We start from the raw sequence: 70,471 nt of genomic DNA, 5'->3' as shown, positions 1-70,471 counted from the left end.
TCAGTTCTCATTATCACTTGATGAGTCCCAGTCATCAAAACCCAACTGCATAAGTAGAGCACTCATCCCCAATAAACTGCCAATATCTTCAGTATCAAGATCCCTGAGTACCTCTTCTTCTATAACCAGTTGCCTGGCAAGATCAACTAACTCCTCTTCTATGACTAGTTCTCTGACAAGGTTTTCTATTGCCTCTTCTGCTACAACTAGTTGTCTGGGCCTGTACGTACAAGGCCTAAAGTTAGGTGGCCTTTTTGCATGCGGCTTGTAAGTGTGCTGGAACACCACAAACATGGTACTCATTAAAACCCGAACCCTTTTGAAATAGTTGAACAAGTTGCAGAATAAAAATTAAAAGACACGTCACAGATATCCTGGCATTTACTTGTCTTTATCTAGCAAATACTTAATTAATACAAGAAACAAGTTCTGCAAAATAAGTTCCAACAAGATTGAGCTGTTAAATAAAATAAATTGTAATGAAAGAGATAATTAATATGATGACAACAACCATGAGCATGGAACTCGTCAAAGAACAAAGACGACAGAAAGGATCAGATTAACAAGAATATTAGCTGTAACAACATAAATTTACCAGATGCAGTTCACTTTGGTCAGATTTATAATTTACTTCAGGAATATAAATATACATATAACTTGAGGTAAGAAAAAATATCCTAGTAAAAGAATTGGTCTTGTTGCTGTGCGACAAATGGATTGCAGCTAGATATGGAGGATGCACATTCACCCCCGAGTGGCCTTGTTTCTGTGAAAGGTAGCTTGGGGGTGTTTACCTACCAGTGGAGTTTTGGTGAGGCGGAGTGAGGATTCCTGCCGGATGTGGAGCTTGTCAGGCGACGGAGGAGTCCATTTACCATGTTCTTTTTGGGTGCCCAAGAGCCAGTCAGATATGGAGATGTGCCTCAGCTCAGCCTGACCAGGGGCAGATGTGGGCATCCACCGAGAAGTTCGTACGGCATTTGGAGGCCTCAGCTCGGGGGTCCGGACGGGAGGAGAGGGGAACTCGTGATGCCTACCTGGCCTATCATTGTTGGCTAGATAGCAATACATGAGTTTTCGACGGCGATAACACCTACCCGAGGGTAGTGGCGAACCGAGCTCTACGGCATGCGGCGGAGATCACCGGCACCATTGAGGCTTCACCTACTAGGTTGGTCAGGAACATCTAGGGCCCCCATTCTGCTCTTGCAGCATCCAGAACGATATTGGTATCCTGGATGCCTCTACCCCTTAGCTTTCTCAAGGTGAACTTGATAGGAGCGTAGCAGAGGACGGGAGCTGCGAAGGCATGGGATTTGTCATAGGGATCACGACGCGAGACTCGTGGCGGCAGGTGGACAGAGAATTTTTGACTCGTCAGTAGTGACCGTTGAGCTTCAGACGGCCTGGGAGGGTGCCTCCTATGCGAGGCAGGTACCAGGTGCGGATCGCATCCTCCTCGAGGGGGATTCGACCACGGTAATTGAGTGGATCCGGGGATGGGGGTGCTCAATCGAGGACCGGCCGTTGCTTCACGATATTCGCAAAGCACTGGGGGAGGCTGACTCCTACCAGGCCACGCACGTATATCGGGAGGCGAACGGTGCTGCAGACTGGGTTGCTTCCTTCGCGGCTCATCACTTTGAAGATTTTTTTTGGCTAGACCACGGGGTTGTGCCTATGCCTTTGCGCAGTATTTTATTTTTTGATTTTGTTGGCTGTTTTCATATTTGTCAGGTGTGAGCCGCCAATGCACCAGAAAAAAAAAGAATTGGTCTACATCAAGAGGTGCAAGCATGAGGACTGCCGAAGAGGGTTGGGATCATGTCAAGCCATGAAGAAAGTCATTTCGCCTAAGCCATTCCATGCATTGGATGCTTTTAGTGATTAGTTAGTAGAAAACCCACATATCAGAGCAAAAGGGCGATAGGTTGATTGGCAAAGGCAGCTAAGCTGTAGTGTGTCAGGCCCATAGTGATTTGATGCAAGTAAGAGTCTCTTTCTAACAGACATGAGTTTCGAAAAACCCTGGCTTGGATGACATGAAATGCCACAAACTAGAAACTTCGTTTTAAAAAAGGCGTAAATTAGCATGAAGTACTTATATGGTGTTCAGATTTGACTTTGCAGGTTGCATAATTGATGTGGGTATATGCATCATAAACATAAGAAGATGCATATGGGTGTACAACATAGCATGAAAGTTGGTGCTTCCCGTTTATTCTACAAGTTATGCTTCTTTCACATAATACAAATAAAAAACAAAGAGTTATCAAACATATATAAAAATTGATAATGGAGATAACATTGAAAGGGGGATAGATTGCAAAAACAGTATAGAGAAACAAAATATTATACCCATATACTCATGTTATGTAATAAACAACAATACAAATATTCAAATATTAACACAAAAGACTAGAAGGAAACTAGATCTGATCACGAGCTAGGTGGCCCGGCCGGGCCGGCACAAAATTTAGTAGTCTTGGGCACTAAAATAGGCCCATGGAACAGGCCTGGGCAAAAAATTAGGCTCGACCTCAAAATCGAGACGGGCCTGAAAAATTAAAAAATAGCCCAGCCTAAGATTATATATTATAATAAAATAATATATTATATAGTATAATATAACAACAATAACAATATATTATTGGAATATTGCAACAGGTTGAGGGAACTAAATTACATTATTTGGCTGAAATGTACTGTTTAATTGTTATTTTGCACTATAAGACTATATTGCACTTAGCCTATAATAGTTGGGGGGAAGAGGAAATCGGGCCGAGTGGGTGGGCCAAGGATTGGCTCTTCAAGATTGGGCCGATTCTAGGCATAGATGTCAGGCCTAAGTTCTACTGTAGAGCTTGGCCCGGCCCGATGTTTGATCAGTTCTAAAGGCAACTAAACCCAATGAAGTAGCCAAGCATCTTTTGAGGACTGGAAGATATTGATTCTGCGAACCTGCAAATCTTCTGTCACCTGATCTTCTTATAATCTGGTAAGTACATATATGCGCTTGCAATTAAGAACTGAGAGCATATATTTATCTAGTCATTTCTCAGGATAGTGGCTTCCATTACATTTTTGAGTTGCATTAGGGAAATGCTACTGAATGTGAAGTAATGCCATATATATGTTAGTAATAATTTAGAATGTTAACTTAAACCGCACCTGCATTTCAAAACCCAAAGTCTTTCAATTTGCATAATTTCGCAATCTAAGTCTTAGACAACATCCTCTGGTACTATCCATTCTTCTAACAAACATGGTCCAATGAAGTAAAAACCATGACTCGACATTCAAAGTATAGTGGATTTATTGCTACAAGCTTTTCCAAAACAGAACATTTGCATATCTATCCATTAAGATTTTGAGTTCTTTATCCAATCAGTTATATAGGTGTTCCAGATGAAAAGAGGAGGACAAATTGCACCAGCATAGACATTTAAGGCTTTATTTTACTTATCAAATATAATAAATTGGCATACATAGAGCATGCACGCATACACATACAAACATACACATTGGGGCAAGGTCTACCAAACTAGTATTGGGACCCGTATCGGTTGGCGGACGGGTCGGTACAGTATCAGTTTAGTACCGTGCCAACACACGGTGCGCTTGGCAAATTGATTTAATTGGTAATCAATCTTTTTGAACTTTTTCAATGATTTTAAATCTAATCTAATTTTTTATTATTTTTTTGACATTTTTTGATGTTTTTATGATTCTTGTTTAACCTAAATGATGCATCTTATTGTTTTGAAATGATACAAAACATAAAATGATTAGCGAGATGCTGCATGCTATAAGAAGCAACATGAAATATCCTCAAATCAAGTCGTGAGTTGAAAAATATAAAATAATACAATCAATTATATATATTTAAAGTACAACAATACATACTAATTTCTAAAATTTTGTCGAGTGGCGATGCCTCTCGTAGATATCCGGATGATTAGCATAGTCAAGGGCACATCAACCCACCCCTCTACCCAAGCAGTGTTGTAGTCTTATATGTTCATTCAATAAGAAACGCGCTCCAAGTTATAAGCACTCTTGAATCTCTCGCTGAAGCTCTGGCTCTGAAATATGTTCTCTATCTAATAAACTGGCTGATAAAACAACTGTGATGAGGCTTATCCGAATAAGCCAGCAGCAAAATCCAACACGTAAGATGCTCCGAACTGCGTAGGGTAGTAACCACTGGAAGATGCCTCAGACGCACTATATCTATATCCATATCCATATAGATCATAGTGTTAGGGGGGGCTAGCGACTCCGAGGGAAGGGGTGAATAGACCACGAGCAGCACGCTTGCTTCGGAGGGGATCCGCAAGGCTTTAGCCCAAGACTTATTCTCACATACTGCTCAACTGATGCTCGAGAGTTGCTAGTACACTTGGAGAGGGGATTGTAGTGACTCAATTCCTCCCACCCTCATATGGCTGAAGCTTGCATCTAAAAAATGGGAAGAGTCAGAAGCAGGCAACAGTGGCCAGATCCAGTGCAGAAGCCGAATATCCTAAGAGAACGGACCCACAAATGCAACTGGGGATGAACCCCTTGTATTTGCGAAAGCCAGTCGTTGGGCAAGGTCTTTCTTTAAAGGAATTCGCGGAGAATTTGTAACAGAATTAGCTCATCCAGAGGAATTATCCGAGTAAGGAATTGGAATAAACTTTCCATGAATTGGCGGCAAAGACAACTATTGTTAAGCAAAAGTCTCTCTTATTCGATCAAAAGAGCCTTCTTCTTCATTTCACCTATGGACTGGTCAAATTGCTGAATCCTACAAGTGGCTATACGGCTAAAATCATCAGATCACCGGAGCGAGTGGTGGGGGTTGGGGACATTTTAGGCCGAAGTGCGAAGGTGCGCTCATTTTCTTTCTCTGATTTACTGTGTCGTGGTGTCAAAGTTGAGATGCACAGGCGTGCAAGATACGTTAGCTGTGTAGCGTAGGTAGGAGCGAGACATATAGGAAGGTTTTGCAAGGTAAGGGACACGCAGTGTGCCTGTATCAAGAAGCGGGATAGCTAAGGAACCTATTCGATACCTTCGTTTAGTGAATCAATTCACGATTCAAGTATAGGGTTAAAGCCGGATCAGTAAGTGGACACATTTTTCGCATTGGTTGAGCATCTTTCTTCCCTAACGAGGCGAACCAACCACCCTGCAGGCGTGGGCTCTCCATTTAGGCGTGGTCAGCACCAATCGTGTTCGGGCAACGAAGCTTACACTCATTCACATTGGTTCATCCTGCTATGCCCCGGGCCTTTTGGCTTCATAGGTGGAGAGTCCCGTCTTGAATGCATTACTTTTTTTCCCACACCCCCCAGCCATCTAATCCAATAGCTGCTTATCTCTCAAAATGAGTTGCTTGCTTGGAGGGTAGGCCTCTTTTTGTTTGTTTCGTTGAATCTCACTTTTTGATTGAGCAAATAACTCATCAGGCATGAGTCTCAATTCCTTTTTATAAAGTAGAGCCCTCGCGGCACACAGACCAGTTTAGTTGCAGAGACATTTGCTCGATGATCCTTGTTATAGATAGATATAGCAACCTCTGAAGCTGAAGCAGCTATGTTTCCAGCCGATTAGATGGATTCCAACTGAACTTCAACTTCTACTTGGTTGATTGATTCACGAGTAGTGCTGGAATATAATTAAGGACGCCCTCTATCTAGGGCTGTTAACGAGCCGAGCCGAGCCCGAGCCTGGAAGAGCTCGGCTCGGCTTGTTTCACAGAAGCTCAAGCTCGAGCTCGGGCTCGGTAACGAGCTCTATATTGGGCTCGAGCTCGGGCTTTCTTGGCAAAGCAAAGGCTCGGGCTTGAGCTTGTAAAGCTCGTTTCAATTACGAGCTCCAGAACGAGCCCGAGCTCGGGCTCGTAATCGGGCTCGAGCTCGGGCTCGATAACAAGCTATTTTTCTCTATGTGGTCAGATTTTTATGAATTATGGTGCTGAAATAAGATTTTTCAGTGGGAGACTAGAGCTCGTTTGGGCTCGAGCTCGGGCTCGGGCTCGGGCTCGGGTGTAAACGAGCCTCATATTGGGCTCGGGCTCGAGCACGTTTAACTAACGAGCCGAGCCCGAGCCGAGCTTTTACCGAGCCAAGCCCGAGCAGCTCGGCTCATTAACAGCCCTACCTCTATCTTTTGTAAAGCTTCGCAACCCTCCCGCTTGCGCTAGTTAGTTAGACTGAAGGCCTCCAATCATATTCCACAAAAACAGTGGTCCAGGAACAATTTCCGCATTGAAGGTCAAAGTCCTTTGATGCGTCAACCTCAACACAGATTCTTGCACAGCTAATGCGCTTCTTCGAACTCGTCATCCTATCAGCATGAAGAGGTTTGCCAATTGCACTGTTGTCTGTGGATGCGAGTAATAAAATTCAATATACGACTGAAAATCCGATACGTCTATAGATCCTATTCCACGAACGAGGTCATCTGCAGCTACATCGTGTCCTCTTGAATCACTCCGAGAAGCTCGTCTCCTATATGCAATCAGATCCTCGTGGGTTCCACTAGATCGTGCACCGTGGTCCCTAACCTGTGTAGCATGCATAAATTGGGAGTCACCGGTGTATCGAAGATCATCCTGCGGCTGTCTCAAAAACGGTGGTCACGTATCCTACACTCCCTAGCTAGCAAATCCATGACCACAAGAATTGTTGCTCCTGGTCTCTGAATCTTAATGAATTGATTCTTCTTCCATACTCTCTATTGGGGCTGCAGGTGCCTTTTATTTTCATATATTTTTATTTATTTATATATTTTTAATATTTTTAAAATTTAAAAATATGTTTGAATATCATAAATTTAAAAAAAATATGTTTTCTACTTCAGAGATTACTTTTGAATTATGTAATACATACTACTAATTTCTCATAATTTTCAGTATTAATTATATATTTATATTTATTTTTAAATTTAAAATAATTTTAAAAAATAAATATTTTTAAAAAATTAATTTCTGCTCAGATCCATGTAGAATTCAACAATGAATACTATATATATTTTTCTAGGCCCGTGGGCATGCATCAAAAACTACTTATTTTTTAAAAAAATAAAAAATTTAGGCCTAAGCTACTATGCACATGATCGCATCAAAACTTGAATCAATGAACACCAAATTTTGTTGGAGAGTAGCTTGCATATCCCTAAGTACACTTCTAAATTTGCAGTCATTTTTTGAATTTTACTTTTTATATTTTATATTTTTAATCTAAATATATATATTTTTTAATTTTTAAAAATTATATATCATCCAAAAATTAAAAAATTTTATGTCATTGTGTAGATCATCCATAAATCTATAACATATAATAAAATCAAGGCAAAATCAAAAATTTTGTCATGATCTTTTCTTATTTTGCAAATTTCAAGCTATTTTTTCAAGCCAAAAAAAAAATGAGGCTGCATGGATCTTTTTTCAAACGCGCTGAATCGATGTGATTTTGCAAATTGGGACAGCTAAACAAACTTCCAAAATAAACTGTTGGGAAGGCCTTCCCAATGCTTGTTTTAACAAAAGAAGCAGAGGGGGAGGGGGCCCAATTCCAAATTGGGTGCAAACTGGATGGTTGCACCAAGTTCGAACGAAACCGGCCAATTCCGAATGGTTTTGGCCGGTTCAGTCTGGTTCGGTCCTTTTCTGGCCGATTTCAGTCAGTTTGGAACCTGTTCCAGACAGTTTAAGGCCGGAATCGATTCCAACAGGCGAACTAACCCGGTTTCCTACCGAGTCGGCTTGGTTCGGGCCAAATCGAGCTGTTCGGTCCGGTTCGGCCTATCTTGCATTAGGGGGGGGAGCTAATAACAAGGTCATTTAAGCAAGCTGCATGATTGCATTACCCTAAAGAAAAGTCACAGTTTATAACAATAATCAGAAATACTAAGATATGAAACTGAAGTCTAAACTAAAAACAAGCATACCCTGTAGAAACAACTAGTCCCAAAAGGACATGTCCCATTCCCGAAGTCAAAGTATTTGCAATCAATAGACCTGCCAAAGAAAAAGAGCATTAATCCCAAGCGCATAATAAGTCTTTTACAAACATTTATGGTTCACCAGACACAATCATGAACTTTACCCTATCAAACTTTATGATTTCTAGTGCATCATCGCCCTCTTTATCATGTCAAGTTTATGATACTTTAGACAATGTTGCACAAGTGCAAATTTGGCAATATAAGAAAGTCAGAAGCAGCTACAAATATATCTAGCTGTTATGGTAAGTAGAAGGAATTAACAACAGGTCGGCCACGTGCCCTCAATGATTATTACAAAATATATAACAAATGCTAATTGAAGTTAGAAAATTGTAGTGGTGGTGGTATAAGTGAACCATATCCATAATCGAGGGAGGCTGCAGATCTTTTTCTTCTTTGAGGATGGCTGAATCTTTCTTTCTTTCTTTTTTCTAAGCAATGGCAATGGAGGCTAGGGTTCTTTGTGGTAGAAGGAAGGAGGAAGAAGATGGGTTGCTGGATGGGTGAGAATGGGTTTGAGGAGGGTCAGCCAATTGACTAAAATTGGACACCAATTTTGGTGGGCGGTTGAAATTGGCTAGACCAATTGATTAGGCTGATTTGGGTTTTGTGGAGTCCTAGTGGCAATAGGACTTAGAGGAGGGCGTGGGGAAGGAGTCTTGGCGTGAGGAAGATGGGCTAGATGCTGATGTGGCGCACGGAGGGGCGAGCACAAAGGAAGGGAGGCGTGGATCTAAGGAGAGAGAGTTGTGGATAAAGATGAATTAGTTTGGAAGTCTCATCCAAACTAATCCTTGATGGCGTGAGGAAGGGGAGAGGCGTCCCACCTCTCCTCCAGCAATTGTTGTCGCATCTAAGAGGGGAGAAGTCCCTCTTCACGGGAACAAGGAAGGGAAATTTTTTTAGCATCCAAAAATTCTGATTTTTATTCATCAAACCTTCCCTTATATAGAAAGAGAAGTTGGCAATAGATAAGAACTACACAGAATTTTAAATTGGACTCCTAATCACATGAGGACTCTTTTAAAATTCAAATCTTCTAATTGACCAATCAAATACCTTGACACCTAAGCCTAGACACCTAGGATCCATATCTATGGCGTGTGGATTGAAACCCATCAAAAGGAATTCAGCGCCATGAATATTTATCTAGGTGGAACTCCTTCTCGGGTACCAACATCAGCATGAAGTTCGGAAGACTTCTCAAATTTCATCCGATCTCTAAATTTCATATTCTTATAGTCATTGGAAAGCTACAGATGTTTACTTTCCAACAAAATTTGAATCAACTTAATCAGACTTCTGTAGCTCCCGAAATCTTCAAAATACTATATGGTGGTCAATCTGTCATGGATTTCAACTGGATCTGAAATCTGAATTTCTTCCACATGACCCAATCAATGCCCTGGACTCAATCTAATCAGGCATTGGAGACACTAACCCATTGTGAATTAAATCACTTATTGCATGGACTCAAACACACCACAACTTGAACTTGATTATTTCCTCACACACCTAGGCCCAATGTGCATCCAATGTGTCACGCCCAAATGAATGAGGGTGATGCTCCTGCAGCAATTCTCCCCGGCTGGAAAAAGACTCGACTCTGTCGAGTTCTGTAACTGATAGAGCTCGTAGAGATCCGGGTTCAGCCGTTGGACTTCTTCCGTCTTCAACCAAGAACAATCTGAAATTGGTCTGCCCTTCCATTTAACCAAAAATTTCTAATATCCCTCTCGACGTGTGGACACAATTTGATCATCCAAAATATCTTCAATGGTGTCTTTAGGGGCTGATCGATGTGGTGGTGATGGTGGTACGGCTAGAGGGTCTTCATCTTCAGCATACACGTAATTCGTAAAGCTGTAGGTTTTCAACATTGAAAATTGAGCTACCTTGTAAGTCTTTAAGCAAATCAAACACATATGCATTAGGTCCCATTCGTTTCAGCTCCTTGAAGGGACCTGCGCGACGAGGATGAAGCTTCTGAAAATTTCTGCGAGGGAAGCGTTCAGCACTCAACCGCATCATCACAAGGTCTCCTTTGAATTCCAGGGGACGTTGCTTCAAGTCTGCTTGTTGCTTATAAATCTCAGTGTTAGTGACCAAACGACGTCGAACTTCAGCATGGATGTCTTGTATGTGCCTGGCGAAGTCTTCACCACCTTCGCTGGTCCTTGTGTTGATGGGAAGTGGTACAAGATCAATAGGCCGCCACGGCTTCAACTCGAGAACAATCTCGAAAGATGACAATCCTGTGCTCCGATTGACACTGCTGTTATAAGCAAACTCGGCATGGGGTAAAATCAGATCCCATGACTTCACATGATCGCGGACTAAGCATCGAAGAAGGTTCCCAAGACTATGGTTGACCACCTCGGTCTGCCCATCAGTTTGGAGATGATAGGCGCTGGAGAAGGAAAGACGGATGCCAAGCTTCGCCCAAAATGTCTTCCAAAAATAGCTCACAAACTTGACATCACGATCAGATATAATAGTCTTCGGGAGCCCATGTAAACGAACCACTTCTTTTAAGAACAAATCAGCAACTCGAGATGCATCATAAGTCTTTGCACATGGCACAGTGCGACATCTTTGAAAACCTATCAACAATGACAAAAATAGAATCATGTCCTCGGACCGTCTTGGGCAACCCAAGCACGAAGTCCATGTTGAGGTCCTCCCATGGTGAGCTCGGCAATGGTAGCGGAGAGTAGAGGCCGGCATTGGATTTTGTTTCCTTGGCTAGCTGACAAGTTCGGCAATTTTTGATGATTCGGTGGACATCCTTGCGCAGGGTCGGCCAATAAAAACTGTCCTCCATCATAACGACGGTCTTGTCACACCCGAAGCGACCAGCAAGAGCTCCCCTATGAACCTTCCGGATGATGTGGTTGCAAAGAGAGGTTTCTAGAATACATAGGCGTGTGCCACGAAAGAGAGCCGTCATGGATCGAAAAATCAGAATGCTGCCGGTGACTCCCTGCTGAAATTTCGGTGTAGGTAGGCTGAAAATATGCATCAGTAGAATAGAGAATTTTCAAATCATTGAAGCCCGTTACTTCTACAATCAAGAGGGTCTCACATGTGTCTTCCGGCTAAGGGCATCAGCGACTCAATTTTCTGCACCCGGCCTATGCTTCAATACAAAAGTAAATTGCTACAGTACATCCACCCATCTCGCATGTCGCGCACTTAGCTTCTTTTGTGAATTGATGTACTTTAGAAAGTCGTAATCGGTGTATATGACAAACTCTCGATATAGGAGATAATGCTTCCAACGTTTAAGAGTTTGAACCACAGCATAAAACTCAATATCATAAGTGGAATACCTTCGCTTGGCGTCGTTGAGCTTTTCGCTGTAGAAGGCGATGGGATGACCTTCTTGGCTCAGAACTCCACCAATCCCGATGCGAGAAGCATCACAAGCGACCTCGAAGAGCTGATCAAAGCCTGGAAGTCGAAGAATTGGGGCTTGGGTTAAACGTTCCTTGATGTCTTCAAAGGCTCTAGTGGCGGCCAACGAAAATTTTCACACAATTGGTGATTGGTGCTACTATGCTGCTGAAATTTCTTATGAACCGACGGTAGAAGAAAGCCAAGCCATGGAAGATCCTCACCTCATGAATGTTACTTGGCGTCGGCCACTCCCGAATGGCACGAACTTTCTCTGGATCTGCTGCAACACCTTGATCTGAAATTATGAAGCCAAGGAATGGTACTTGTGATTCAACAAAGAAGCACTTCTTCAGGTTAACATAAAATTTTTCTAATCGAAGTATAAGAAGCACTCGGCGAAGATGTTGCTGATGCTCCACACGGCTACGACTGAAGATCAAAATGTCATCAAAATAAACAACCACAAAGCGCCCAATGTACGGTTTCAGCACTTGATTCATAACCCGTATGAAAGTACTTAGCGCATTGGAGAGACCAAAGGGCATAACCATCCATTCATAGAGGCCATCCTTGGTCTTAAATGCCGTCTTCCACTCATCCCCAAGTCTGATTTTCATCTGGTGGTAGCCACTTCGAAGGTCCAACTTGGAGAAGATGGTAGCTCCATGCAACAAATCCAGCCCGTCGTCAAGCCGCGGAATCGAAAAATGGTACTTCACTGTAATCTTATTGATTGCTCTGTTGTCCACGCACATCCTTCATGAACCATCCTTCTTGGAAGTAAGTAGAGCCGGGACGGCACATGGGCTGAGGCTCTCTCAGATGAATCCCTTGTCCAAAAGTTCTTGGACTTGGCAGTGAAGCTCCTCATGTTCTCTAGGATTCAGCCAGTATACGAGAAGATTCGGTAAGCTTGAACCAAGCACCAAATCTATGGCATGTTGGATGTCCCTCATCGGTGGAAGCTCCTTGGGAAGGTCCTCAGGGCTTACATCAGAAAAATCATCCAATATAGACTTGAAATCAGGAGGAACAACTTCTGAAATTTCAGCCCCAACTTTCCTAAACACTAGTGCATACATGACTCCAATCTCTCGGCTGCAAGCTTCAAACTTTCTCATGGTTAAAATCCGTTGGATTATCAAATTTTCAGAGATAAAATCAGTGATTCGAAGGGGCTTTAATACAACTCTTTTGTTGGTACAATATAGAGAATAACAATTAGATCGACCGTCATACTCAACACTACGATCATACAACCATGGTTTTCCTAGAAGATGGCATGCCTTCATGGGCAAAACATCACACCATACTTCATCTCGGAAGTCCTTACCAAGTAAAAAACTGATCAAGCATCTTTGTTTAACAGGGATGGAGGAGTCTTCGATCCAACTTACCCGATATGGCTTTGGATGCGGTACCGGTTTCAGATCAGCTTTTTCAGCACTTCTTTAGAAATGATGTTCATACAGCTTCCATTGTCAATGATGAGGTTTAGAGACTTGTTGGCATGCTCGACGCGAGTGTGGAAGATATTGGTGCGCCTCCAATCTTCCTCCACGTTCTTCTCCTATTTGCAATCCATAAGAATCCGCCGCACGATGCACACGGGTAGATCTGAAGCTTCTAGCTCCACCGTAGGGGCTTCTTCATCATGTTCTTCGTTCCCTTCATTTTCCTCTTCATCAGCAGGCTGAGAGGGAGGAATGACTTCAGAGGGTCCTATGATCTCATCCTCCTCACATACCAACGCAAAACGTTGGTCTCGAGTAGGACAAACAACGGCGAAATGGCCTCGCCCGCCGCACTTGTAGCATTTGACAGGATTCTTCCCTTGCGGCGTGGATTGTAGCATAGGACCTTTACCCTTTTCATTAGCCCTTGGAGCACCCCTCTCCTGAAATGTGCTTCGATTAACATGGTTTCAGATCTGAAAGCAGGGGCGTTACCTCGAGGTAGGGCTGTTAATGAGCCGAGCTGCTCGAGCTCGGCTCGGGCTCGGCTCGGTAGTCAAACGAGCCCGAGCCCGAGCCCAATATGAGGCTCGTTTACACTCGAGCCCGAGCAGCTCACAAGCCCAAACGAGCTCTAGTCTTCCACTGAAAAATTTTATTTCAGCACCATAATTCATAAAAATCTAATCACATAGAGAAAAATAGCTTGTTATCGAGCCCGAGCCTGAGCTCGAGCCCGATTACGAGCCCGAGCTCGGGCTCGTTCTAGAGCTCGTAATTGAAACGAGCTTTACGAGCTCAAGCCCGAGCCTTTGCTTTGCCAAGCAAGCCCGAGCTCGAGCTCAAAATAGAGCTCGTTACCGAGCCCGAGCCTGAGCCCGAGCCTGAGCTTCTGTGAAACGAGCCGAGCCGAGCTCTCCCAGGCTCGGGCTCAGCTCGTTGACAGCCTTACCTCGAGGAAATGGAACTCCTCGGTTGGTGCTGCGCTCGGAAAACCGTCGTGCAACCAGTGCTTGCGCAGGGCATCTTTATCGTAGCTGCGATTCAACTCGAATGGCGGTTGGTATGCCTCCTCTAGGCTGAAGATGCGCGTCATCATTAGCTCCCTCTTGATGTCATCCCTCAGCTCGGATCGGTACCGAGTTAGGAACTGTCAATCCGTCTCCGTGAGGTTGCTGCGGATCATCAACTCATGGAATCGGGCTGTATACTCCTCTACGGAAGAGCTTCCTTGACGAAATTTCTGAAGTTCTTCGAAGAGTGTCTCCTCATAATTAAGGAAAAGAAACTTCTCCTTCAAACGAAGTTTCATCTCCTCCCAATCATTGATAGAGGGTTGTCGAAGTCGATGAAGCTTCTCTTCAACGCTATGCCACCATATGCGTGCTTGGCCCTTAAGCTTCATCTTTATAAATCGCACCTTAGTTTCATTAGGCATGCTGAACTACTCGAAATAGTCTTCGAGGGACATCAGCCAATCCTGAAAGTAGGTTGGGTCCATGCTTCCTCTGTAATCAGCAACTTCTACACGAATCCGCTTCATGGCATCGTCGAATTCATTGCGCTCCCGCTGATTTTGATGAACATAGTGGTTTCTGAAATTATTTTCCATACGAGAAATATTTGGAGGGGGCATCCGTTGACCCCTAGGTGGCCTTTGTGGTGATAGACCCCTAAAGAAGAATGCTTCAACGTCGTAGTCTCCTCCAAATGACAATTCTGAATTTTCAGAATGTGCAGGAACGCCATGATCATCTTCAAGATTGTTTTGCTCGGGAAAGAGACGATCCCACACAACTTCCATCTTCTGATTCAAAGCCGCCATTTGCTGGATGAGCTCGGCCATCATCTCAGCACATTATCATTCATTGTTGTATTGGCGACCACTTCTGGTACTCATGGCGACAAGGATTCGCTCTGATACCAATTGACGCAATCGGGGTGGGCTGCAGATTTTTTTTCTTCTTTGAGGATGGTTGAATCTTTCTTTTTTTTTTCCAAGCAATGGAGGCTAGGGTTCTTTGTGGTGGAAGGAAGGAGGAAGAAGATGGATTGCTGGATGGGCGAGATTGGGTTTGAGGGTCAGCCAATTGACTAAAATTGGACACCAATTTTGGTGGGCGGCTTAAATTGGCTAGACCAATTGATTAGGCTGATTTGGGTTTTGTGGAGTCCTAGCGGCAATAGGACTTAGAGGAGGACGTGGGGAAGGAGTCTTAGCGTGAGGAAGATGGGCTAGATGCTGATGTGGCGCAAGGAGGGGCAAGCACAAAAGAAGGGATGCGTGGATCTAAGGAGAGAGAGTTGTGGATAAAGATGAATTAGTTTGGAAGTCTCATCCAAACTAATCCTTGATGGCGGGGAGAGGCGTCCCACCTCTCCTCCAGCAATTGTTGTCGCACCTAAGAGGGAAGAAGTCCCTCTTCACATGAACAAGGAAGGGAAATTTTTTTAGCATCCAAAAATTCTGATTTTTATTCATCAAACCTTCCCTTATATAGAAAGAGAAGTTGGCAATGGATGAGGACCACACAAAATTTTAAATTGGACTCCTAATCACATGACGACTCTTTTAAAATTCAAATCTTCTAATTGATCAATCAAATACCTTGACACCTAAGCCTAGACACCTAGGATCCATATCTATGGCATGTGGATTGAAACCCATCAAAAGGAATTCAGCCGCATGCCATGAATATTTATCTAGGTGGACCTCCTTCTCGGGTACCAACATCAGCATGAAGTTCGGGAGATTCCTCAAATTTCATCCGATCTCCAAATTTTATGTTCTTATAGTCATTGGAAAGCTACGGATGTCTACTTTCCAACAAAATTTGAATCAACTTAATCAGACTTCTGTAGCTTCCGAAATCTTCAAAATACTATATGGTGTTCAATCTATCACGGATTTCAACTGGATCTGAACTCTGAATTTCTTTCACATGACCCAATCAATGCCTTGGACTCAATCTAATTAGGCATTGGAGACACTAACCCGTTGTGAATTAAATCACTTATTACATAGACTCAAACACACCACAACTTGGACTTGATTTTTTCTCTCACACACCTAGACCCAATGTGCATCCAATGTGTCACGCCCAAGTGAATGAGGGTGATGCTCCTGCATCACATACTTTAAGGCAACAACTTCCTTTATCCTAAATATGCCTACTCTCACAGTTTCCTCAAGTCTAAACTACAAATAACAAAAAGACCTGTCATAACCAATTCTAAAATGCTAGTGTTGGCTAAAGCCAAGAACAAGGCTTTAAGCCCCAAGACTGAACCAAATCAATTTCAGGCTTGTAAAACAATGCCCATCCATGAGCAAGTAACTCCAAGTTGCTAGCCAAAGGCCAACAATTTTTTATACTTGTAAACTTTTCCATATTTCCAACTCCTCTATGATCCACAACTAAAAAGAAAATTAACAGTAAGCAAATTCTTAGAAGTCGTAGACGCAGAGTAAGATTGTTTATTGGTCTCTCTCTCAACTATGCAATCATAATGGACTTGAAGGATTAATTTATAATGACTAAACCTTAAAAAGGGTTGACATCATTTTTGATCAGATTTGGACACACATGCACACAGAGAAAGAAGAGAGACAGATGGAAAATAAATTGTAATTTATTGAAAAAGCAAAGGATCCACCAATAAATGAAGGATGGAAACATAAATAAAATTAAAAAAAAACACTATAATGCCAAAGGCTTTTCCTTCTTAAAGTGGGCAGACACACTAAAAAACATGATAGACTTGATGACAACCTTTATATGACAACCATATCATGATAGAGGTTAAATCTGGTATTATGTGAATGTTTGAGCATGAATTCTAACTCATCAAGAAAAAATGGAGTCAACTGTATATAAAAGAGGAAGTAATAAAAATTATAGTAAAAGTATTCTCAAAGTACACCCACATAGGCACCTAGGTAAGCCTTCCCTTACAGAAATTTTAGTAAATTCCAGCATTTGATCAAGTGAATCTTGAGCATAAATTATCAAAGAAGAATGCCTTTCGACTGTATAAAGAATGGGAATAAATAGAAAATAAAGTAAAAGTTTTGTTACAGTAGGTGGACCCACATATGCAACAAGGTAGGCCGAGCCGTGCGAGGATTAAAACCAGAAATAGCAGGAAACTAAAATTAGTCAGATGAGACTCGGAACAGAAAAACCAATCCTATACTTATCCATATTGAGTAAGTATATTATTACCTCATGGTATATCATGTAGAGACTAAACATTTCACATAAAACATCCATGGATATGCAACATAAAAGAAAATCTAAGGACGTGCAATATAAAAAAAAAATATCTAATAGTGGAAGTATACGGATATCCATATGGAGATAGATTGGATAGAAATACTTGAGCTTGGCTTTGTAGTTATCAATGATCTCTTGTTTCTCCTCCTTTGTTGAATACCATATAACACTGGGGATGACAAAATAAGATATCTTTCTGCATATTGGACAGGCCCTTACTGCATTGTTGACATCCATGCCAGAAGCTGGAGAATTACTCCGCCAATTCCGGATGCATGAAATACAAAATGGATGGTCACATTCTGAAAGCAATCCAAACTTCCGCTCAGCAGCTGTGGGCTTAGAGAGCACTCGATCCAAGCATACACTGCATTCAATCTCCTGACTAAGTTTCAATGCTTCAAGACGTTTGTTATTTTTCTGACAGAGGTTTATATGCTCCTCTCTTTCATCCGGACGGTGTGGATGCAAACGATGCTTTCCACAAATGGAACACAAATCCCCATGGATGTGAGGGCACTTTTCACCATGAGGACAACTACCAGCAGCAGCAAATGAACAGATTGGCACGTCAGCCAAACTGACAGACATGGGCCCATGACCACCTTGATTTTCTGGAAATGTATGAGTTTCAAAACTTTGGGTCCATGTTGGTTTACCAGGAGGAACAAAAGGTTTACTTGAGGCTGTTAACTCTTTTGGAGAACTTAATGCTGGTTTAAATTCTCCATTCAGAGCATCTATATGAGGATGATTGATTTGAACAGAATCTGATGCTACATAAGGGCGAGAATTTGATGACGATGATGATGATGATGCAGATGCCTGATGACGAGAAACTTTAACATGGTCATACCTGCATCGACTACCAAAAGAGCACACCCCTTTCTGATAAAAGGTGCACACCTGCAACAATAATAAGCACCAAGGGGAAAATATTAAATGGATGAGATATGCATTCTAGATAAAAGCAGTTAAACTGGATGACAAGGTTAGAGAGTTTAACATTGATACATTGTCGGATTGGTCTTTCCAATCATGAGAAAATTCACAGTACTCCCCTTTCAGGCATGCCCCATGTGCAAAGTACTTGCAAAGAATCCTGGATGAATTGACAAATATAAAACTGAGAATACTGTAACTAATTTATATAGATGGAGGTCTACGATGTTAGACTCATTCAAAAGTGACAAACACCTTGAGACAGGAGTAAGCTTCATAGATTTTTCTTATTTACTAAACAAATATTAAACTGGTAAACTTATGTAAAATGCAAGATGGATGGATGACTTTTGTGTTTCCACTTGGATATTGTACCAAACATTGGTAAATATTTAAAACTGCATGCTCGACTGCAAAAAAGTTTTAAAGGAAAAGAATTGGGAAAATATGCAAAAGATATATGCATCACTATGTTTCAAGATCCATGAGTAAGATATATGCAAAAGAATAGATAATCAATGTCTTGTCAAAATACATGGAACAATCAAATCCAAAGTTAGCATATTGATAAGTCACAATCGGTCTCAAGTGGCCAGTTATCTTGTTCTTCATTGAATTGCCAGCGCCGTTTCTAATTGACTAGGACATCTAAATTCTATCCCTTAGCCTCAGGGAAACAAAACCAACTCCACTTAGATGGATGGCAGGATGAGTCTCATCATTCCCATTCTCTTCAAAAATTCATATATCACCTCTCGTTTCTATCTTAAGCTCTTGCCTTAATTTGTTGGGACGGCATGAACTAAACAGATTAGAACAAGGATCTACACTCTGATAGAAGGAAGCCAAAATATATTAATCTCAATAAGTGAAGAAATCTCAACAAAATCCACATGCAATTAGGATGAAATAATCACAGAAGTCACATCTTGATATTCTCTCAACTTTATATAGTTTTATATTTATTATTTTATTGATACAAGTTTCGAAATAGTGACAAGTCAATTCTAAGCATGTCATCCAATCATCTCTCTGGTGGGATTTTAACCCATTCCACTGGTCCTTGGGGAAGGGTTGTCTTCTAACTCGAGCAGCCATAATCCAAACACAGTCGATTCTATACCTACTGAATCCCCAACCTTCTGCTAAACTGCCCCTCTCCCTACATCCACTCGGCCCTTGATATCTCACCAACAGAGGATAAAACCAACACAATCCAACCCTCCCCCCCCCCCCCCCGGGGCACCGGGGAAAACAAAAACAGAAAGAGAAAATGAAAAAAAGGAAAAAAAAAACTTTTTTTGAAGAAAGAAAAACAAAACCCTAAAATTTCGTATACATGTCTTCCTTCGGACTATTAGAAAGCTATACTGACAAGTTTCATCCAATCATCTAGGTGAAAAAAATCATAAAAAACTGCATCAAATCTTTATCCTCGCAAACCGGAGTCTCAAATCACCTTCTAAATGCTCCCTAGACTTATATTCCTCCAATATCACATCAAAAATCACAAAGAAAGCACGATACAAGAATTCCTCATCAAAAGTGCAACCAAGAGAAGCCAAACAAAAAGATACCATAGAATCCAAAATAAAACCATATGAATCTCGAAAATGATGGCAGAAATTGACGTTTGAGATGCGTCAGGCTAGGGGAAGAGGCACAGAGAATGGGAAAGAAGATTATTACCTTCTCGACATGGGGATAGGAGAGGACGGGAGAAATCGAGCTCGGAATCGACAACAGAGAAGACGGTCTCGGAGAGATGAGGGGATATTTTCCTCCGGTTCTAGGGTTGGGGTTAGCAAGGGAAAGCAGCGGAAAGGTACGATCGTGATTAGGAAAAAGTGCAAGGGTATGAAGTTTTATGGGTCCGGTCGGTTTAAAATTGTCCGGACGCATGCGCTTCTTGCTGGGGCCAAACGCACGAAGAGACCGAATGGGTAATGGAATAGCTTGAATTAAACGCTAAACAATACGTTGCGCCAACAGGGGACAGAGAGGGGGGGGGGGGGGGGGGGATTTGTGATATATGGCCGTCCGTGGAGAGGGTTCGACAGTGCTAGAGGCGGGGAAGATTAGTGGATCTGCTGTCCCTGGTCCCGGGGGTGCAGCGAAGGGCCGCTCTTGGATGGAGGTGGAGGTAGCGAAGAGTGTACCTCGGCAACCGGCTTGGACATACCACCAGATGTCCTCTCGTGGTTTGGAGATGTTGTAGAGTAGGTTCTCCGAGGCGGTGGAAGTCCCGAAGGAAGAATTGGAGGGGACCTGAGCTGAATGGCAGAGCACCACGGTTATTATGAGGAGTTTGGGGAGGAATGTTCCTGTGGACTGGGTGGCAAAGGAAATCAAGCGAGTGGGACGCTTGGATTATAATGTAGAGTGCTTCTTGTTGATGGATGGTTTTATTGCAGTCTGGTTTGCCAAGGAGGAAGATTGTGAGGCCGCACTGTTGAATGGTCCGTGGATGATGGCCGGACAGCTTCTTGCAATGGATCGATAGCGCCCTAATTTTGTTCCCGATGTAGGAGGTGTTGGCAGGGTAGTTGTGTGGCTCCGCCTACCACGGCTGTCCCTAGACTACTAGAAGAAGGAGACCATTCTCAGAATAACCGCAAGAGCTGGTACTCCTTTGGCTTTGGACGGATTTACGGAGCAGGAGAGGCGGTATGGTTTCGCCAGGGTTAAAATTGAGTTGGACTGCTCGAGCCCTCTCAAGCCGGGCGCGGGGAAGATTAGTGGATCTGCTGTCCCTGGTCTCGGGGGTGCAGCGAGGGCCGCTCTTGGATGGAGGTGGAGGTAGCGAAGAGTGTACCTCGGCAACCGGCTTGGACATACCACCAGATGTCCTCTCGTGGGTTGGAGATGTTGTAGAGTAGGTTCTCCGAGGCGGTGGAAGTCCCGAAGGAAGAATTGGAGGGGACCTGAGCTGAATGGCAGAGCACCACGGTTATTATGAGGAGTTTGGGGAGGAATGTTCCTGTGGACTGGGTGGCAAAGGAAATCAAGCGAGTGGGACGCTTGGATTATAATGTAGAGTGCTTCTTGTTGATGGATGGTTTTATTGCAGTCCGGTTTGCCAAGGAGGAAGATTGTGAGGCCGCACTGTTGAATGGTCCGTGGATGGTGGCCGGACAGCTTCTTGCAATGGATCGATAGCGCCCTAATTTTGTTCCCGATGTAGGAGGTGTTGGCAGGGTAGTTGTGTGGCTCCGCCTACCACGGCTGTCCCTAGACTACTAGAAGAAGGAGACCATTCTCAGAATAACCGCAAGAGCTGGTACTCCTTTGGCTTTGGACGGATTTACGGAGCAGGAGAGGCGGTATGGTTTCGCCAGGGTTAAAATTGAGTTGGACTGCTCGAGCCCTCTCAAGCCGGGCACTCTTGTGAGGGGGAGATTGGGGGGTGTCGAGGAGACATTCTGGTAGGGATTCATCTACGAAAACCTTCCTATTCCCTGCTCCGAGTGTGGTCGGATAGGGCATTCGGCGCCGGAATGTGTATGCTCCTCCCCGATGACTGGTTCGGCGGAGGCGGCGGAGACCCGGGGGAAGGGGAAGGCAGTTATAGGGATGGATCCCCGGAGGGTGGTGTGCAAATGAATGGGGAAGGCGATGCATCGGAGGAGCCGCCGGCATTCGGACCATGGATGGTTACGAGCCGTATTTGGTATCAACGGGTGGCCAAGAAGGCGACTCGGGGCAAGGAGACAACTGAGTCCGGGACAAGGTCGAACTCGGTGCCAACATCTCCCCGGTCCGTCGAGGACTCCACTGGTGATAAGTTGGGAGCTGTTGCATCTCCGACCGACCTTGAAGGGTGGCAGAAACCCTCCAAGGTTGCCCGGCGTAGGACTTCGGAGAAGGACGTCTCGGAGGCCGCGCGTCGGCATGGACAAGGCTGGACCGAGTCAACCCACCTAGGGAGTTGGAGCAGGAGCTGAGTCAAGCCACAGGCTAGGCTTGGGTCGACTCAACTTGGTTTTGGGTTGGGATGCTGGCCTAAGCGAGTGTGGGCCGAGCGATGGACTGGGTTAAGCCGACGATAGGCCTGAGCCCACGGAAACACTGAGCCTTGGTGGAATGGGCCCGAGCCCGAGGAAGAGGTCCAGAAGCCCATGGAGGACGACTTGCACAAGGGCCCAAGCCGAGAAGGGGACGACTCCGCTTGCCGAGGGGGCTCTTCCTCAGCAAACGGTGAAGGGGAGGCCGGAGATAGGCGCCTATTGGAGAAGCAAGAGCTCCCCTCCCCCTCTCACGGCAGCGTGCAGTCGACCTCCTCGGGTGGAGCGGGAGACAAGGTGCTTTGGCGCTGTCTCACGACGTGGGGCGGAGGCACCAGCAGGGAGGAAGCTAGCAAGGACCATCTCTGCGGCGGCAAGCCTCTCGGAGATGGGGGGGTGGCTCTAGTCAGGGTGCTCAGCATGGTAGGGAGGTTGGGTTGGCTCGACGGGTTTGGGGTGGCTCCGTCTGGCACTAGTAGCGAGCAAGCGGCTCAGCCCGGCACATTGAAGACCTCGTCACAGGAACTATGGGTGAATAGTGAATCCTCCCTGATGGCAGAGCTGGATTCGGGGGAGCATATAGTTGGGGAATCCTGCAACTTTGGAATGGTTGGTGGCCTGAAGCCTAACGGTGGGCAGATGGGGGATCCTGTGGCAGCTATTAAACATCAAGTGGATTCTGCGTGCCATTTGGCACAGTCCGACTGTGGGGGGGATCATCACCGCATCCTAGTCCAAATGATGGCAGCAGCGAAGGGGGTGAGTCCAGCAAATTTGGTGAGTGGAGGGGATTTGAAAGAGGCAGTGTTTCATGATTACAACCCCGAGGTAGTGGGTTGTGATGCCCCCATGGTTGATCAATGAAGGTTCTTTTATAGAATTGCCGAGGCGTGGGGAAGCCTTCCTTGGCACCGACTTTCCGAAGGATTGTGCAACAACACAATCCGGACATTTGTGTGTTGTTTGAGACCCGACTATCGGGGAGGAGCCTGCAGAAGGCTAGGAGAGTGGTACCTAGATCGTGGGGATTCTACGCAGTGGAGTCTCAAGGGCTATCAGGGGGAATTATTGTGACTTGGGTGCAGGGATTATGTAGAATGGACATCTTCCATGTTTGTAACCAAGAGGTGATTATGGTGATCTCGAAGGACAGTAGAGATCCTTGGGTCCTTGCTGCGGTGTATGCTAGTACTGACTTCAGGAAGAAACAGATATTGTGGGAGGAAACGTCTCAGTTAATTAGTCAGGGTTACCCTATGATGTTGGCTAGTGATTTTAATTGCATTGTTGGTCCTCAGGAGAAGATGAGGGGAAGCCCTTCTCTTATGAGAGGAAGATTAAGGAGTTCCATGACTTTTTGACATCGAATGGACTAATAGACTTGGGTTTCTCGGGCCCTAGGTTTACATGGTGCAAACAATCAACAGGGTCGAGCTAGAGTTTGGAAGAGACTTGACAGAGTTTGTGCGACAGTTGGGTAGGTCCAGAGCTTTCCGAGTCATCATGTGAGACACCTGCCCAGGATTGCATCCGATCACAGCCCTTTATTGGTGAGTACAGATGCATATATCCCAGTTCGCTCTCCCTTTAGATTTGAGAAGTTATGGCTTTGTTATCCACGCTCATGAGAGATGGTGAGGGAGGCATGGAGTGCGCCAATTAGGGGTGATACTATGTATCGAGGGTCCCGTAGATTGGAGCTGATGAGAAGACGGCTGAGGTGGAATCGTAAGGAGGTGGGAGACATTTTCAGGAGGATTGAGGAGTTAGAGGAGGCCATTGCCAGGTTACAGGCTTAGGAGGCTTAGAGAGGGGGTCTTTCAGATGAGGAGGTGGGGGAGCTTAGATCACTACTGGCACTGCATGATGCCCTTCTTAGACAGCAAGAGATATTCTAGAGACAAAAATTAAGGGTACAGTGGATTGTGGAGGGGGATAGAAACACTAGATTTTTCTACTAGGCGACAGTGATTAGGAAGTACCAGAACAGGATCAGAGTTATCAGAAGTGAGGATGGGCAGCTATTGGAGGATTCGGATATGATCCAGAGAATAATGGAGAGCTTCTTCAGGGCTAGGTGGATAGAGTAGATTACGGATAGTAGACTAGTAGATATACCATAGCAGTTGGTAGGGGTGTTAAAGGAGGAGGCTACAGCATTGATTAAGCCGGTCTCAGAGAGGGAGATCAAAGAGGCGGTATGGTCCCTTGAGGGGGACAAGGCCTCAGGGCTGGATGGCTTTCCACCTTTATTCTTCAAGAGATATTGGATGATAGTTGGGCAAGATGTGACAACAACTATACTGCAGTTTTTCAGCACGACAGTGATGGCGACAGATTGGCATAGGACTTTCATCACTTTGATACCGAAGCGGCAGGACGCTACGGAGCCGAGCCATTTTCGCCCGATTAGCCTATGTATGACTCTGTAAAGGCTACCATGAAGATCCTTGCCATCAGGTTGAGGGGTGTTCTTCCTAGGCTTATCAGTCTAGAGCAGGGGGCTCTTTTGGAGGGGCGGAGTATATCTGACAATGTAGTTATTGCCCAGAAGTTTATGTTTGATATGGCACACAACGACTTATTCTTGATAATGTTATTGTCCTAGTAATAGCATGTCATTTGATCGTGATCTGGTTTCAGGACTCATAGACAAATCCTCCCTTTATCTCTTAAAAGAGTCCTAAGGACTTCATCACATCACAAGAGTTCAAAAAGATGCACAGAATATATGCGATGAATAATGCCAAATAACCTTTTATTAATTCATTAATTCATATATAATTCAATCATCAACAAGCCGATGATTGACTTTTGGGACACAATTCACAACAGACATACTTGGGGATCCCACTCTCCGGCCAGCGGCTTCGGAGTAGGGACAGCACTGCTCTTGAGCTTAGCATCAGATGCAGATTAGACGGATGGTAGATGCATACACTTTCTATGATGGGTAGGACACTCTTGTTTGATTAGTTCTTACTTCGGTTTCTATCTACCTACTTTCCAACGCCATCATTCCAATGACGATCCTGAGGTCCCTTGAGCAGCTTTTCAGAAACTTTATATGGGGGAGAAGCAGTGGTAGAGGTGGCATCCACCTAGTGGCTTGGGAGGTTGTGTGTCAGTTGATCAATTCTGGAGGACTGGGGGTATAGTCCTTGGTGGTGAGACGGAAGGCCTTAGTGGCCAAACATGCAGTTAGATTTGTACTTGAGCTGGAGAGTATGTGGTCCTCGTTGATGAGGGCCAAGTATGGAGCTTTGATACCTGGTGTGCAAGCTGGACGTCACCACTCTCCAGTTTGGAGGGAGATGTGCGCTAGAGCTATGGTGGTGTTTCCGGAGATCAGATGGGCTATTGGTGACGGTCAATTTATCGATGTGCTGGGGGACAGTTGGGTAACTCAGTAGCCGATGTGTCATATGCTGACCATGGTAGACTCGGCGAGATTAGCAGGCTGCAGGGTGAGTGATTTACTGGACTCAGAGGAGGGTGGTTGGGGGGAGGAGCTGATTTGGGAGGCTTTTGGGGAGCAGTTGGCGGAGTTGGTTTTGATTTTGTCGGTCCCTACCGGAGGAGTCTAACAAGCTAGTATGGATGCCGACGGGATGGTCGCAGGTGCGAGCTAGAGATCTTCATGCCCTATTCAGTATGGAGCCAGATCGACAGATTGAGGATGGTTTCATATGGAGGCTACGGATTCATCCCCATATGGCGCTCTTCATCTGGAAGGTGGCTTGGGGCTACCTTCCAATCAAGAGCTTGTTAGTTCGGCATGGCATGCAGATCACTTACTGTTGTGAAGCGTGTGCAGATGTTGAGGAGACCACCGAGCATGTTCTTTTGCAGTGCCCTAGAGCTCGAGAGATATGGAGAAGGTCACTGATCCCACTACCCAACTCAGTGGTTTCGGCGCAGGACCTGACTCGCATGCTGAGAGATTCTATGCGGAGCCCTTGGTCTGCTGAGGCAGGGATTCTGATGGCATACTTGTTCTAATACATTTGGTTGGATAGGAACGCCGGTCTGTTTGAGGGGAGGAGAATGTCTCCGAGGATGGTGGTGGATAGAGCGACGATACATGCGAGGGAGGTCATTGCGGATGCTGTTGTGTTTTCTTCTAGAATGGCTAGGGACACCTGCGGTACTCTTTACGCTGTTTCAGCGCCTTAGTTTGCCCTTGTTTCTTGGGTACCCCCACCCCTTGGTTATCTCAAAGTAAACTTCGACGGTGGTAGGTCAGTGGATGGTATGACTAGAGGGGTTGGTTTTGTGATCAGGGACCACCTTGGTAGGATGATAGCAGCAGGAGGATGACACACGCGAGGGCTTACAGTAGTCGGGGCAGAGCTGCGGGTAGCCTGAGAGGGTATATCCTATGCGAGGCTGGTACTTGGTGTCGAGCGGGTGTACCTCGAGGGAGACTCATCTATGGTGATCGATTGGATTCGGAGGGCGGATAGGTATGGTGATGGTCACCCCCTTATTCGGGAAACTAACAGGATGGCTTAGATGATGGGCGACTTTCAGGTAGCACATGTATTTAGGGAGGCAAGCAGGGCAGCAGACTGGGTCGCCTCCTTTGTCGCCCGGCATTTCGGAGATTTTTTTTGGACATCCGCATCAGATGTTCCTCCTTCTTTGTATTTCTTACTTTTCCTAATTTGGCGGGATGTACTCACGTTAGAATTATATGACATGAGTAGCCGCTTTTACACAAAAAAAAAGAGGTAGCGTTGCCCCACTCCTGTTTAGGGTGCATCCAGGAACACGAGCATTATCTAATTAGCGGATGGGTTCGAAGCAAAGTAATATTAATAATAAAAAATAAAAGCGCGCTGGCAGTTTCAATGCTTGCCATTTAGCATGCTTCAGAGAGTTTGGGATGCTCCTTTAATGTATAATATAGATATAGATGATAACCACCATTGCTGTTGTATTCGAACTAATGTAGGAGCGCAGCTCGGACGATCCTGAAGTTGGTTGGAGACGAGCTAAGCAGACTAGTTGAGGCGTTGGGCGCTGAACTCCTCCGCCGGGTGGCCTGCAAGAAGTTCACTTGTTGGTGGATTTTCGGCAAGCACTCTCCAATGGCTAAGTCAAAAGAATAAGGCAACAATATGAAAGGGAGAAATTTCAGCAGACTGAGAGCTCTATGAGAAGAGTAGTGTATTGTGTATATATTGCGTACCTGAGGTCTCCTGAGTTGCTTTCCTTATATAGGGAAGCCAATTTGTCGTTACCCGAATTGACGTGGCGTGCAATGATGGCCAGACAGTGACTAGTGGAACGACTACGGTATTGGTGCTAATCGAGCTGTCAACCCTTATCGATGCGTGCCAATTGTTCTCCGTGGTTGGCGACTCCTCGGTGGGAGCCGAAGTATTTCACTTCAGTTTACGTCCGAGGACAAAAAGGTCGATCAGGCCTAAGGTCCACGTGTCCAATATTTTTTCCATCAACCACGTTTAAGAGCAATGTAAAATTATATAAGCATCCATCCAAAGATACGTGACCTATCGAGCCAGGTTGAAACAAGTAACAAGATTATCTCAAATTGGGTTGATGTATTTATCCCTATGTCCATGGCCCGAACATTTAACTCTGTCCTTAAATAAGTTAAATAGTTGGAAAATAATCATGTCAACCTAATTTAATTATTAAATGGATCAAGACTCTAAATCCGAACCAAGTCTATTTAACAAGTAGACAAATCAAATAGACGTGTTTTTTTTTTTTTTGATAACATGGATACTTTCATACCATTTTAATATGAGTACATCCAACAAAATCAAAAAGAGAAGAATGCGATAGAAAGAAGAGAAAACTCTAAACTATTCTATAAAAAGCCACCGAAATGCTGGGCAACGCACGATGCCATCCAATCAGCTGCCTTATTCATCTTTTAGTATACATGAGTGACGCAAGGCATCTAGATAATCTCACAGAAGACTATAAATCTACATGTATCAACCACACTTCAGGTTTGTTTTGAATTGATATACCATGCTATTAATTGTTGCATCCACTCAAGTGTCTCAAATGGACTAGAGACATTTTATATTTCATACTTGAATGCCTTCCACTAACTCAGGTGACACTAGCCGCCATAAATATCAGCCCCTCAAGTTAGCAAGCAAAGGTTCCATGGACTCTTGGATTATATATCTTCAAAAATCTAAATCTGAATACTTACCAAATAAATCTAAAGCTGCATATGATTCTTTAATACGTCCAAACTTGCCGTTTATAAACTCGTAGAAGTCTTACCTTGCCTGAACTGTGAGGCCTTGTGCCTAATAGCCCATTCAGGAATCAGGAACTTTAGTGCAGCTACTGCAACATGAGTACCGAGGGGCATAAAAAGATTGATAGATCATATTTACATTAAAAAGTATGGATTTTCCCTTGCTAAATCTCATCATAATAATTCATAACTAATTGCATATATGATGCATTAACCTTTTCTTTTTCTTTTCGTGTATACACTTGCGGTCTGTTGATCTTAACATAGTTTTTCAACAGATGAGGTACGTACATTGTAATGCTAGCTTACAAAGATAATTACCATTATTTATATTTATCACTGATTATATAAATTTGCTTGAGACTGGAATGGTCGCAAATCTGATTCTACTCATGAAGCTGTTCCCTTTGACTGCTGGATCTCCAACTCGTGTTCTGCCACCATGATGCAAGAATCAGACTCCAAAGCAGAGGTTGTGCTCTTATCTCTCAATAGCAATGCTTTGGGTAAAGTTAGTGCATCCGGAGTGCATTGTACATCAGGTGTAATGCCAACCTGATCAATGTCATGCAGCGCTGGTGACAAGTACTTTGCAACAGTGACGAATAGTGCCGAACCATCATGAAGCTCAGTCACACTCTGCATCGCAATTTTATAGACAACATCATGGCATAGGTTAAATGCTTGACAAGAGCTCAAAGAACTAATTGATTATGACTATTATAAGTGACCAAATGGTAATTAAAATTTTGAATCAGATAAACTGGAACAAAGAACTTTTAAGTTCTCTAGGCCCTGCCATTCTCTATGGCATCAGACTGCTGATAGTGGAGGTGCCATGTAGTCTCTCCCCTTTTTGGGTCCAGATGGAAGAATTCATCTCTGACCATGTCAACGGTCAAAGAGCATGAGGTTGTTTAGGAGTTACAGTTATATGAAGAACTCATACAGTTTATCATGTGAAACTAATGAAGAATACCTGAATTTTTCCTTTACCAAAGGTTTTGCGTCCAACGAGAATAGCACGACCATTATCATGTAATGCACCAGCCAGGATTTCACTTGCACTTGCACTACCTTCATTAACCTGTCTTGACAAATCAAAAACACAAAAAAGAAGTCACTTGGAGAAGTACCAAATTGCACTCTCTCCAGTCCGACAAATATATAATAAGCTGATCAAGAAGAAGTGCAACTTTGCGATTAATTATTAAAAGTACATATTAGACTGAAAAGACAATGGTAATAAAGAAGCATGTGACATACAAATAGAATTTTTACAAATAGGATAAGCTCAATAAAAACTTAAAGAGTGCTCAAGATGGAGTAACCAGTCATTTATGGAAAGTAAAAAGCAGTAAAAAGCAAAGAAATAGAGCCCTAACAGGAGTTAATTAATTGATATTTATGCTAGTTTCTTGGTATAATATACAATAATTCATAGAATTATTTAACAATACCATCTAATATGCAGAGGAAGGGTGAACCTTGGCGCAACAGTAAGGTTGCTCCATTTTGACCTCGCTGTCACGGGTTCAAATCACAAAAACAGCCTACCTACATGTGGGGGCAAGGTTGCATACATTTGACCTACCCCAAACCCTGCACGCGAACCTCGTGCACCGGAGTGCCTTTTTTTTAATCTAACATGCAAAGCAATCATTTTAAGATTTGTGCACGTTTTTAACTATTAACGAAGAGGGCTTTGACAAGACAGTAAATTGACCGAACCAAAGATTTATAAGGCAACACTTTGCCGCAGAAGAATATTCATGCATGCTTGCAAAATCAGTCACCATATTGTTTTGAATTACCAAATAATTTGAAATATTTATGAAAATGGAGGGAAAACTAACAAGAACAACAAGTGGATCATGCGTTATAGCATGTCCATTGACCATATTGATAGGTAACAAATATCCATCCCGGTCAATAGTGTTCACAAGAGTTTCGTCACCATCCAGCCATATTTGGGCAACATCAAGTCCAGCTTTCACTAAACCTCCCTGTGGAAAACATGAAGAGATCAGACTGATGAGATGTTATATATCTAACTGGAACAGTTAAAATATTTAATGAGTCATGAGAATTAACCACCGGATTATTACGCAAATCTAGTATGTATGACTGAGCACCTTGAACCTCCAGTTGATGAATAGCATTCTGCATCTCAGCAGCAGCGTTCTGATCAGAAACATGCAAACAAATATTGATATCAGAAAGATAAACAAAGTAATTTATTTAAACAATAGCATTAGATTTTCAGAAATATTGCATCCAGATCACACTAGAATCCAGTGTAAAAAAGGTCCCTATGCAATAAATCATGTTGGTAATATGTACGAGCTAACAAATTTTGTGAAGATCAGATACAGGACCAAATAAGTTCCTCTCAATACATGGTGTTTTCACAAAGATTTATCATTTTATTACCCTTTATTTTGTTGAGGTGAAAGGAGGCCCTCAGCCTCCCAGATTCACTTATCATTGTTATTCCCTATATTTCTTGGTGATAGTCAAACTACATCCACTATCACTAGGGTATTCTACTAATATACGATTTTCATGGTTGACTCTTCCTTTGGAGTTGAATTTAGGGATATATCTTTCGCCTGTTAGTTAAATTAAAAGTTTCAAAAGGAAGAAAAGTGAAAAACACACACTTAGATGATCTAAAATAGCCTACTCATATATATATATATATATATATATATATATATATATATATATATATATATATATTCGATGAAATTAATATCATACACAATAGCATGACAAAGTATGTAATAAATTTGAATAAAATCTTTCGCTTTCCATGATCATGGATATGGAATTTTAGATGTTAATATATCCTTCCTCATGTTAGTTGATCAGCTCTGACTGGTATCAGATTGGTCTTGGCCGATTCGTCACTAACAGAAATCTGACACTTGCAAATGATCTGATAATGCCTTTATTTTGACGTGAAAAATCGTTATCTCCTCAGCATTGATTAGGGTAACAACGGAAGTTACATCTAAAAAAGAAAAGAATAGATGAGAACTACTTGACCTCATAATGCCAACTCAGAAAAAAGAAATTGATTTACATGTTACATCATAGTAACATTTCCATGTTAAAGAAGAAGGATCTTCCAGGAGGACAACCTAATCAAGAACCATGATAAAGTTGCCCAATTTCACTCGATCTAAGACTGAGTGACAGATATCCAATCAGAAAAAAATGTCAAAAAAATCAGATTCGAAAATTTGAACCAGATATCCCGAACGAATACCATGCATACCCAGTTGCTATATTTGACAAGCTTATTCAGATAATAAAAGAAATGCATTAAAAAATCAGTTAACTTCCTGAAGATTGCATCAAATTAATGCTTGCCATGCAACAAAAATAGCTTCAGAACCAGCACCTGTGAGAATGCAGATAGCCTCACATATCCAGTCTTCGACTCATGTCCATCGCTTGATTTATAAGAGATGACAGTGCTAGATATAGGTGACAGCTTAATAAACTCACGAGAAAGTTTCACCTTCAGTGAAAACAAAAAAGTTGTAGAGCTGCAATCAGGACTCATCCAACACAACCATGGATTTAAAATGTAATATGGCATCAGTGAAAACTTTAAAAGAGAAAGAAAGTTCACACAAATCATTCTACTGGAGAAGTTTAGCAAGTGTTATCTGCTAAAGACATATATAACTGATATTCCATATATGATTTTTTATGAAAAAAGGTAAAGAATTCTACCTCTCTAAGACCATTGCTGCTTCCATGATCCATCCCCTGGGAAGTCAGATTTTGCATCAGTTAAACTATACATATGCTTTCTGAGAGAGAAATAAGAATGCGATAAACTTGTCTGGGCCTTCATGTCAAGCATGTTGATGTTGCTAAGGAAATTCCAGTGTATATACCCATCAATCACTCTCTGTATATGCACTTTGCAGAAATTCTGTCAACTTAAGGATAAAACATGAGGGGAAATAACTGCCAGGAGTCATTTACTGGGAAAATGGCATATGCTCCACAAAATTGCAGATTATCGGAGAAGGAAAAAAAATGGATGTGAATTTATTATATCAACAACTTAGAAGGCATTGGGAAAGGAGTGGAGATGGTAAAGTAAGTAAATCATATTTAAAAATAAAGCTAAGGTTTGTCTTCACATTTATATAAGTAAATAACGATGTATTCAGGATAGCAATTGTATCAATAATTTGTAGCAATAATAACAACAGTTTACCTCTTTAAAGCTTTGCATGAGCTATACTACACACAATGACACTTTAACATAGAAGACTAAAAGATTATTTGCATTTTAGATTGCCACCAAAAAAAAAACAATTTTAATACACTAATTGGGAAAAAAATGCTCTTCATGACTATTAATGCATCATGAAATGAAGAAACTAAGTGGGTATTTACTCTGTAAAGCTTTACTGTCACACTTGTTCCAACATGCCCTCGAAGCTTCACAGCTGCCGCCTCACCATCAATTCCAGCAAGACTCTCTCCTGATAACAAAGAACAAAAGAACACTGAATCAGTCTTATTGATATCTTCTAGAATGGATCAGTTACATAGACACAATTTTCTGCTTCACATAATTAACATGTGAAAATGCTAGTAGACGTTCTACTTTGTTTTCTTCTGCAAGAGTTAAATTCATTTTGCACATGCAAAGCAATGTAGTAAGATGACTTCAATATTTAACAACTGAAAAGACGCTTTGCATGCACCTGGACGATTTGTACTGATAAGAAGGCCTTGTGGCACAATTGTAATGTCATCTATGTAGGAACAAGAATATGTGGAGTAAGGAAATGAGTATAATTGTTTAAAAAAAATGCCACAGTACAGGATATAGTAGATAAGAACTGAATAAGACTGCATCTTTCATGTAAGATAGGTAGAAGGCAGCCTCGTAAAATGAAAGATTTGGACCTTTTGCAAAAGCACAAGGGTAGCTGGGGAAACTTCGATGGTGGTTACAAAATTTAACTTATAAAGGTTACTTTGTCATGGATTTAACTTTTGAGAAGAATGGATTGCAAAGAATAACTAATACGGAACTTAAAAGAAAAGATAGGCTTGTTATCCATGATTATGGCACTTCTGATATTCATTATTTGAAAATGAGAAAGATCCAGATTTTATCTACTCTTTATCAAAATAATTAGATGATAAATGTAAAGATCTGTGTTAGAAAATACAAAGTGAACAAAGTGAGGCAGAGAATATGTGGTATAAGTATAATACTTGAGCCATGATGATATCATTATGGATAAAAGGATTTAGGATATATAAGACAACTATGACTTGGGAATAGGTTTAAGGATTGTAAAAATATTTCGAAACTAAAGTGCATTGAGTGATAAATCTTTTATAAGAAGGAAAAGGAATACTACAAAATTTTATTTCGATTACTAATACAGAGAGAAACTAAAACTCCAGCTAAACCTATGATTAAAAAACTGTAGTGAGCAAATAAATTAACAAGATTTAGATACTTATGAATCACATCTAGTGTGGTTATTTAAGAACATTGCCCTTACAGAGTCAAGTGCTTCTTTTTCCATCTCAAAGCAATCAAGAAAACGAGATTCAAAATTAAATTATGTGGATGAAAATGCACATAATTTTGATAAGTAAGCAGGAAAAGAAAAAGGAAACTGCTCTGTTTTAAACTTACCATCAATCTCAATCAGCTCATCCCCTTCATGTATGCCAGCTCGATCAGCTGGGCTTCCCTCGATACAAGACAGAACGACCTGTGCCAATATTGACATTAATAAGTAAAGGTTGGTGTTTCAATAAAACACACAACAGTGGCACATCATATCGATTTCTGTTTTAACACTATATAAATGTCATCTGCAGACATCATATAACTAATGCAAGTACTGCAGTAAAACAAAGCTAGATGAAGAAGAGATGGACTTGAAGAATTGTTTTACTAACCAAGCGTCCAGAACTTGGTTCCTTGTTGATAAAGAGACCAACTCCTTGCAGATTTCCATCACTACCTATTCTGAAACTTCGATACTCCTGCAATTCGAGAACAATTGTTAGGTCCAACTATGGCCTCAATTGCAAGAGCCAATTAAGAGAATGACCTACCCAGATATAACATTATAATTGCATAAAATGGAACGTAGTTAATTCCAACACTGAAAATATAACGATTTTTTTTAACATTCTAATTGCATAAAAATGGAACATAATTAATTTCAGGAGTGAAAATACAAGGGAATTTTTGCATGAAGTAAGAAAGGTGACAACAGAAAAGGAATAAGTCCTCATGCATGCTGGTAAGTGACTGTTTTTCCCTTTGAGCTCGAGTGACAAAGCACAACATAGAAAGTTTTATGATATAAATGCCATGAGTTACAGTTGCACCTAATGAGAGAAAAGTTTTCCTTGAAATTTGGAACATTTGTCCTAATAGATTTAAGAAGATGAAATATTCAACATCAAGCATAAGTAAAAACAAATAATGGAACATAAAAATGAAAAGACAAGGCTTGTTTCGAAACCAAGAACCTTTGGGCTAATAATTGTAGTAAATGGGTCCCCAAGGGATGCAAGCATTCCACTGATTTTGTTATATGCTGCATCTGCTGACTTCAGTGGAAACATTTCCACCATAGTCTGCTGTAGTTTTTGATCCCAATCTGCAAAAAAATAATCTTGTAAAGAATAATCTCATGAAAGAACTTGAATAGAAACAACTAACAAAACTCAGAATGATAAGAGCTAAAGTGAACGTAACAGACTGTAGAAACAACAACAACTAAGATTTATTCTCATAGTAAACAGGTAGAGGAGGGGAAAGAATTTCAAGATAAGTCAATGTTATCCAGATCAAATCCTTCAATGAGAGACTCCAAAATATTTCAATTATTTGGAAAATGAAGAAATGAAATGATGCTTTGGTAGAATTTTCCACATGGAAGACTGCAATAGGGTACAAAAAGTAAGTTTCATTTGTCAAAAATCTGCATGTATGAAACCTTGATGCACCTGCATGAGTTATAAATGATGCTTGAAAAAATTCATCTGCAGACCATTTAGATTCCATGCTCTAAGGGAATTTTCCATGGTGTACACCCAGGGTTTCTATGTCCGATATGCAATGTACTGATAATGATGAGGGGCAGCAAAAGTCGTGGACAGTCCAATCCAGAGGGCCTTCCAACTTCAGTTGAATAGTCTGAAAAGAGGTGGGTGATCAAGGACGAGAGACTAGGTGATGTGACTCATCAAGAGGAACAAGCTGAGTCAAGTATATCAAGTGATCCTTTGCACATTCCAAGTGAGCCTATTACAAGGTCCCAGGCTAAAAGACTTAGAAAAGCTCTGATTAGGCTTGTTCTAAACATATGGGCTAGGCAAGCTTCGAGTGGATCTACAAATATAAAGCTGGGCTTGAGCAATTTACAAGAAGTCATCAATGTCATTCAAGTAGAAGATGAGAGCTGTTGATGACACTTGGGCCAAATCTACCATAAATGAAGAAATCTTGCTGAATTTCATACATGGGCTGATTCATTTGAATCTGGACTTCATTAATTTGAGCTCAACATGGTGTTTTTATCTTCATTTAATGGGGTGCATGAATTTATGAAGACTTTTCATCATTTGAAACTTCTCATTAGTTGCTTTGTCTTTTCCATGCTTGGAGGGATGTTCCAAGGTAGTTAATTAATGCTTTGTGTTTTCTATACTTGGAGGGGTGTTCCAAGGTAGTTAATTAATGCTTTGTATTTCCTATGCTTGGAGGGGTGTTTCAAGGTAGTTAATTAATGCTTTGTGTTTCCTATGCTTGGAGGGGTGTTCCAAGACTAGTATTTATATTTCAGGTCATGTAGAGAATGAAAAACAATGAGTTTGTTCTGAATTTCAGATTTGAGAGAAGCTTTCTCTTATGTTCTTCATTGAACTGCCTAAATTTATCAAGGATTGATCAACCTTGTGGCGTTTCAGCACTTTGGGTCCTTGTTTCTTCATATTCAAGGGTTCTAGTGGATCATCCAAATCTGGTTTTAGCTTTCTTGGGGTTAGAATATCATCTTGTTCGTGGGTTCTAAGGATCTAATCCTCGTGGGTTCGCATCACTAGGACAAGGTACCAAAGAACTTAAGGAAGCTCAACTTTATCAATGGATACAGCTTCGACGTGAAAGATTCAAAAAAATGAATAAGGCCAACCAGAAATATATGGACCAGGCTTGTATAGTATGATAATGGAAGTCCAAGTGATATTGTTATGCACATGGTTAGTCAATGTTGTTTATCACTTTCAAATTGTTCAGTTCAATTTTTGCTCACAAAAGGAAAAAAAAAAGAGAATTGTTCAGTTTACTCATGCAACATAATGAGTGGCATATCATCTCAACACCCTAGTTAAATTAAATAATAGGAAAAGATTTTGCATATTAGTTATATGGCAGCTAACTAACAATTTCTCATAGCAAGAATTCAAACCTCATTTGGACCTTTTGCTTTGTATGTTATGATTTAAGGTGCATAGGTGATCTCAGCCCCATTAATCTGAATAAAAGGAGACCCCCGTGCTGCCTCAGCCACAAAGATTAAGCTGCCAACCATCAAGCCATATATAACAATCCATAAACCGCAATGCATTAATCCCCAAATAACCAACCAACTAGGTCTAGATAACTGGCCAACCCTGGCCACTCTTCCAGGCTCCGATGTTTCCTTGATCTTGCATGGACCATTCATCTAGAGCTTTATCATCTCTTAAACCGTACATCTGCTGCACATGTTTCCATTGCCAAACTCATATTTGGCCCATCACATATGTTTCAAGTTCCATTAGTCCATGCAGCCGCACGAACTGAAAATCCAGATTCACATCACGGGACCGGAATCTCATGCATTCTCCAAGATATTTGAATCTTTAAACAACCTTGCAGGGAGCGTAAACCGAAGCTACCCCACTGTAAGGCTTTATTTTTCCCAGTAACACCTTATGAGGCTTTATAAGGGCTCGAGCAATAAAATTTCTCGTTGAAATGGAAAACCAGTAGCTAACTGACCGGTGATGTAATCCGACAAGAAAGCCCAAACAAATCGGCAGAACAATAAAAGTCAATAAATCAAATAACGTTTTTCTTAGAATGATAAAGATTTCAAAACGTCAACTTTTAAGGGAGGTTTGAAAATAATAATACTAATAATAATAATAAACAAAAGAAAAGGAAAATTTTGGCACGGTACCTTGATGGTTGAAAGTTGGATCTATGAAGGTCTCACGGATCAAGCCCCAAGCCTCCACCAGAGTTCTCTGCACTGTATTCACCTGACGGAGTAACAACATACTCATAAGAAATAAATAAAGAACATCACCAAACCGCATCTTTTAACTTAAATTTAATTCCCAATATTCATATATTATTCTAAAAAACATGATTTCTTGTTTTTCTGGAAAAAAAGGTCGTATATTGTCCGACCATATTCAAGAAAATCTTTTTTTCTTCCCCTCTTACCTCGCGAGCTCTGGAAACCGGGAAGGCAACGGTGAGGGACTCCGCGAGGGCCGGAGGATCACAGCCGTACATGGAGATCATAGCAGCAGCGGCTGCCGCAGCGAATCCGGCGGCCGCCTGCCGCAGTACTCTGGCCAGGCCTCCATCGGAGGCATCGATTTCGAATCCGACGGATCCGGAGGCCCGGAACTCCTCTCTCTTCTCCGACCGAATCCGGAGCCTGGGACCAGAGCGAAATTGAAAGGGAATGCGGACTCCTCGCGCCCGCTTTGGAAGCTCGAAGAGAGGCGCCGAGGAGAGGCTGCGGAGGCCGAGCTCGGGTGTTGGACGGAGGGATTCCATTTGGAGGAGTTGGGCCTGGGCGGGCGAATGAGGGCGGCTGCCTCCAATATAGAACTCGAGAGATTCCGGTGGGGCCGACTCGAATCTAAATAGTGGTCTCCGTAGCTTCCGTCTCCCGGCATCTCGAGAGAATCAAATCACCAAACACCTTGCCGTGAGGCGCGAGAACGCGTACGCGACGAGTGCACCACAGGGTCAGGTTTATATGGCTGTGGTCTCCGGGACTTCACCGTACGGCTCTTCGGCCAAGATGGCGAACGTTCGGGATGCCTGGCCCTGGACCTCTTGGGCGAATTAAAGAAATATATGATTTTTTTTTTCTCGAGGAAACTCTATGCACATTTTAATTGATCAGCAATGATTTCTTTCCCAATTAAATAGAAAAATTCGCCCGCTACATGTATCTAGTGAATTGAAAATGCTTTAGAGCTCCCATTAGCATATACAATTTTTTTTAATAATACTGGTTCCCTGTTGCTGTGTCAATTGTATTTTTGTAATATCAGGGAATTCAGGCAGGACCAGCTTTGCTTTGACACCTCGCTATCGCCATGTTTGGATAATTGGATCGCTGGGTGGTTCTCTCGAGATGCACCGTTTGATACCGATTTCAGAGTTTCTTGGTTTTCTTCCCGCAATCATCCGGGCTTTGTTGCATAACCAGGTTTCAATGTTTTCTCTCCCTCTTTTTTTTTTCTTTTTTTTGTTTTGCTAAAGAGAATGATTCATACAGATCTAGCACGGATACATCTAAAAAAATCAAAAAATAATACATCACGTAGGGCTCTTGGCAACTCCCTCTTCCCAACCTATAGGTCCACTCCTAAATGGTCTGCCATAAAGGAGGTTACCCAATTCGCGGCCTATTTGTCTTTCAAAAACTTGCCTAGCTAGGAATGTCACCCTATTGTCCACATAGTCCGAATGTCTAGGGGCAGAGGACAGAACCCCTTTGCACCACCGAACCCTACTAGGATTTAGTTGATCACCGTAGACGAATCATCCTCAAGGATGACCACACATTGAGCATAGCCCAGCCCTACTCATGCCGCCCTCATCTCAGTCTTCGAAACTGAAGATATGACGCCCACCGGCTGCAACCATCCTAGAGTCTGAACTTTTGATAACGAAGCCAGCACCACGCCTGCCACCATCAAGCACACATCCGTTAAAATTGACCTTGAAAAAACTAGGAGGTGGGGGCTCTCAGATGAAGAAGACCATCCGAGACACTACCAATCCCGACCGACTTACGGGTTACGGCGACAGGCTCGCGCTTCTACCTATACAATCCACTTCCGAAGGATCTTTTAGGTAAGTACTCACATACCCTGGCAGACCATTGAAAATCTTCTTCTTTTTTTTTGAGTATCGTCCTAACTTAGGTATCGAAAGATACCCACTGGACATACTCTAGCAAAACAACTTCTTTGTCTTTGTTGTTTCTGGCCAAAACTCGACCGCATGTTAGAACCCTATCGATAGCTCTTCGTCCCAATTTGCGGCCTTGCATGACTGGAATATTTCGTTGTTGTATTTTTTTTGCTCGACGCCTAAGACAAGCCGGATCTTAGTGGCAACATCCCCTAAAAAACATGAATACAAGATATGATTAAATATAAAATATGGATCCACATTACTTCATCCTATGGATGATTATATAACTATTGTCGATCAATCGTTCCGTTATTTATATCAGTTGCCTTACCAAAAAGAATACCAGAGGGAATCCGTGCTTTTACCTATCCGCCCCGGATCCTCCTGCGTGGAACTACAACGAAGCGTGAACACGTAAACAAAGTCCCACATCTTGCTCTTGCTCGTTCGCACTCACAAGCGTTCCACGTGCTCGACCCAGGTCCGGAGACAAAGGGAGGTGAAGGTAATAGATTGTGATCTGATCCCAGATTTTATGCCACTAGTGGATAAGGTCACCTCCTCCCGGCTTCCACAGGCATCACAAACTCAACCCCCATCCCCCCCAGAAAAATCCACGATATGGCAACCCTCTTCGCCCCCTCCGCTGTCCTCTCCACCGCCACAACCGCGGCCGCCGCCGCCACCACCACCACCAACACCTCCCCGGCCCCTCCCAGACCTTTAATCAGACCCCACTTCCCTCACCTCAAATCTCTGTCCACCACCCTCGCCGCCACCGCCGCCGCGGCCTCACTCCTCCTCTCCACCCCCTCCCCCTCCCTCGCCGACTCCCCCACAGTCCACCTCTACTACGGCACCGCCGCCAGTGCCGCCAACTACGGCGGCTACGGCGGCAACGAGAGCAAGAAGGACTCGGCGGAGTATATCTACGAGGTCCCCGACGGTTGGAAGGAGCGGCCCATCTCCAAAGTGGAGAAGGGCACCAACGGCACCGACAGCGAGTTCTACAACCCCAAGAAGCGCGCCGAGCGCGTGTACCTCACCTTCCTCCCCGGGTTCCGCGCCCTCGCCCCCGTCGACGCCGTCCTCTCCAATCTCGCCCTCTCCGACGTCGATCTCCAGGACCTGATCGCCGGCGCCGCGTCCGTGCGGTCGGCGGAGCGGCGGGACGACAAGGGGCAGCTCTACTATGCCTACGAGATCGAGGGTGCCGGGGCCCACAGCCTGGTCTCGGTTACGTGCGCCCGGAACCAGCTATACGCCCACTTTGTAAGCGCGCCCAACCCGGAGTGGAATCGGGATCAGGATACCCTCCGCCGGCTCCACGAGTCCTTCAGGACCGTCGTCGACCCCGCTTCTCCTTCCTAGCTCTTCCTCGTCGGTGTTCGTTTCGATGTTCCCCGCGGTAATATGATATATGTAACGGCACTCATGAGCAAGACCAGATGCTATCAGGCTTCATTTCAAGTTCTTTTGTAGTGTACCGTGTTTATCTTATGCAAGAGATATCGCTTGGATAAGATTTTGGAAACCAAAGTACTCGCTAGAATCAAGGAGATCGAAGAGTGAGGATTACCTTTTCTTCTGAGAACCAAAAAAGAGGATTTTCCAGCTTCCCTTGGATCTCGATGTCCATCTACCATGATAAATGATAATCTCCCCATATGGCTGTAATTTTCCAAATTGTGTGAACTGCATTACTGGAGCTTCTGACAATATGCATGTTTTGGCAAACTACATATAAGGAATGCATTTTTCTCAAGAAATTGGAAAAGAAACGAACGAAAGAAAGAAGAGAAAAATATCTTAAAAGCTGGTTTGCATTCAGTTGAAAATTTTGAATTTCTTTATTAAGAACAATCTATATACTTTAGAGAATAAATCAGCAGTCTCACTAAAGTAATGACTTCTTGCAAATGATCCAGCAATGATAAGCAATGGTCATATTGCAGCAGACTGTCAACCTTGCTCAGGAAAAGATGAAGAAGTTATTGCAAACTCTCGTACCAATTTAGTAGACGGACTCGGCTTTATACTGAATGTACAACTGTTGATTGCATTTGAAAATAGAAAAATTATTGTTTACAAGGAATGTATACCAGAATGCCTATTATCATGGGTGAATGTGATTAGGTTTGAGATTGGGTAAATCCTGCAATCGTGGGTGACAGGGAGAAGATTGTGCCTTGACGGAGGATGTCTTAATTGAATCCAAATCTAGAGTATTTTGAATTTGATCCTTATCAACGAGGAATGTATACTGGAATGCCTATAATCATGGGTGAATGTGATTTAATTTCACATTGAGTAACTCCTGCAATCGTGGGTGACAGGACGAAGATTGTGCCTTGATCGAAGATGCTTTAATTGAATCTAAATCTGGAGGATTTTGAATTTGATCCTTATCATGCCTGATCACGTTGAGCTTGATGCGGAGATGAGCAAAACAAGTCAAGACCAACTGTTTGGTGCCAGCTGGTCTTTACTGGAGATAAAATGAACTACCAAAGATCCTTGCTGGACTTTCTTCCTAACAAAGTGATAGTCAATTTCCACATGCTTAGTGCGAGCATGGAATACTGGATTTGCAGTGAGATACGTTGCCCCTATGTTGTCGCACCATAAGACAGGCCGAGTGGGGAGAAAATTTCAAGTTCACGAAGCAAAAATTGGAGCCAAATAGATTCTGCAGTAGCATAGCCACGGCACGATATTCAGCCTCCATGCTTGAACAAGTAACAGTGGGCTATTTCTTGGAGCTCCAGGAATTGAGATTGTGCCCAAAAAGGATACAAAAACTTGATGTGGATTTTTCATCGTCGGGACAGCCAACCCCATCTGCATATGAGTAAATGGAAATCTGAGAAGAGGAGCTTGGTCAAATGAGAAGTTCGAAATCAATGAAAAATTTCAAGTAGCAGAAAATGCGCTTTATTGTCGTCTAATGAACATTCATTGGTTTGTACATAAATTGACAAACCTTGTTAACAACAAATGAAATATCTGGACGTGTAAGAGAGACATATTGGAGTGCACCCACGACGCTGCGAAAAAGAGAAGGATCCAAAAATGAATTCCCGGCAAACAAGGATAATGGTTGAGAGGATGACATTGGTGAGGAGACCGGCCTGGCGTCGAGCATATTAGTGCACCGAAGAAGGTTGAAATTTTATCTTCTTTGAGAGAGGAGAAGACCAGCAGATACACGCAGCACTTCAACACCCAAGAAATAATGGAGATCCCTTAAATCCTTGACAGTAAACTCACAACTTAAATCAAAAATGAGTTTAGTAATTGTAGCATCATCATACCCAATAATAATAATGTCATCCACATACACAAGAACAAATAAAGTAATGAACCATGTTTGAAGATAAATAAAGAAATATCAAAACTGAAATTCACAAAGCCGAGAGACAAGAATTGCTCGCTCAAACGAGAGAACTAGGCACGTGGGGGCTGCTTCAAGCCATAGAGAGCTTTGCGTAATTTGTAGACGTGGTTGGGAAAATTAGGATGCACATACCCAGTCGGTTGGCGCATATAAACATCTTCCGAAAGAAATCCATGGAGAAAGGCATTTTGAACATCTATTTGGCAAATTTTCCAATGATGTGAAACTGCAATACTGAGAACTAAGCGGATGGTAGTTGGTTTAACCACGAGACTGAAAGTATCATCAAAGTCGATATCTTGCTGTTGGTGATACTCTTTGGCCACTAGCCGAACCTTCCTATGCTCTATAGAGCCATCAAACTTTTTTTTTTGTTTTATAAACCCACATAGAACCCATAATGTTCATATCTGGGGTAGCCGGCACAAGGGACCAAGTGCCAATTTTCATGAGAGCTAAAAATTCTTCATCCATAGCAGAGGGTCATTTAGCATGCTTACTAGCCTCAGTGTAACAAGAGGGATCTTCAGGGACCATGCTCATAGCAAGAAGAGCTTTTGGCAAAGGATAATGAACTGTGCCATCAGTAAATATCTTTGGTTTCACAATATCATTCTGAAAGCGAGTCTACATAGGATGAGAACGAGGCATGGGAACATCAATAATAACAGCAGATTCATGAGGCAAAAGATGTGGATTTGTCGGCAAGAACTCAGATGTTGTGAGAGACGTAGAGGAAAAAGAAGGAGACTGGTCATGGGAAGGAGAGACATGTATCGAAGGAGCAGAAGAGGAAGATAAGTGAGACGACGTCGTCTCATTGAATGATGTGGACTTGTTTGGAAGAGAGGACAACATAGGGGTGGAGGCTGTTTGGGTGTTATTTAGGCGTATGGAAAAAGGAAGGTGTGTCATTGGTATGGCAGCAAATGGTTGAGTGGGTATCGAACTTAGACAAGAAAATGGGGACAAATTCTCATAAAAAATAAACTGCCTAGAAACAAACACCTTGCCAGAGGTGAGATCTAAGCATTTATACCCACGATGGTTGTTGCTAAATCCAATAAACACACACTGCTTTGACCGAAAGTCAAGTTTATGTTTGTTAAATAGGTGAAGGAGTGGGTAGCATGCACAAATGACAATGTGGAGAAGAGAAAAATTTGAGATTTTGTTAAACAATTTTTCAAAAAGGGAAGTGCCAAGTGGATATGTAGGAAGTCAGTTGATGAGATATGTGGCCATAAAGAAGGCGTCATCCCAATAAGCATGAGGAACACAACCATGAGATAAGAGAGACAGCCTCGTTTTGACAACATGTCGATGTTTTCGTTCAATAGAGCCATTCTGTTGAGAAGTATGGGGACAGGTGATGTGATGGTTAATGCCAATATCTGTGAAGAATTTGTGTAGAGAGCGATATTCCCCATGCCAATATGTTTGGACTAATTTTATTTTGCAATCAAACAGTCGTTCAACTAGTTTTTGAAAAGAACGAAAGACAGTTACGACATTAGATTTACTGGGAATAGAATGGAGCCAAACAAATTTGCTAAAATGATCCACAAATGACATATAATATTTATTTCCATAAGAAGACATAACATGGGATGAACCCTAAACATTTGAGAAAATTAACTCAAGAGGAGAAGAAGACTCTGACTGAGACTTATAGAAGGGAAGACGGTGACCTTTTCCTTGTTAGCATGCTAAGCAAACATCAGAAATTTTATTTGAGGAAACGGAAATACAGAGGAACGACTCCGATAAATGGCTAGAAGCCATGCATTTCTAAATGGAATCTATGGAGGTCAATAATATGTGGACATTAGTTGACCCACTCGAACGAATAAAACCCATAGGGTGCAAATGAATTTTTAAAAAGAAAAGGGGTGCAGACGGAAAGGTGGAGACCTACAAGGCTCGTCTGGTTGCCAAGGGATATCGTCAACGCTATGGTATTGATTATGAGAAAATATTTCTCCTGTGGCAATGCTCAAATCCATTCGGATTATTCTTGCGATAGCAACACATTTTAATTATGAAATCTAGCAAATGGATATGAAAATCACCTTCTTAAATGGAGATTTGGAAGAAGAGGTATATATGATACAACATGAAGGTTTTACATTCGTAGATGGATCAAAAGTGTGCAAGCTTTAGAGATCCATATATGGATTAAAGCAAGCTTCTCGGAGTTGGAATATAAGCTTTGATAAAGTGATCAGAATGTATGGCTTCATTAAAAATGAAGAATACCCTTGCATATATAAATGGGCTAATGGTTTAGTGATTATATTTCTTGTTTTGTATGTGGATGATATTCTCTTAATCGGAAATGACATCCCTACATTACAAGGAATAAAAGTTTGGCTATCATCACAATTCTCCATGAAGGATTTGGGAGAAGCATCTTACATCCTAGGGATGAAGATCTATAGAGATAAATCTAAAAGGTTGCTTAATTTATCCCAATCCACGTACATTGATACCGTGCTGAAAAGGTTCAGCATGATGAATTTCAAGAAAAGCTATCTTCCGATGGGCTATGGAATTCAGCTCTCTAAAAATGATTGTTCGACAACTCCTCTAGAAAGAGAGACTATGAATAGAATTCCATATGCTTCAGCAGTGGGATCTATTATGTACGCAATGACATGTACCGGACCATACGTGGCATACTCACTAGGGGTAGTGAGTAGATACTAGTCTGATCCAGGTAGCAACTATTGGAAAGTTGTAAAAATCATTCTTAAGTATTTAAAAAATACTAAGGGCCAGTGGCTTGTCTATGGAGATACTGACTTAAAATTAGTGGGATACACTAATTCCAGTTTTCAGTTAGATCAAGATGATAGTAAAAGTGTATCGGGTTACATCTTTACCCTAAAAGGTGGTGCTGTCTGTTGGAAAAGTTTCAAGCAACATACTGTGACTGATTCAGTGTGCGAGGCAGAGTACATTGCTGCATCCGATGCCGCCAAGAAAGCTGTATGGATGCAAAAGTTCATCACCGAGCTTGGAGTGACATCCTACATTGATGGTCCAGTTCCACTATTCTGTGATAGCATCGAAGCCATTGCTCAAGCGAAGGAACCAAAAACACATCAGCGGACCAAGCACATTCTGCGACGATATCATCTTGTTCGAGAGATAGTAGAACGAGGTGATATAGATCTTCAGAAGATCGATGGAAAGAAAAATCTGGCCGATCCATTTACTAAAGTTCTCGGCACCAAAGAGTTCAATGATTACATAAGATGGGTATACGATACTATACTGATTGGCTTTAGTCCAAGTGGGAGTTGTTGAGAATTATGTCCTGAAAGACAATCGTCAGTTGTTGATGATTGAATTGTATATGAATTAATAAAATTAATAAAAGTTATTTGGCAATATTTCATTATATATTTTACATCTTCGTGAACTCAAGTAATATAATGAAGTCCTTAGGACTCTATTAAACGATAAAGGAGGATTTATCTGTGAGTCCTTAAACTAGTTTGCGACCAAATGATATGCGATCACTAGGACAATAGCATTATCAAGAATAAGTCGTTGTATGCCATATATGTTGGTTGTCCTCTTAACCAAGGAGTGTAGAGACATTGATATGTCATACAGATGAAGTATAGGTATACACTTCACTGAATGTGACCAGTTCCGGAACGCTCTGCTGTCAAGAGATATTTCGAGTGGATATGGGTATAAGTATCCCTTATACCTGAGATCACCACGGTGACTTGCAAGCAACTCACTATACTTTGGTACCATACTATCTAAATTTTTAATTCAGTGATGGAAGGCTACTGGGTGCAGTCAAGTACTTGCGAAGTCGGAGCATAAGTCAAGATGGAGTTGACCCCTCCTGTTGACAAGAGATAATGCCCTTGTGTTCAACTTAGCAAAACCTTGGCCATGGTAATCCTTGTGAGGAGTCACATGATTTATAAAATTAAAATACATTTTAGATGCACTGATTAAAGAGTTGACAGAACTCTGAAGTCATGCTAGGCATTTGGAGTCATAGGGATTAATTATACGGTAACTATAGTCCAAGAATTCCAGAATATTGCTTTGCAATTTTTCGACTTATCCGAATGTTGGGTACCATTGCTAGATAGTTACTTTAATTAGTACAGGAAGTCGTTCTTGTGCTACCGGCTTAGGTTCGAACATATGGGATCACACGCATATAAGTTTCTAGGTTGATCAAATAGCTGATTGGCGATTAAGAATCGTTTAGGGGTACATCGGTCAATTCAATTGACAAATTATCCTAAGCAAAAGTTGCAGTAAAATAATTATTGAATTATTGAAGAATTAATTATAAATTAGATTGCTAATGAACTCAATTAATTGAATGATTGAGCTCAGGTTTAGCAAAATTGAATAAGATTCAATTTGGGCTACATCAGGATTTGACCTAATTGGATTGGGTTCGATCCGAGTTGATTAGGCTCGACCCAATTAATCGAACTTGATCCAATTGGATTGGGCTTAACCCAAGCCTATTAAAAGTCCTTATTTGATAAGAATTCTAAGTTTAAAAATTTAGAAATTGATAAGAAGAAGTATCCCTAAATTTTAGGACCCTATCTTTCTTTTTTGAAAAAGAAAGACATCTCATACTTATCCTTTAAATTCATGGTGCCTTCCTCTTTATTTTTGGCCAATTTTTGGCATGAGGAAAGAGGAGGCGTGGGGCTAGTTTTCCAATGAATTTCACGCCTCAATTCTTCCTAAAGAGATTGGAATCAAATTCCTAATTTGTAGGGACTGAATGGTGCATCAAGCAGGGTGGCATACGGCTGAAGTTTGGGGCGCATGAACCTCCTAATTTTTAGGGATCCATGGCACAAAATTAAAAGAGGATTTGTTCATTCTTAGCTGCCGATTCATTAGAATTTTTTGGAAATTTTATCAGCCAAATTCATTGGCTAAAATAGGTGTGAGGTGTGGGGAGTCTTTTGGCTATAAAAAGACCCGCACACCTAGGGTTTAACAGATATGGTCTTTAGAAAGGGTTCTAAATTCTAAAAAAACTTTGAGAGCCAACCACCCTCTCTCCTCCTTCTTCTCCTTCATCTCTATTCTTCATCCTCTTGAAGAAGAATCAAAAATTGAGTGCTTCGAGGGAGAAAAGTTCAACCACTGTAGCACCTCTGCGCGAGCTAGCACTCCCACAGAGGAAGATCTTCCTAGAGCTTCACGTGGACTATCCGTAGAGTCCGGACGCATGTGCGGCTACATAAGGTGATCAAGACATCATCAAAGTCCTCAAAGTAAAAAGGTATTAGATCTGATCTCATTAAAAATTAGGATTAGAAATCAAGGTTGCTGAAATTCTGCATGACTACATTTTAGACATAGAACATGCATAGCTACAAGAAAAACAAGATTTGATGATGCTTTTTAAGGCTTTTACCGACGCTTATAAGTGTCGGTCAGTTTCCTTTCGATGCTTTTAAAAGCGTCGCCAAAGCGTCGGCTATGTCAACGTGGAAAAAAGAATTGCCGACGCTTTTAAAAAACATCGTTAAAGCGGTTTTTAGCGATATTTTTTAGCGACACTTTTAAGCATCGCTAAAAACCCAGCTAGCGACGCTTTAAAGCGTCGGCTTTTAACCTTTTGATTTTTAGTTAGCGATGCTTTAGAGCATCGTTATAAATATTTTTTTAAAAAAATATTTTGAATGAAAACTGTATTTTTTTTTCTTTTTTTGGCTGACGAAGGCCTATGTAGCATTGAGAGTGTCAATAAGAGCACAGCAAAAAATATGGCAAAAAAAAACAAAAATCTACTTCCATTTATTTTCAAATAATACACGGTTTCGTTATTGATCCAGCAAAAAATAAACTACATCCTAAATATTTAGAAGGGTATCATTTCGGACATTTCCTCCCTTAATACAATCTGGAAGCGGTCCGAGATACCATGCTGCAATAATAGATGCCTTCGGCAGTCTTCGGCAACCAACATACCTGATGTATAAGCTCCATGAACAGACCCAGAATGATCAACAATTAATGCTTCCCCAGCAAAATATAAATTATCCACAGGAGTGCAAAATCTCTCATACAAATCAGTTGGCTTCCCAACCAGATCACAAGAATAGGACCCAAGGGAATCTGGATCTGTACCCCACCGAGAAACCAAATATTGAACTTGAAAAAAAAAATTACAATTAAAAAAATTAGTCCGAAGCTAAAATCACCATTGGAGTACAGCACAAACACCAATGAATACAGGTGATAGAATCTTACCGGCTCTGTGGCATCTGGTAGCATTTTCTTAAGTTATAGCATCACAAAGTTAACAACTTCTTCATCAGATAGTTTCTCAATGTCATGAGCAAACCTTCCAGTAGCCATGTACACAAGAACAGGATGTCCTGTTGCTTTGTGGAGATTGAGAAAATAGCCACAGGCATAAGATGTTGGAGCAACCATTCCTAAAACTTCTACATTAGGCCAAAAGGCAGTACTAAAGTGAAGAGCTATCTTGTTCTCATTACCAGTATAGCCACCCAACATGCAATAATGCTCTGAAAAATAAATAACAAAACCTCAATTAGATGTCACTATCCCAAGATTAGCTATTGCAAGGGGGTTCTGTAAATTTCAATGTACATCAAAAATTTTGTATGTACTATGCCTCTCTTCAGCATTCCATCGAATAGATGTCGTGCTTGGCCGCTGCCACTCTTCTCATAGTCAGAAGGCTGAGAATATTGCATCCGTGGCAAGCGAGGAGGACAGCAGTGAGGGAGGTGGAGTTCGCCGAAGATCCGGCACGGCCAGATCCGCATACTCGCAGTATAGTTGGTCAGCAAGTTGCATAAAGATTTACAGTTTGAGAAGAGAGAAGAAAAATTAAATGAAAAACTACCCATATTTCTCAACATACCTTCTTGAGGGCCAACTCCTCGATCAACCAGGCCTTGGTGCGCCAGATCTCGGCATTCATCACTACCGCCGCCGCCCTATTTTTCTCCCCGGCTGCCATCTCCGATTTCTACACAACAGGGACAAGAAAAAAATGCGCCACTAAGGAAACATCAGGGAAAAGAAACCTTGGAAGGGAGAAAGAGGAGGAGGACCTGGAGGGCGTCGTTGATGTTAGACTCGACGGCGACGGCGAAGAGGCGGGCGAAGACATCATCGCCGGAGATGTTCTTTGTGCGCTGCTTCTCGACGCCACAAAGAGAAGCGGGGAAAAGAGGAGGGGAGCCGAGGTTGAGCCGAGGATGAGGCCGCCGCCTGCGGTGATGGAGAGGGAGGAAGAGTAGTAGAGGCAGAGTTCGGAAATGCGGAGGGAAGAGGGAGATTTGAGGAAGAGGAGGACTTGGTCGGGGAAGGAGATGGCTTCTTGAATCTGGAGGGGGTTAGGGATTTGGTGCGGGGGGGGGGGGGAGGGGAGGGGGGGGGTGCGGTGGCTGGAGAGGTTAGGGATCACCTTTTGAAAGCGCGTGACGGAGAGAGAGAGGAGAAAGGGGTTAGGGATTAGTATGAAATAGGCTCCGACGACGTTGTCTTAGGCTGCACCGGCGCTTATTAGCGTCGTCTATTGCCGGCGCTTGTTACAAGCCCCAACAAATTTTGATGCTAGACCGAAAATTGCCGACGTTTGTAAAAAGCGTCGGCAAAAAGCGTCGCTAAAATCGACTTTTCCTATAGTGATACTTGTTTAGGATATATGTTTAAAGTCCTGGATTTATTTTGGTTGTAGAGATATGATCTCTAGCATGCATAGAAATTAAATAGTTTAATTCATGCTTCCGCTGTAAAATTTTAAAAAATATATGCATGCGACCATTAGGATTCCCAACAATATGCATATAGCTTGGAGCTCATTCTTATAAAAAATGCAAAAAAAAAGAAAGTTGGGGTTTTTATTACATTCAAGGATAAAAAGTGGCTCTTTCTTCTTTTTTTTCCTGATAAACACGAAATACTACCATGGAATCAACAAAGTAGAACAAGAGGACCATAGAAAATGACATACTATAAGCTTGTGAAGAGCCTCATGGTGAGGTAGAGGCAGAGTGTCGGCGAGTGCCTTGGCGGTAGGGGCTTGAAGGTTGGGGAGGAGAAGGAAGAGAGGATAAGGGAGTGGCGAAGGCTAGCCAGCCTATCACCTTCCACCATCTCTGCCACATCTTTGTCCTCTGCCCAGTAGTAGAACATACGAAGAAGTACAGGGTAGGGAGGGGCAGAGAAGTGCAAGTAGGGTAGGGGAGCCACAAATGGCCAGGCGGGTTGTGACAGTTATCGAGTGAAGGGCAGTGGAGAGGGAAATTAGGGTTATATTATATCATGTCAGGTTCGAGGCTGGTCTTGCCATTACCCACACTCGACCTGACTTCACTTCGGGTATGGGATCTAAATCTACCACGAGTTTAAATGGGTTGGATAAAACCCACCATATTAGGGTCGGATCGGGTCGGGTATCCGAATGGGTTGGCTAAAATTGGCACCCCTATATCAACTAAAAGACTAGACTAGCTAAGTAGTGATCTAACTACCAAATAAGACTCCACTAACTAGCATTGTTGTATTATGCTGTTATCGAGATCTCCACCAATTGGCCTTGCCTGCCATGCCCAAAATCCTCCAAGATTTACACAGAATATACCACATAAATATTTTGAAGTAGGTATGTGTTAATGTGCATTCAAGGATTGACCAAGTGTGGAGGCGTTGGTCGATCATGTCCTCTTCAGATGCAGGATAGCAGGGCGACTGTGGAGATTGACCAACATCTCTTTGGTGGTGCTCCATTCGACGAACCCGACTGACTCCTTCCTTTAGTACCTGATGAGTGGGTTAGGTGGGCCACACCTCAATTCGAAGGTCGTTGCGGCTGCATATGTTGCCTACCATATCTGGATGGTTAGAAATGCTTGATTTTTTGGAGAGAGTAGTTAACTACCGAGGATAGTCTTGGAAAGGACTTAAGTGTAGACTATTGAAATCATCCACTCAGGTTCTTTTGGAGAACCTTTGATAGTTTGGGGCATCTGGAACTTCATCTCTGCTCTTGCAGCATCTCAGACGATGTTCATCATCTAGGAGCCTCCATCCCCAAGTTTTCTCAAGGTCAACTTTTATGGATGTGTAATGGATGGTGGTAGGAGGGTAGAGCATGCTTTGTGATTAGAGGCTCAGACTCTAGATTTATAGCAGTCGGTGGGAGCTTAATCTTCGATATCTCGGTTCTTGGAGTGGAGTTGAGGGTTGCTTGGGCTAGCCTCAGCCATGCTCGACACATTATGAGAGTTGATGCCATATTGATGTAGGGTGACTCGGCCATAGTGATTAGTTGGATTTAGAGATGAGCCAAGGAGATGGACACGCACCCGCGACTTCAAAATATTGGAGCTTGGTGAGAGGATGCATCTCTTTTGAGACGAGGCATATCTACTGGAAGGCAATATGGGAGATAACATATTGGATGGCTTTATTTATAACTAATCACTTCGGTGAAATACTTTGGACCAACAAGGTACAAATGCCAAGGATTTTTCAAGATTTATTATTTTTTTATTTTTTTAGATGTATTCACACTAGAATGGTGCGAAATGCCTATCTTAGCAATATATATATAAATATATCGAGACCGAAAATGTATTTAGTTATTCATTATGCTTTTAAACTTTTCAATAATACATTTTAAAATTTCTAAAAAAAAATGTAAGCTTTTATGTATATTTTTTTTTTTTGTAAATGAAACCATTCATAAACCACTACTATCACCGTCTTCACTATTGATGCTGCCATTCCATCAGTCCTACCACCAGCTATTGCTGCTGATAAGCTGCCACCATTATCGCGACAATTCAAGAGACCAACAAACAAGTTTTTAATTTTGGTTTTGCAAAAAAAAAATAGACGCTGGTTTTTGTTTTCATGGAAACCGAAAACTGCAAGTGATACTAAATGAGACCTTCATTGTTCAGCAAGTAACCAAAACCAACTTTTTTAAACATTGATTTATGGATTACACGAGCTTACACTAAAGATCATATAGCATTAGACCATCCAAGTTCATTTCTTTATGCGCATTTAGATATTCATAATATGCTACAAACAAACGCTAATAAAGCATGAAGCCATCATCATAAGAAACATGCCATCCTCGTCGGCATGGCGGGGCGTTCTGATCATATTCAGCGCAACAACTCCATCTTTTCTTCCAATTAGCCCTCCCCGTATTTGGCCTTTCTGTCTTCTCATTCCACTTATAAACAATCACTCCACTCCTATCGCTCCACTCACCATCTATTCCTTGATGCGGTGGAGCTAACGAGAATAATCCTCTTTCTCCTACAAAAAAACCATTTTTAGCAAACTAAACTTAACAAATTTAGAACTAAATTAACATTATACATCATAAATCTCTCTCTCTAATAAATGTGTTTGTTTGTGCCCATGCTCAATACTGCATGCTCCCTTACATTTGGGAAATCCCGATTATAAGCAAGAATTTGCCTTCACATCCCAATTATAAGCAATAATTAGGCCCGTTTGATAGAGCTTTTGACAGTAGAGTTTTCAGAAGTAGAGCTTTTATAAAAAGCTATTTGCTATTTGATAACTATATTTCTAAAGTGTTGTGGAACTTTAATATGTATTTGGTAAACAAACTACTTTTAGTATGACAAAATGACCATAAAAAATATTACATAGTATTATATGATGGAGTATAATAAAATATAATATATATTAATACATAAATATATAATATAGTATAATATTATTGTAATGTAATATAATATTATTATAATATAATAATATAATATTGTATGCTTTAGTATAATAATATAATATAATTTGATATTATATAATATAATATATTAATGTATTATGATATAATGTAATATCAGAGCTGAGAGGTATGCTTGAAACTCTCCTGCATGGAGGCTTGGACATCACCCTCCGGTTGGTGATTTGAACACCCAGGCCCAATAAAACTGGACCCAATTGGGAGACCACATGAAACCCCGAGCCCATGCCGCGCGTTTGGAAACCCAATCCATGAATGAGAAAAACTCAATTCCAATGCCAAGCGGGTACAGGATTTACCTGTTGTGTGGCCGTGGAAGGAGCAAGCCGTGGGGGAGTTATCCCTATCCCGGTAGAGCGTGCCGCATCTCAGGCATCTCTTCTTTGCCGACGCTCCCTCCGTTGACTGCGGAGAGATGGGAACGAAATTCCAGTTCGAACTAGCGTTTAAGGCGGATTTGATAAGAACCTTGGAAGGCTTAGAGGATAACAAGAATTGAGGAAGACATGGGAATAACAAAGCCATGGGGATAAAGAAAAGTGGATTTCTTTGGATCCGGTGGTCGGAGGTGCGGAGAAACTCAGAAAACAAGAACGGTCGAGCCTTCGTTCGCTAAAATTATAAAAAAAAGCCCGACCCCGGATAGGGGGATCCGGGAATAAATTAAGGTGTCCTCCGGTCCGGTTCATGTCCTATCCGGGATATAAATCGGGTTTATTACGCCCAAGCCGAGACCGGACCCGTGAGCGTCTCTGCCCACCGATTTCCGTTAGGGAAGCGGAAGCTTGTAGCCCCCTCCTTCTCTCTAATCCTCCTCAAGAACTCGGATCGAGCTCGTCTGGGGCTATGTAGAGGAAAAACCCTATGGAAGAGAATCCGGCTCCCATGGCGGCGCCGGAGCCGGCGACGGGCCAAGCGGCGGACCCAATCCCAAATCTGACGCCCGTTTCGTCCCCAGCTCCGGTGCGTGCCCTTTCCCTCCCTCCTTTCATTGATTTTTTTTTTTGGGAAACTCGTCCTATTAACGACACCTTTGGATGCATGAAACAAATCTTCAATTTCGGAATTTTCTTGACTATATAGCTCTCTAATTTTACTTCCTGTGATCACGATGACAAGAACAATGCTATAGCTATGCATCGATTACTGAATTAAGCGTGGGGATTAGATGTTTAGCCACAGTTTCATATCGCTCTGTTCTAGCTGTTCAAGTAATTTTTCTAATTTCAAGCAAGCCTTGAGGGCAAAATACTATTAGCATTGCTATTTTAATTCGAAGGTTAGCGGTTTGGTTAACAGGCCTTGCCCGAATCTGAGCCGAGGGAAGAGCAAAACAATGATGCGGACAAAGACTGTTCTGCTGGGGAACAAGAGGGGAATGAAAACGAATGCTTGGAGGAAGTAAATAAGAACGCTCCAACAAGTGCAGAGGATGCGCTGGTTCCAAGGATGAGCATGACTTTTGATTCGATTAATGAGGCTTTTCAGTTCTATAAGGCGTATGGCTATTTCATGGGCTTTGGGGTTAGAAGAAGAACAAGTCATAACTTTCTTGGAGATCGGTACCGTTCAACATTCACATGTTGTAAAGGAGGGTCAGCAATACTAAAGAAAAAGAACACTAAGTACAGAACGAAACCTGCCGTGAAGACAGAATGCAAGGCCATGATGGTTATAAGGGATCGCCATTTAGAGAACCGTTGGAAGGTGGAGGTTGTTGAGTTGGAGCACAATCATCCCCTTGAACCTGATATGGTTAGATTCATGAAATGCTTTAGGGAGCTTCCAGCTTCAGTGAAAGGGCAGCTCCAGATCAATGACAAGGTGGCCGAGTCTCTAAACAAGTCAATTGATGCAGCAATCGCTCCAGGAGTTGGACATAAAAACTGCTTATCCGGTGAGACGGATTGCACAAGTCATGCAGAAAAGGCAAGAAAACTCAGGCTTGGAGAAGGAGATGTTGAGGCTCTACTGAAGTTCTTTGACAGCATGCAGGCACGGAATTCAAATTTCTTTTATAGTTGGGATATGGATGATGAAGGCCAGCTAAGGAATATTTTTTGGGCTGATGCCAGATCGAGAGCTGAATATCGCTACTTTAGTGACGTCATTACCTTCGACACCAGGTACCTAACCAAACAATATGATTTGCCACTTGCTCTATTTGTTGGAGTAAACCACCATGGCCAGTCTATATTGTTAGGATGTGGTCTTCTTGCAGATGAGACGGCGGATACCTATATTTGGCTTTTTCAGAAGTGGCTAAGGTGTATGAGTGACAAGCCACCTAATGCTATAATTACTGACCACTGTAAAGCCATAGGTGGAGCAGTTGCAAAGGTATTCCCACATACTCAACATCAATTTTGCCTTTTGCATATTATGAGGAAGCTTCCTGAAAAAATAGGTAAAATGGAAAAAAGAAAGGCAATAAGTGATAAATTGAGTGAGGCTGTTTACGATTCTCTGACAGTTACTGATTTTCAAAGGGAGTGGGCAGAAATGATCGAGCAATTTCAGCTTCAAGACAATGAGTGGTTATCCACATTATATGAAGATAGGAGCCAATGGGTGCCTGTGTATGTAAAGGACACATTTTGGGCCAGTATGTCAGGTATGCAGAAGAACGAGAGTGGTAGCAGTTATTTTGATGGTTATATGACATCCAGAACCTCTATCAGAATGTTTATTGAGCAATATGAAAATGCTTTGAGGAGCAAGTACGAAAAGGAGGCTCAAGAGGATTTCCGCTCATTTAGTACAAATCCAAATCTGTTATCAGAACTGGAGTTTGAAAAGCAGATTGCTGAAGTGTATACTGCAAATATTTTTCAAGAGTTCCAGGTTGAGGTGAAGCACTTGATGCAATGCATCAGTGTCATAGTTGACAGGAATGGGCCCATTGTCACGCACAAGGTGACTGAATTAGCAGCTGGCAAGAAGATTGATTACAAGGTTACTTATAACACTACCGAGGAAGTTGTTTGGTGCATTTGCAAATCTTTTCAATTTAGAGGTATTCTGTGCAGGCATGCATTGTGTGTGCTGCGACAAGAGCTTGTAACTGTGCTACCATGCAAATACATACTCCCACGTTGGAGGAAGGATTTCAAATGGTTGAATGCATCCCCATCATCACCTAGCATTGCATCTCTTCATGAGACAGATATTTATGATGATTTATACATGCATGGCCACCAAGTTTTGATGGATATTGTCGAGATTGGGGCCATTGGTCATGATTTGAAAGAGTTTGCTCTAATGGTATTGAAGGAGGCAAGGGAGAAAGTGATGAAATATGAGGAATCACATGGAGATAGAAGAGTTGGCGGCAACACTGTGTCATCCACCTCCCAGTTAGGTGGTAACTGCCATATTCCAGCAGTTTTTGACCTGGAAAATGATGCATCACCCATGGCTCCAATTGCCAGGGTTCTGGATCCTCCACAATCACATCCTAAACCTCGCTCACCCATGAAAAGGCTTGTCAGCCAGAGAGAAAGGGCTATCCAGAATTTGAATCCCGGGCAGGTGAAAAACTCAAGGAGCAACAACAGCACAAGTGCTCGTGTGCATGTAGGATTTTGTCCTCACATTCCTTGAAACCCTTTTATAAATCTGAACTGTGCATCATTTTCTGTATAACACATCTTTATTTGTTCTTTTGTACAGGGCCAAGAGATCCAACCAAATGAGGCATGGGCAATGACCCCAATTGGAATGCAAGAGGGCTTTGGTCACATGGTTTGTCCATCTGACAACATCAAATATATCTCTGCTAGTAAACTACATTGTTGTTTTTTCATTTTCTTATTTTTTTTTTTAAATTTTTGCTAGGTGGGATCCATATCCATGAATTGGACAATGCACAGTCCTGCTCCTTACCCCCAATGGCCTGAAAGTGGTAGCCTTGACCCTTCTAGAAGGATGTAATATGATAGTGTTAAAATCGTTTGGGGCTGTTGACAAGGGACTTGATGTTTTGGCTTGTAAAAAAGTTATCTTTGAGGTGAAGGATGTATTCTGGTATCGTTAAAAGTGGAAAGCCATTGTTCTTATGTTGTCATGGCATTTTTTTAATACAAATTATACTTATAGTTAGGAATGCTAGCTCCAGCTCACCTAAATGTCTAAAGAAAAGCTGAATTTACAGCAATATGTCACCGTTTCAGTTGCATGTACTAGCAGAGATGTGCATCAAACATATATGACTATGAATAAGAATGTCTATGAGTATATAAGTTCAAGTGGAGATGGGCACTTGCAAAGAGATGTGTTATCCTATCTCCATACTAACAGTACCAGCCCTTCCTATATTTATCGACCAGTCATATGTTAGATTATATATTTAAACATTTTCAATAACAAAGTGCAAATTTGATTTATTCAAAGCATTAAAGAAATAACTCTTTTTGCAAACATACACCAAAAAAGATCCAAGTAAAATCAGATATCATCAATAAGGTTCCTTGTAAATATGTTGATAATATAATGATAATATTAGACGCGAGTAGATAATTGTGATCAATGTCATATCTTATAAACAAATAAAAAATATCCTAAAGTGTGTGACATCCTGGTCTTTGTGGCATCACCTTGTCTGTATCTATGTGGACATGGATTGGAATTGCCAAGTGTTTGTGAAGTGCTGTTCAGATTATTTGCTCCTAAGTGTCTTTCTCGAGAATTTAAGCTAAATAAGGGATGACCATTTATAGATGCTTTACATTTTACCATCTTAATTCTTAGCATCAAGAGCATTATCCTGCTATCCTCAAAGATGTAAATGATGCACAGTAGATCCTCCATTCCTTAATTCCTGACACACACGCACGTACGCGCATATTTTCAGATGTTTGTACATATGACACATCCCCTCATATGAATTATGACCATTTCTTTGTTTAGCTTATGTTCGTTTGATTAACTCAGACTTTATGCATGCTGGCTTGGGAATTGGTTCTTCTATGTTTGAAACCTAAACATGAATCATGTATGATATCATCCCCCTTCATCACAATGCAGATCACGTGTCAGTCAAGAACTTGAATTTTGTAACTTTTTAATGAATCTAATATTTATTATTTCTTGTAAATCATTAGTTCGACCATGATTATTACTTATTGAATAGTTCAACAATGTCATGCTTTTGAATTTGACATCAAGAAAAGAAATGATGACAAAGGATGATCCGGTAAGGTAATCTCATTAGAATGAGGGTGCTTCAACTTTAAATTCTATTGGCATTGAACCAAGAAGCTATGTGCAAGTATTACACCCCTGAAACAAGCAAAAACTCCAACTAAAATATGTATTTAGAATGCATGCATGCATGCACGCATGCACATATGTATTTTCAGATGTTTGAACATATGACACAGCCCCTTGTATGAATGGTGACCATTTCTTAGCTTATGTTTGCTTGATTAACACAGACTTTATGCACACTGGCTTCGGAATTGGTTCTTCTATGTTTGAAACCTAAACATGAATCATGTATAATATCATCTCCCATCATCACAATGCTGATCACGTGTCACAGTCAAGAACTTGAATTTTGTAACTCTTTTATGAATCTAATATTTATTATTTCTTGTAAATCATTACTTCTACCATGATTATTACTTATTGAATAGTTGAACTATGTCATGCTTTTGAATTTGACATCAAGAAAAGAAATGATGACAAAGGATGATCCAGTAAGGTAATTGCATTAGAATGAGGGTGCTTCAACTTTAAATTCTATTGGCATTGAACCAAGAAGCTATGTGCAAGTACTACATCCCTGAAACAAGCAAGAACTCCAACTAAAATATGTATTTAGAATGCATGCTTGCATGCACGCACTCACATATGTATTTTCAGATGTTTGAACATATGACACAGCCCCTCGTATGAATGATGACCATTTCTTAGCTTATGTTTGCTTGATTAACACAGACTTTATGCACACTGGCTTCGGAATTGGTTCTTCTATGTTTGAAACCTAAACATGGATCATGTATAATATCATCTCCCATCATCACAATGCAGATCACATGTCACAGTTAAGAACTTTGAATTTTGTAACTTTTTTATGAATCTAATATTTATTATTTCTTGTAAATCATAACTTCTACCATGATTATTACTTATTGAATAGTTGGACTATGTCATGCTTTTGAATTTGACATCAAGAAAAGATATGTTGACAAAGGATGATCCGGTAAGGTAATTCCATTAGAATGAGGGTGCTTCAACTTTAAATTCTATTGGCGTTGAACCAAGAAGCTATGTGCAAGTACTACACCCCTGAAACAAGCAAGAACTCCAACTAAAATATGTATTTAGAATGCATGCACACACGCACGGACGCACATATGTATTTTCAGATGTTTGAACATATGACACAGCCCCTCGTATGAATGATGACCATTTCTTAGCTTATGTTTGCTTGATTAACACAGACTTTATGCACACTGGCTTCGGAATTGGTTCATCTATGATCACGTGTCACAGTCAAGAACTTGAATTTTGTAACTTTTTTATGAATATTTTATTTATTATTTCTTGTAAATCATTACTTCTACCATGATTATTACTTATTGAATAGTTGAACTATGTCATGCTTTTGAATTTGACATCAAGAAAAGAAATGATGACAAAGGATGATCCGGTAAGGTAATTCTATTAGAATGAGGGTGCTTCAACTTTAAATTCTATTGGCGTTGAACCAAGAAGCTATGTGCAAGTACTACATACCTGAAACAAGCAAGAACTCCAACTAAAATATGTTTTGATATGAGATGGCAATATTTCCATGGTATGTCATACTTCAGAGTTCAGACATTAAGTCCTAGAATGACCTTCTGAAGGGTCAATCTTTTGTGTTATATTCATTTAAACCCATGATCTCAGCTATTCAGATTTTCAGAAAGAGCATCATCAATATGCTACATGGGTGATGGGACACAGCAAGATTGATTTAGGCAAAAAAATATCTTATGGTATGATTTGAATGTTGGAATTTACACTCCACATTGATTACTTTGTTTCATAATAAATTAATACTATATTTATTATATATTTTATTATTAGTATTAATATTATAATTGTATTATACTTTCTATTTTTTATTATTGATTATCGTTCTTTTCGAAAGAGATAAGAATTGGTGAATTGAGCTTTACGTGCTAAGCCAAGTAAGTCCATCGTTCAAGGGAAGCACTGATACCATGAATGGACTCAAAGCCAGATCACAACCTTGATTTTGGTTGTACTTTATTCAGTTGATTGAGCTGGTAAGTACTCATCCTCTGAAGACTCCACATTTTCCTTGATTCATGGTAAACCTTTGTACACTAGAATTGACTACATCTGAAGATGCTTTTCATATTCTACTCTTCCCTATTTCACGAAAAAAAGGACAAGTTGATGAATTTATGGAATCTCAAGATTTAACTGTTTGACTTTTGATGATCAATTAAGATCAATGCTAGATGTTAAAATCTCAAGTCTAGCAGTAAATTAACTAAATGAATGTTGCAAAAAAGTCTATACGATGAAGTGAGGGACAATTATATATTTACCTTGTTTCTTTCTTAAAAACAAAATTGGTACAAGATGTAGGCTCATTTATAGAGGAAGCCTATAAAGTAAGGTTCGCCGTTTCGGTACCGGACCCTATACTGGTGCCACACTAGCACAATGTCGGTACGGTACGGTACGAAAATTTTTTTGGCGTACCGCATGTCAGTACGCCACCTGTACCGGGTACCAGTACCGAACTGGTACGGCACGCCCCATACTGCTTGGTTCGGACTGATATTGCATACCATGCTATAAAGCTTACCATCTCGAGTGGCAATTGTTTTTTCTAAACTCATGTAAATTGTGGACCTTTTTAGCATCTTATAGAGGTGTACTACCAATGATAATGGAATTTTATTATGATCGATGAAAATACATTTGGCTGGTCATATGATGAGTTTTAACACCTTCGGTAAACTACCTTTTCTTTCACGTCGTAGATAAGAGAGCATCAGAGAGGTAACATTTGGTACATTAAATGTATCAAAAAATGTTTGCTATCTTTACTTCATTGGTGCAAATCTTACAGTCATTCAGGAATTTCTGTCAAAATAATGTGATCTGATGCCATGAAAATCATGAATTCAACTTGCCAAATTTATTTATTTGCAAGCTGAATCGTGCCTTTAATGGCAATATTGGAGTGAATTTTCAAGCCATACTTTGCAGTATCTCGTTTTCCAGCATGCGGCATGTTTAATCTTCTCAAGTTTTCAGGAAATTTGCCTTGATGTGATGATGAGGTTTCTGTCATGGGTGGTTCCATTCAAATTCACCATTCAAATTCATGGCCAGGGAATCTAATAATTTTCACATATAGACTGCTTCTATGTATTTACTGCTTGGGCTTAATTTTGTTCTGGACACTGCATATGCTCGAGTTTATCAACACTTGTCAGACAACATTTTTATGTTGATAAAAAATGGATTTGATTAAATATGGATGAAATATGAAGAAGTGTTTAAAGCTAGTATATGTGTCCAATACCATTAATTGCCCCAGCATCACTTGTATGCCTTGCAAATCTCTGAGATAGGTACTGCAAAACATTTTCCATTTGTTTTTATCAAGGGTTAAGATTCCTGTTTGATGTATGAATTTGCTAATTGTTTTCAGTTCAATGCAGGTTTGTCGTTCACCATTATCAAGTTCTTTTGCATATATAGACCTATCGTATAACAGTATCTCCTTTGATCTTTCCTTCTATTTGTGCAAATCTGATGTTTATGACCAGTTTTTTGAATTTATTGTTTACTACTATGCATTTATGTAAACATTCTATCTCTATCAAGATCACACCTGTTTGGACTGACTTTACTGCTTGATATTTTGATATAAGTGATAAAGCTGAGCATAAAGTGAGACATGTACATAAGATGAAGGTCAATAGTCGCAATGAAAATGGTAAATTGTGGAAAAATCTTTTGAGGTCTTTGTGTTGGATAAGAACAATTGGCAATCTGGGATCCATATGTCTGACCCAAATTAACAGGATATGACATTATTATTATTTTTAATTATGTTCAATTGTGATTAACAATATTATTATTTTTTAAGTATTTAACTGCATTCCTTAATCAGAGAACATATCATATCTGTTGTCATACCCCCAATTTCTTCCTGTCTTCGATTTAGAATCACTTCAGATTATATGTGTATCACATTCTTATCATCTCCTAAGATGGATCTAAGATTAAAATAAAATTTACTGCTAATGTTGTGAAAGAGGCACCAGGTAGAGCTAAGCGAACTCAGAGTAGACAGGAAAACATTGAGATTGGAAGGCAAGAGTTTTTGGGATTTATCCTATGGCGTATTAAGATGCCCCCATGGCGGGGTGGGGGGGGGGTGTGTGGTTGCGGCGGGGGGTGGTGGGGAGGGGGGGGGGGGGGAGGGGGAGATAATGTTCTTACGGTAATTGTGGAATGGAAAATGTTAAGTGGCCCAATTAGGCAAGGAGTCAAAATACACAGAGAATAAAGTAAGCGACTAAAACCAGTATATCCTTCTTTTATCGCTAGCTAACGTATTATAATCTAGATCCTTTTGAATTTGTTAGAGGCAAGCTTTATGTACCCTATTCTATTTATTTTAGAAGCATCATAATAGGATACTTAAAATCACATGTCGTGTCCATATTGTATCAATATCAGATATTGATACTCATTAGATACTTCTCGAATATGTGTCCAATGCTTGTATTAAGTATCTTATTTTTCACAATTTAAAAAATAATCGAGATACTTCCTGGATATACTTTAGATACTTTCTTGATAGCTCCAAAAAAGTTGGGGGGGGGGGAGGTCAATTTTGTAGTCTCTTATATTAAAATATGAAGTATGGAGATGGAATAATGGCTCAATGATGAGCTTGTCAAAGCCAATGCTACCATACGAAGCATGGACTATGTATTTTGATAGCCTACTATGATTTATGGATTCTTTTTTTATATATATACATGAGCGTGAATCTAGGTATGCATGTATGTATATGTAGATATCTATGCATATATATATACATATTTATGCATATATATATATGTACATATTTATATGTTTGCATGTTTGTATAGATGTATGTATGTATCTTAGCCGTATCGTATCCTACCTTATCAAGATTTGCTATATCCACGTATCCGTATTGTGTATATCTTCTTATCTCATATCCATATATGTGTCTCATAGTTGATATATTAATACGCCACTTACATATATACATATATTCTTATGTGTACGTATCTACATATCATCTTAGCCATACATATCCTACTTCAAGATTTGCCGTATTGGCATATCGATATCCTGTCATATCTGTACCTCTATCCGTATTTGTGCTGTATGGGCATGCATTCACCATATTTGCAGTCACATATTGGGATCCTCCTATATCACTATTTCTTTTGGTTAGCTCCAGGTTCTTACTATTCAAGTTAATTTGGTGTCAGATTTTCTAGCTTTTCTGCTTGTTCGTTTCTCTAATTGGCATATCTTATATGCTTCTCGGTCCATTTGATCAACTTCCTCATCTCTAGAATTCAGACATATTTTACCACTCTGCTTCTAAGTGTTCTAATCAAATGGTATTGCTGTGTATTATGCTTGTAAGACTAAAGATTTATTGCATTAGAAAAGAGTACATCAGATGAATCCCATGTTCTGTATCTAAGATGCTAAATTAAGAAAAGATCATATGAGTTTGTTATGGACATGTGCAACATAGCGGATCATGGACAATCCTCTGTAAGATGTCAAATACAAGATGAGGGTTTGGAATGACATGTAAATAGTGAGACAATTTTTTTTTGATGAATAAATCTAAGACATAATTTGAAAAACTTGGTAGACAAGAACCATCAGTGAGACGGTAATGGTGTTGATATAGCAGGCCACCAAACTGACATTATATGACATATTTTTATGTTTATTTTGGTTAATTTCTATTGATTGTTTTTTCTTTTTCAAGTATGAATCACAAATAGGACCAGATCGCATCTGTACTTCATCGCTACTTCACTGGTTACTTATATATTTCTTCTTTAATCTTCCTATTTTCTATATTTGAATTAAGAGCTTATTGCATTCTTTCCTTTTCTTTTTCTTGCATATGCTTGCTTTCTGTTTTGATTCAACTGTTTTTAGACAATCAGCCCATTCTGAGTCCCTTCACAGTTCCAGGCAGAAGCCTGTATTTGTGATAGGTGTATGGTTCAAAGTTACTGGGTGAGTTTAGAGCAGTTAAGATACAAGATGATTGAAATAAAAAATGATGGAATACAGAGAAATTCAACATGATGAAGGAGAGAAGGATTGTCCTGGATCATTGACTGGTAGGGAGTCACATTCTAGAGAGGCTTTGCAGATAAGTATTCTATGTGTAAGATTTAAGTTAGTTGCTGATGTTGGATTGAGTGACTGAATGAATGAATCTTAAGCATGTCAGTTAATCTAGAATAGTTGGAAAGCTTCATCAGGACACACCCTACACTCAATCTCTGAAAAGAGAGTTTTCAGACAATATTCTGGCAACTAACTGTTCAACTAATATCTCTGAAAAGAGACTTTTTAGACAATACTCTGGCAACTAGGTGTTCAATTAATATGCCAATCAATTAATCAGATGTGATTTTAAAGAATTTAATGGTGCTATCGTCATTGCACGTTGATTTAAATGCTCTCGGCAGACTCCTACATAGTTGCTTTCTCTGTTGTTTTAGAGAAGAGTAAGTGTGATTATGAATCTGGAGCATCAAGCAATCTAAGATTTGTGTTGATCATAAAGCTATTCATGGATAAATGGGCTGGGACATCCATTAGGGCATCTATATGAAGATTTGTGGAGAGGATGGCTTTTGACATGTTCCTAGCGGCCTGACGTGAGCTATTGATATGGTGAAATGTTAAGAAAGCAAGAAGATCACCATCTTTTCTCTGTGGTCAATAAATTTGAATTCACTGAAGAAAATTTGAGTAAGTTCAAGTTGTGGAATTAAGTAATAGCTAGTGATAGCCATTGAACTATAAGAACTATATACTCGCAAACTTAGCAGTAATCTTTATCAATTGGAAAAATAGAAAAAACTTGAGCAAACATCTCAAAGCTTTAACTACTCAACATAGTAAATATTAATAAAGGTAGTACAATTAAAATTTAACCAAAACTAATTATCTGACCTTAACCATTAAAAAGACCTTCAAATAAGATTAATTCTATGTGACCCAAAATGCCTGCTTGAACAAAACTTACTATTGAATAGATGTTGACTTACTGGCTCGCACTCAACCACATTAAAGTTTTCTATGATGTTAGGCAGGATCAAATATCATTGTGCATCAAGGTATCATGGAGCTTGTCGTTAGCTTTTCAGTAATACACAATATTAGTTTTCAGATATCCAATTTGAATGTTATGGCCTTCAGAAGTTACTATTGATTCAACAATATATAATACATGTCATTTGGATATGCAGTTGAAAATTTATGCTTTGAAAATTTATCACGTTGTTCTAGCTTAAATTCATCTTCTTGACTTCTTTTTGTCCTTGATGTTCTTTATGACCAATTGTGCACCAGCTTTGCTTTGTGATTGCCTATGTCACAGGCATGTGGGTCATAGAACTCTCTTTTGCATTTATGGCATTTTAAAGGATCCCACACAATCCATGACTTACTGGAAATATTCATAGCTTTGAGTATGGAAGGTCTGCTTAATGCAGCTTGTATATTTCTGACATGTTATGTATGTATTCATATGAAAATCAATCATCCAGAAAGCACTAATGGTCCTCCTCTTGCTATGTTTAGGGAAAAAAGAGCTTTTGTCATTTGATTGGATTCTTCAATGTCCAATGAGAGATTTGAGAGGTTAGTGCATTTACGAGATGAGAGTTGTCAGAAAGCCCTTTAGTATCATGGCACTTGGTCCTTTTGACGAACTAAATCTTGTCGACAGGGGGATAAAGAAGGCCTCAAAGTAAAAGGAGAGGAAAAGTCTTTCATCAAATAAAGGGGAAAGCAGCACTTAAATATATCAACTTTAATGGGAAGGAGAGCACCTTTGATGGATTTACACCAAGCTAGAATTGATTATGGACCCTCAGAAGAAAAGGCCTTCCTACCAAAACAGAGTGATGCAATAGTTACTTATGGGAATGTGTACAAGAAGTTTCAGTGGATTTTCATTCTGATGCCCACCACATAATTTTATAGGACCATTTACCATAGGATCTTCATCTTAGTTTGTCATACTATTCATGGACATCAGGAAAAATTATCTGTTCTAGAAGTCCTTGATCTCTCACTTCCAGTTTGGTTGTTATCTTGTCTGTTGATTGCCACCAAAAAGCTCTGATATTTATTTCATGACCCTAGTCTTTCCACATCAACATTAACTTTCTGAAATGAATATAATGTTATTTTGTTTGTTTCCTGTAGATTCTGTATCTAGTGCAATACTCAGTTCTCATCCTGAGCAAACAACTAGTATACCCATGTTTTTGTTATATTACCTTTTAGCGGGATCGAATGCTATTGTGCTCGTAATATTTCTTGAAAGGGGATCTGATGTTATTATAATATACCTGTTTCTGATTATTCAAGATCTGGTTATCTATATATATGGTCAAGTAGATTTCCTGAGAAGGATGCTTGATGGTGTTTGCTTTATAATACATTGCTTTTTACTAAATGTGTGACATGGTTATCTTTTAGCGCATCGTAAGAGAACTTACTTTATTGCAGGTCTCTGATATTGGTTTCGACAAAAATGGATCATCTGACATTCTATAGGTACACTGAATTGTTTGTGAATCCTTAGTCTTAAAAATTCTTGTACATTTGGTATACGCTAAATGAACTGTGATAAAAAAGAATGAAGGTTGTTACTTGTTAGGTCTCTCTTTCACACACATACCTGACTTGATTTTATCTGAGATGGCGATAGCTTCCGAACCCTTAAAGTTTGTCGACATGTTGGTCAGCGAAGGGCATAGTGCTCGGCCTTTCTTAAGCGTCGGCTGGTGAGAATCATTTTCATTGTTTGGTGTTTACTATCCTATTAGTGGCTATCTTTTAGTTGTCAACCTTCACCTTTTGATTTATCCTTATAGTGGTGTTGCACCAATCACACATGCTGCCATTGATGCACCACCACCCATTAACATCTGATAGGTGGCTATATATTTCTTATGTTGATGTTGTGAAAATGGGTGCATATCTGATAATTGTAAATTTCAAGTTGAGAATTGAAAGTATGAGTATTAAAGCTCTAAAATAGCAGTGTTTTATGAGCACAAATTTATTGCTATCGATTTTAAAATCAAATTGAGGTTTAGCTCTCTATGTTATTACAAGTTGAATAAAGATGTGTATGTAGTATTATTGGAGTCAGATGAATGGAATAGAAACAATGTTTGCTTGCAAGTGGAACTACAAATTTATGCTATAGAAATATGTGCAGAAAATAATCCTGTGCAACGGGCAGCTCGCTGGTCCACAAATAATAGGCGTCACCCTTTTTTTGGGGTGGAATTTTATATAAACTTTCGGGAGAACTATTTCATGTGAATCAAATATTACGAACCTACGAGCGAGATTCCCAAAGACCAAACTACTACCCGGTCAAAAGAAGAAAAAAAAGAGGGAAAAAAAAAAAAACAAAAAAAAAAAAGGACCGGAGGCCTCTTATGTAGTTAGCAAGTGGTGGGTGAAACAAAAAGACTTCAAATTAAGTCTTAAATATACTAGAATTCAAGGTCTTTTATCTTTAGACTTACTAAAATGTTTCTGTATCATTAATCATGCACATCTTGATAAATCCAAAACTCAAACTATGGACATACATAATACAAATCAGAAAAATACATCCAACTAATTTACAGAAAAAAAAAAAATATTAGTGTTACGAAGTTATTAGTATGAACAAAGCAAACCAATAAACTAACAGCAACCAAGCTGGAGGTGGCTACCGCCATTTTCAGCAGTGCATTAGATTTACATTAATTAGCCTCAGCCTTACCAATGGGACGGTAGATTGGGTAGTCTCTCATGTAACTAACCATTATAAAGAAACTTTTTGGTTGGAAGAGAGAGAATTATTCGATGCGCTATGGAACTTGATACATTCATCTGAAAAAAAAAAACTCTTAGGCCTGATGCTGGAGCAGTGCGTGCATTGCAGTTAGTCTGGCTTGTTGGCCTTTACTGGGATTTCATATACCTCTTCACCTTTAGGTGATCAGCCTATGCCTGATCACTTTCCAGCCCTAGTCCCGCCCTCCGGATTTTATGGAGGGCTACAGAGTTGGACAATTATTGGTGGACCTAGGTCTAGCTTCAGAACAGAGCATACCTTTTACCCCGTTTGCCTTTTTATCCGGTAGTAAAATTTTTCTCCAATATCATGCGTGTGGGGTGGGCCCCCTGGTCGGATTCTTAAGTCATCTGGTGGGCCCATCAGTCGGAGCCTTCCATTGGGCCCCGTTGAGGTCCATTGGGCCCTTCGGGGTCTAATCAAAGCAGCCAGATACTTCTTGCCGACAGTTTCTGGGTCCGGGACTGATGGATCCTGAGCGCACAGTGGATGAGCCCACGTGAAATCAGATGATCATGACTGCTCAACTAATGAACTAGTAATGGAATCAGCCAATAGAAGAAGTTAAGGGCTGGGGTCCACCAAAAACTAATCATTTATGGGATGGCCAACATTATAAGATGGATGCTTTCTTTCCCTTTTTAATCCTCAAAAAAGATTAGTGATTTGATGCTGCTTGGGAGAGAGAATGTTTGGAGTACCTCACGACTCGAGTTCTTATCGATGAATTATTGCGTGCACCAGCAATTAGCCTATGCAGCGGCTCAAATTTCTATGATAATATATTAAAATACATGCTTGACAAATAGAGCTAGCTAAAACCAGCAGCTGTTATTAGCTGTGTGCACGGCTATATGATGCATGCAGTATAGTCAATATTTTTTTATGCTTATCTGGTTATCAAATGTTTGGGACAAGAATTCTTAAGTTCACTCTAAAATATGTCAACATTGTTTCTCTCCGTTAAGTTTATTGCTATATATATATATATATATATATATATATATATATATATATATATATATATATATATATATATATATATATATATATATATATATATAGTTGGACCAGGCTATACATAAGTTTAGCCAAGCTCGAATCTGGTTGCTTTTGCAGCTATTTGATCAGTACACATCTTGAGGCATCCCAAAATGGTTGTTAATGATAAAACCTGGTGCGTTACATAAAAAGGAGGAAAAAAAGAGAAGCATTAGTTAGTAGGATGAGACATGTGTAAGTGGGTCCAGCCCACTTGGAGAGGCCCAGAAAGCCCATTAGGGCTTTACTTTTGTTTGCCTTTGCAGGACCCTGGGAGTGTGCGCGTGAAAGAATATAATAGGGAGGCGTGAATCAAAGGCGGCAGCACATAAAAACTCAAAAAAAAAAAAACAGAGAGCGGCTGTGAAGAGGAGAAAAGAAAAAAAAAGGATCCACGGCGCGTTAGCTCTTGGGATTTTGGGCAGAGGGCACAGTGACAGAAATCGGCACGCCAAACGAAGAAGAAATAAAGGAAGAAAAACAGGTTCCCTTGTTCCCTTTCTTTCTTTATTTTTATTGGGTGTGGTTGTTTT

At 40.9% G+C, this 70,471-nt stretch overlaps 6 protein-coding genes across 20 annotated transcripts in view; 2 read left to right on the top strand and 4 right to left on the bottom strand.

Moving 5' to 3' along the window:
• The window catches only part of LOC103720335 (zinc finger (CCCH-type/C3HC4-type RING finger) family protein), a 23,218-nt gene extending 2,878 nt beyond the window's left edge, over positions 1–20,340 (bottom strand). The window contains exons 1-6 of one of the 11 annotated variants that reach the window (XM_088715743.1): positions 19,760–19,927; positions 18,143–18,230; positions 17,985–18,034; positions 17,232–17,742; positions 7,942–8,011; positions 1–276 (exon numbers count right to left, since the gene is read on the bottom strand). The exon at positions 1–276 is cut by the window's left edge and continues 468 nt beyond it. In XM_088715743.1, coding sequence (XP_088571869.1) covers positions 1–276; positions 7,942–8,011; positions 17,232–17,742; positions 17,985–18,034; positions 18,143–18,168 — 933 coding nt within the window. In that variant the 5' untranslated portion in view covers positions 18,169–18,230; positions 19,760–19,927. Of the gene's footprint in view, positions 277–7,941; positions 8,012–17,196; positions 18,035–18,134; positions 18,231–19,759 lie in introns of all 11 variants that reach the window. The other 10 variants (XM_088715742.1, XM_008809981.5, XM_088715745.1 and 7 more) reach the window with 10 other exon arrangements.
• Positions 20,341–28,485: 8,145 nt separating this feature from the next.
• LOC103720336 (Peptidase S41 family protein) lies at positions 28,486–38,354 on the bottom strand. Of its 3 annotated transcripts, XM_008809989.4 has the most exons (13): positions 37,836–38,354; positions 37,567–37,648; positions 34,868–34,998; positions 34,286–34,372; positions 34,017–34,095; positions 32,750–32,838; positions 32,072–32,107; positions 31,734–31,853; positions 30,422–30,508; positions 30,181–30,330; positions 29,304–29,411; positions 28,880–28,963; positions 28,486–28,758 (listed from the first exon to the last, which is right to left on the bottom strand). In XM_008809989.4, exons 1-13 carry the CDS (start codon positions 38,175–38,177, stop codon positions 28,711–28,713), a joined length of 1,443 nt encoding a protein of 480 aa, XP_008808211.1. In that variant the 5' UTR covers positions 38,178–38,354; the 3' UTR covers positions 28,486–28,710. The 3 variants fall into 3 exon arrangements, with proteins under 3 accessions (XP_008808211.1, XP_008808206.1, XP_008808208.1); XM_008809984.5 differs by having other exon boundaries at positions 28,486–28,963; XM_008809986.5 differs by having other exon boundaries at positions 28,486–28,963; positions 30,422–30,487.
• Positions 38,355–38,869: 515 nt separating this feature from the next.
• Positions 38,870–41,171, top strand: LOC103720338 (thylakoid lumenal protein (Mog1/PsbP/DUF1795-like photosystem II reaction center PsbP family protein)). The gene has a single exon (XM_008809991.5). It carries the CDS (start codon positions 40,176–40,178, stop codon positions 40,923–40,925), a length of 750 nt encoding a protein of 249 aa, XP_008808213.2. The 5' UTR covers positions 38,870–40,175; the 3' UTR covers positions 40,926–41,171.
• A 7,797-nt stretch (positions 41,172–48,968) lies between these two features.
• LOC120106287 (uncharacterized) lies at positions 48,969–52,906 on the bottom strand. Its single transcript, XM_088714296.1, has 7 exons — positions 52,872–52,906; positions 52,688–52,771; positions 50,055–50,214; positions 49,862–49,969; positions 49,610–49,676; positions 49,219–49,499; positions 48,969–49,119 (listed from the first exon to the last, which is right to left on the bottom strand). Exons 1-6 carry the CDS (start codon positions 52,904–52,906, stop codon positions 49,252–49,254), a joined length of 702 nt encoding a protein of 233 aa, XP_088570422.1. The 3' UTR covers positions 48,969–49,119; positions 49,219–49,251.
• LOC108511757 (uncharacterized) lies at positions 52,906–54,265 on the bottom strand. Its single transcript, XM_017845983.4, has 2 exons — positions 54,040–54,265; positions 52,906–53,280 (listed from the first exon to the last, which is right to left on the bottom strand). Exons 1-2 carry the CDS (start codon positions 54,263–54,265, stop codon positions 53,051–53,053), a joined length of 456 nt encoding a protein of 151 aa, XP_017701472.1. The 3' UTR covers positions 52,906–53,050.
• An 89-nt stretch (positions 54,266–54,354) lies between these two features.
• On the top strand, positions 54,355–57,841 carry LOC103720340 (protein FAR1-RELATED SEQUENCE 6-like). Of its 3 annotated transcripts, none has more exons than XM_008809999.5 (4): positions 54,355–54,703; positions 55,040–57,316; positions 57,413–57,484; positions 57,578–57,841. In XM_008809999.5, exons 1-4 carry the CDS (start codon positions 54,605–54,607, stop codon positions 57,671–57,673), a joined length of 2,544 nt encoding a protein of 847 aa, XP_008808221.2. In that variant the 5' UTR covers positions 54,355–54,604; the 3' UTR covers positions 57,674–57,841. The 3 variants fall into 3 exon arrangements, with proteins under 3 accessions (XP_008808221.2, XP_088571862.1, XP_088571861.1); XM_088715736.1 differs by having other exon boundaries at positions 54,471–54,703; positions 55,025–57,316; XM_088715735.1 differs by having other exon boundaries at positions 54,473–54,703; positions 55,020–57,316.
• The last annotated feature ends 12,630 nt before the right edge of the window (positions 57,842–70,471 follow it).

Source organism: Phoenix dactylifera, chromosome 2, assembly GCF_051530095.1.
Source record: "Phoenix dactylifera cultivar Ajwa chromosome 2, Ajwa_hap1_PhDact_Kaust_v1.1, whole genome shotgun sequence".
NCBI classification, from domain to species: Eukaryota; Viridiplantae; Streptophyta; class Magnoliopsida; order Arecales; family Arecaceae; genus Phoenix; species Phoenix dactylifera.
The sequence above is the reverse complement of the archived record's forward strand: the minus strand, read 5'-3'. Positions and strand labels throughout refer to the sequence as shown.

What these genes read in the sequence shown, in the direction of transcription:
- LOC103720336 (XM_008809984.5), bottom strand. Translation starts at nt 38,177, where the DNA reads ATGGAATCCCTCCGTCCAACACCCGAGCTCGGCCTCCGCAGCCTCTCC. An exon ending in CGGTTTCCAGAGCTCGCGAG is followed by an intron (nt 37,649 to 37,835) that starts GTAAGAGGGGAA and finishes TTACTCCGTCAG; the next exon opens with GTGAATACAGTGCAGAGAAC. An exon ending in TGAGCTGATTGAGATTGATG is followed by an intron (nt 32,839 to 34,016) that starts GTAAGTTTAAAA and finishes CTTTGTTATCAG; the next exon opens with GAGAGAGTCTTGCTGGAATT.
- LOC103720338 (XM_008809991.5), top strand. Translation starts at nt 40,176, where the DNA reads ATGGCAACCCTCTTCGCCCCCTCCGCTGTCCTCTCCACCGCCACAACC.
- LOC120106287 (XM_088714296.1), bottom strand. Translation starts at nt 52,906, where the DNA reads ATGAAGGTCTCATTTAGTATCACTTGCAGTTTTCG. An exon ending in ACATCAACGACGCCCTCCAG is followed by an intron (nt 49,970 to 50,054) that starts GTCCTCCTCCTC and finishes CCTGTTGTGTAG; the next exon opens with AAATCGGAGATGGCAGCCGG. An exon ending in AGGAGTTGGCCCTCAAGAAG is followed by an intron (nt 49,677 to 49,861) that starts GTATGTTGAGAA and finishes CAATATTCTCAG; the next exon opens with CCTTCTGACTATGAGAAGAG.
- LOC108511757 (XM_017845983.4), bottom strand. Translation starts at nt 54,265, where the DNA reads ATGGCTTTGTTATTCCCATGTCTTCCTCAATTCTTGTTATCCTCTAAG. An exon ending in CTTCCACGGCCACACAACAG is followed by an intron (nt 53,281 to 54,039) that starts GTAAATCCTGTA and finishes GTTTTTTTGTAG; the next exon opens with GAGAAAGAGGATTATTCTCG.
- LOC103720340 (XM_008809999.5), top strand. Translation starts at nt 54,605, where the DNA reads ATGGAAGAGAATCCGGCTCCCATGGCGGCGCCGGAGCCGGCGACGGGC. An exon ending in GCACAAGTGCTCGTGTGCAT is followed by an intron (nt 57,317 to 57,412) that starts GTAGGATTTTGT and finishes TCTTTTGTACAG; the next exon opens with GGCCAAGAGATCCAACCAAA. An exon ending in AAGAGGGCTTTGGTCACATG is followed by an intron (nt 57,485 to 57,577) that starts GTTTGTCCATCT and finishes AATTTTTGCTAG; the next exon opens with GTGGGATCCATATCCATGAA.